The 71,282-nt window shown below is 46.9% G+C and overlaps 3 protein-coding genes and 1 long non-coding RNA gene across 8 annotated transcripts; 2 read left to right on the forward strand and 2 right to left on the reverse strand.

Annotated features, from left to right (window-relative positions):
* Positions 1-9,131: 9,131 nt before the first annotated feature.
* Positions 9,132-11,313, reverse strand: LOC120643606. Of its 4 annotated transcripts, none has more exons than XR_005663067.1 (3): positions 10,939-11,304; positions 10,332-10,794; positions 9,425-10,048 (listed from the first exon to the last, which is right to left on the reverse strand). It is a non-coding gene; the product is annotated as an uncharacterized LOC120643606 (long non-coding RNA). The 4 variants fall into 4 exon arrangements; XR_005663066.1 differs by having other exon boundaries at positions 10,332-10,823; positions 10,939-11,303; XR_005663068.1 differs by having other exon boundaries at positions 9,132-10,076; positions 10,332-11,313.
* Positions 11,314-13,589: 2,276 nt separating this feature from the next.
* On the reverse strand, positions 13,590-24,140 carry LOC120643607 (disease resistance protein RGA5-like). Its single transcript, XM_039920017.1, has 5 exons — positions 23,571-24,140; positions 16,425-16,819; positions 14,390-16,309; positions 14,102-14,253; positions 13,590-13,959 (listed from the first exon to the last, which is right to left on the reverse strand). Exons 1-3 carry the CDS (start codon positions 23,793-23,795, stop codon positions 15,835-15,837), a joined length of 1,095 nt encoding a protein of 364 aa, XP_039775951.1. The 5' UTR covers positions 23,796-24,140; the 3' UTR covers positions 13,590-13,959; positions 14,102-14,253; positions 14,390-15,834.
* Positions 24,141-43,188: 19,048 nt separating this feature from the next.
* On the forward strand, positions 43,189-44,930 carry LOC120643608 (NAC domain-containing protein 90-like). 2 transcript variants are annotated; one of them, XM_039920019.1, is made up of 4 exons: positions 43,189-43,305; positions 43,447-43,642; positions 43,749-44,044; positions 44,201-44,930. In XM_039920019.1, exons 2-4 carry the CDS (start codon positions 43,453-43,455, stop codon positions 44,600-44,602), a joined length of 888 nt encoding a protein of 295 aa, XP_039775953.1. In that variant the 5' UTR covers positions 43,189-43,305; positions 43,447-43,452; the 3' UTR covers positions 44,603-44,930. The 2 variants fall into 2 exon arrangements, with proteins under 2 accessions (XP_039775953.1, XP_039775952.1); XM_039920018.1 differs by lacking the exon at positions 43,189-43,305 and having other exon boundaries at positions 43,312-43,642.
* Positions 44,931-49,763: 4,833 nt separating this feature from the next.
* LOC120643610 (atherin-like) lies at positions 49,764-52,910 on the forward strand. Its single transcript, XM_039920020.1, has 5 exons — positions 49,764-50,096; positions 50,214-50,432; positions 50,521-50,664; positions 50,776-50,841; positions 51,954-52,910. The coding sequence occupies exons 1-5, from the start codon at positions 49,935-49,937 to the stop codon at positions 52,551-52,553; spliced, it is 1,191 nt and encodes a 396-aa protein (XP_039775954.1). The 5' UTR covers positions 49,764-49,934; the 3' UTR covers positions 52,554-52,910.
* Positions 52,911-71,282: the final 18,372 nt, after the last annotated feature.

A 71,282-nucleotide genomic window follows, 5' to 3' on the forward strand; every position in this document is an offset into this window, starting at 1 on the left:
CGAAGGGCAGCCCCTATGGGGGTTCCGCTACCCGGTTAGCGGACGGGGGTCGAGGGGGAGCCGCCCCTCGCGGGTCTCAGGGTAGCGCCCTGAAAGCTCTTCGGTCAGTAGCACCGGAAGAACCGACGCCATGGGCATCGGAGCATCCGATGGTAGTCGGAAGAACCGACGCCATGGTACTTTGGTGCAGAAGGGAGTCGAAGCCAAGTCAGCCTATAGGCACCGGTTGAACCGATGGGTCAAAAAGGGGCATCGGTGCATTGGCCGTCCTTTGTACCAGAGACGATGTCAGGTGCCCAGGAGAAGTGTCTTCAGCACCGGTTCAACCGATGGGGCATCGGTGCATACCACCGGTGTAATGACGTCAGCGTCCAGGAGAAGATTCCTTCAGCACCGGTTGAACCGGTGAGGCATCGGTGCAAAGCATCGGTTCAACCGGTGGTCTCTGCGTCAGCCATAAGGAGTCCAACGGCTACTTCGTGTTATGAATGAACGGATGAACCGACGCTACCCTGCCAAGAGGCATCGGTTCTTCCGGTGGTACGCAGATTTTTAGCTAACCGTTGGAGCAACGGCTACAAGACTTGGTGGCCTATATATACGCCTCACCCTGGCCATTTGAAGATTGCTGGAGTTGCTGGACATCCCACACACACCCAAGAACATCTCCAAGCCATACAAAAGCATCAAGATCATATCCTTAGCCCTTAGCACACTTTGAGAGTGTTGTGTAAAGGATTAGCTCTTAGTGAGTGAGTTTGCAAGGCTTAGAGCCTTTGTGCTGTGGTTCATTAGTGAACCAAAACAAGAGCTTGGTGCGCCGGCACCTTGGAGCGTGGAGCTCGCCGGCAACGTCATCGACCCTCCGACTTGGTGTGGAGCGGCGACGACACCTTTGTGCGGGGGACGTAGAGACCCCCATCCTTTGTGGAGAAGCTCCTTAGTGGAACCCGGGGCCAAGGTGACCGTGATTGTGTTCACGGAAGAGACTTGGTGGCCGAGTAGCAATACTCTTAGTGAGTGCTACAACAACGTGGATGTAGGTGTGCCTTTGTGGCTAACCGAACCACGGGATAAACACCCGCGTCAAGAGTTTGCTATCTCCTATCCCGCTCTTTAAGCTTCCGCATTTCATTCTAGTAATTTGTATGTCTTTACTTTCATAGAATAGTTTCTTGATAGGAAAAGCTATAGGTTGCTAAACTCTTTTGGGATAGGGGTTTTACACTAGAACAACCTAGTTGCACATCTAGATAGCTTGTTTTAGTTTAAGCTTTGTGCAAACTAGTTGGAGCCATAGGTCTAAGTTTTTATTAGTGCCTAATTCACCCCCTCCCCCTCTTAGGCTAGAGCACCCGATCACTTTCAATTGGTATCAGAGCCGGGACTCACTTGTCTCACAAACAAAGCCAATTCTATTGGCAAATTTGTGTTTACCGGCTCATTAGATCGGTAGGCTTCACCGCCTAGTGAGTTAGCTCTTTTAAGGGAAGGGATGGATTCTCTAGGACCTCCTCCACGTTTCGATGGCACGGGCTTCCAACGATGGAAGATTCTAATGCAATCTCACCTCCAAGCAAAGGGCCTAAATGTTTGGAGAGTTACGAGTGAAGGAACTAAAAGCACTAATCAACAAGAGAGGCAATACGATGCTATAGCCAAGTGTGCTATTTTAACCTCTCTTGGTGAAAATGTGTTCAATCGTGTATTTGCTTGTGAAAATGCAAATGATTTATGGAAAACTATTAGTGAGAACCATGAAGGCACAAAAGATGTTGCAAATGAAAAATATCATGTTCTCATTGATAAACTTAATAGTTTCAAGCAACTTGATCATGAAAATGCCGAAACTATGTACTCACGGTTGAATATTCTTGTGAATGAGATTAATTCTTTAGATGTGAAGAAAATTGAAGATTTGGAACTCATTCGCAAGATCCTTCACTCACTTAGAAGGCCGGACTATGATTTGGTGACAACAATTCTTTATGAGAAAGATCTCACCACAATGACACCAAATAAAGTCCTAAACAAGGTGATAGCCCATGAGCTACGTCATGATATCAAGCCAAGAGCGCCACCTTCTTCACCAACACAAAGTGCACTTGCATGCAAGCAAGTCCAAAAGTTGAAGAAGATGGCCATCAAAGATAGCTCAAGTGATGAGGAAGAAGAGGAAGCAAAAAGCTCCTCAAGTGATGATCAAGAGCCAATGCACCCCAACCTCTACGAGCATGTAAAGAAGATGAACAAATGCTTAAAGGAAATCAACTCAATGGGGTATTTGGTCTTCCTCAAAGATGGGCCTCACCATCAACTTATGAAGGTTGAGAAGAAGTTCAAGAAGAACAAGCAAATGAAGGAGAAGAAGCTCAAGCATGAATCATTTGCCATATTTGGTGAATGGGTTAGTGGTGGTGAAGAATCAAGTGCTAGCTCAAGCGATGAATCAAGCAAGAGATTCACCACCCGCACCAACTTCGGATCATCATCAAACACTTGCCTTATGGCCAAAGGTATGGATAGCGATGTAAGTGATGATGACTCCGATTCTCCTTCAATTGATGAACTTCTTGACCTTGTTCATGAGCATCAAAAAGTCATTAAGAAACAATCAAAAGAAATTAAAAACCTTAGTGCTCTCAAAGATCTAAATGCTTCTCTTGCTACAAACTTTGAAAATTTGAGGTGCAAATTCAATTTGCTTAGCAAGGAGCATGAAGAGCTCAAACTAAAATTTGAGAGCATTAATGATACTAATGACTCTTTGGAAATGAAGCAAACTATCCCTTGTGCAATTCCTATCTCTAGGGTAGATGCTTCAACTTCTTGCATTGATTTAATTGATAATTCTTGCTCTAACCCTTGCAATGAGAAATGCAATGAGAATGTTGTTGTAGAATCATGTGATGATCTCATTGCCAAGGAGAATGATGAGCTCAAGCAAGAAGTGGAAAGGCTCATGAAGGACTTGTATAGATTGAAGGGCAAAAGCATGAAGAGCAATGTCCAACCTTCTCAAGATAACCGTGAGAACATGGTGAAGAAGCTTGAGAAGGGGTCCACCGTGACTTGCTCTAAGTGCCACAAAGAAGGCCACAAGTCCAACAAGTGTCCTCAACCAAGAAAGAAGCTTTCGGATGAGAAGAACAAGAAGAAGCTAACAATCAAGAGTTCTCTCATCTACACCAAGCCCAACCGGAGGAACAAAAGCAATAGCACCTCCTATGTGATCAAGAAGAAAACAAATGGCAAGGTGGTTGCCCACAAGGTTGGGAAGCAAGAAAGGAGTTGGAACCGCCCCATTTGGGTGCCCAAGGATGTCATCATCAATATGAAGGGGCCTCAAATGGTGTGGGTTCCAAAGGAGATTTGAAGCCCATGGAATAGCTTCGGGGGATTTGGAGGCTTAGCTCACAAGTTGAAGTGAAGGTTCAAACCAAAGAAGCTAAGCTCACAACTTGGACATTTGATTGCCCAAGTCCCCCATAAGGTAATGGTAGCTAAAAGTTTCAATTCAAGCATCATGTAGCTCCATTGCTCTTGCTAGGTTGTTTGCATTGCATCACCTAGTGTTATATATGGTGGGTTGCTTGTGTCATGACTCTAACCCATGAGCAACCTACATGGTTTGATAAGTGTGTAGAAAGCTACACAAGGTTACCCTTCATGGTACATGCATCTCTTAAGGTATGTATTTCATATGTGTACCATGAACACAAGCTATAGGGTAAACTTCCTAATTGTGTCAAAATTAATGTGCATACATTTGCTTGGTGATTCAAACACTAAATGCACACTTTTAGGGGGAGTTCATCCTATAGGTTGTGATTTTTGAGACTAACATGTTTTCTAGCTTATCTTTTGTAGTCTCACGTGGAGTTAACACTCTAAGAGAATGTTTCTCACGATCAATGTGAATAAACAACTCTACAAGAGTGATTAGATAAATTGTGCTTCATGCATATTGAGTCATGCTCTATTGAACTTAAATGCTCATATCTAAGTTCATAGGCTATGTACTCATACATTTGCTTAACCTTGGTGTACCAAGTGCTTCTTGTTTAAAGACTTTCAATTGATTGCAAGTCACTTTCTTTTAGTACATGCAAGGTAAACAAAGAAGCCCCCGGAGGTATGTAAGGTTCTAAACTAATTAAATTGGTATCTTTGTCATATCCTATTTACTTTAGAGCTACCTCCGTGCATGATATGATCTAAGCTTTCTAATTATTACTTCTAGTTGTGCACTTGATTTTCACATTATCATTTTGTGCACATACTTATGGAAAGCTTAGCTCATGACATGCTAGTTTCGTGATTTTGTGATCCACCATAGTATAGTTTTCAATTGGTATCTTCATTGATATCATACAATTGGATCATGAATCATGAACTAACTCCCTAGGCTACTAATCTTCTCTTGAGCTATATTGTTTTGCAAGACCTTGTTTTTAGGAACAAGACCTTTTAGGTGATTTGATTCCAAAGGGGGAGAAATGTGGATCAAAGCAAGGTATTTTTCTCAAGGAAAAGAAGTATATCCCAAAGGGGGAGAAATACCTAAGTGAATCAAGTCATGAGGGAGAAGTATCAACATAAAGGGAGGTTCAAAGGGGGAATCATGGTTTTAGGGGGAGGCCAAGTCATTATTGGATGATGGTAAACATCCAAGCAAGCGTAAGCGGTTCTCAATTGATTTCAATTGGTATCTAGTGGTTAAATTTGTCAATTTTTTACAAATCTATGCTTGCTTTGATTGTGTTGTCATCAATCACCAAAAAGGGAGAGATTGTAACGAACATGGCACCATTTATGCCATTTCGAGTGATTTTGGTGATCGAATGACAACACAACACTTGGACTAATATGATTGTTAAGATGATCATTCTCAGGCTTTTAGGTTCAAGTGATGACAAAGAGAAAGAGAAAATAGGCGTAGCAAGGCCCGAAGGGCAGCCCCTACGGGGGTTCCGCTACCCGGTTAGCGGACGGGGGTCGAGGGGGAGCCGCCCCTCGCGGGTCTCAGGGTAGCGCCCTGAAAGCTCTTCGGTCAGTAGCACCGGAAGAACCGACGCCATGGGCATCGGAGCATCCGATGGTAGTCGGAAGAACCGACGCCATGGTACTTTGGTGCAGAAGGGAGTCGAAGCCAAGTCAGCCTATAGGCACCGGTTGAACCGACGGGTCAAAAAGGGGCATCGGTGCATTGGACGTCCTTTGTACCAGAGACGATGTCAGGTGCCCAGGAGAAGTGTCTTCAGCACCGGTTCAACCGATGGGGCATCGGTGCATACCACCGGTGTAATGACGTCAGCGTCCAGGAGAAGATTCCTTCAGCACCGGTTGAACCGGTGAGGCATCGGTGCAAAGCATCGGTTCAACCGGTGGTCTCTGCGTCAGCCATAAGGAGTCCAACGGCTACTTCGTGTTATGAGTGACCGGATGAACCGACGCTACCCTGCCAAGAGGCATCGGTTCTTCCGGTGGTACGCAGATTTTTAGCTAACCGTTGGAGCAACGGCTACAAGACTTGGTGGCCTATATATACGCCTCACCCTGGCTATTTGAAGATTGCTGGAGTTGCTGGACATCCCACACACACCCAAGAACATCTCCAAGCCATACAAAAGCATCAAGATCATATCCTTAGCCCTTAGCACACTTTGAGAGTGTTGTGTAAAGGATTAGCTCTTAGTGAGTGAGTTTGCAAGGCTTAGAGCCTTTGTGCTGTGGTTCATTAGTGAACCAAAACAAGAGCTTGGTGCGCTGGCACCTTGGAGCGTGGAGCTCGCCGGCAACGTCATCGACCCTCCGACTTGGTGTGGAGCGGCGACGACACCTTTGTGCGGGGGACGTGGAGACCCCCATCCTTTGTGGAGAAGCTCCTTAGTGGAACCCGGGGCCAAGGTGACCGTGATTGTGTTCACGGAAGAGACTTGGTGGCCGAGTAGCAATACTCTTAGTGAGTGCTACAACAACGTGGATGTAGGTGTGCCTTTGTGGTTAACCGAACCACGGGATAAACACCCGCGTCAAGAGTTTGCTATCTCCTATCCCGCTCTTTAAGCTTCCGCATTTCATTCTAGTAATTTGTATGTCTTTACTTTCATAGAATAGTTTCTTGATAGGAAAGGCTATAGGTTGCTAAACTCTTTTGGGATAGGGGTTTTACACTAGAACAACCTAGTTGCACATCTAGATAGCTTGTTTTAGTTTAAGCTTTGTGCAAACTAGTTGGAGCCATAGGTCTAAGTTTTTATTAGTGCCTAATTCACCCCCTCCCCCTCTTAGGCTAGAGCACCCGATCACTTTCAGCATTCAATCGGGCACTCGGCAAACAAGCCATTTCAAGCAATTTTTTGAATCAAGTCAAATTTTGTTTTGCACTCGGCAAAGAAATAATTTTTTTCCTCTACTAACCTCAAAACTTTTTCTAATCTCCACATACAACAGGTGCTACTCCATGTTAAAATTTGGTATATTTTTTAATTTGTTTGTTATATCTAATTAATTAATTTCATTTCAAGCAATTTTTTGAATCAAGTCAAATTTGAACTGAAAGTGAATCAAATAATAGAATAAAATGAGTAGAAAAATGTATTCATGTTATTTAGCCCAGTTTGAGGCCTAACCCATGAAATGAAAAGAAATTTAGAACTTCTTGTTCAGGAAACACGAGTACGACCGTGTGTTCGAATGATTTTTAAACTCTAGATAAAGCAAATGAAGTCTGAAAATCATGAGATTTGTCGTGATGGGATGGTATCACACATGGATGTAGTGATAAAAAATGAGAAGATTTCGCACATTTTGTCCCGTACGATGTTTACAAACCGAAGCATCTCACCAGAAGAATCGTAGTGTTGAGAAGGATTCAATAAGATTTGGAGTCAATGGGATGGTCGAATTGTGGGCTGTCTTCAAAACTTTTTGTATAGGCAATAGACATTACAGATTGATTCACGTTAAATTTTGGTTATTTTTCGGATTTGTTCGGTAATTTTTATTTTTTTTCTAGCAATTATGTAGAATTTGTAAAAACACGTTATTGAATAGAATGAACTGAAAGGAATTAAAATAAATTTCGTGTAGTACTACATGAAATAATGATTTTTTTAAGAAACATCAAATATGAATTTTGGATTGAATTTGGGAAACAAGTATGTTTAAACAATTTTAGTAGAATTGCATGAAATAATGGAAAAATAATGAAAAGAAGAAGAAAAAAAAGTTTGCCGAGTGCTCAGGCAAACTATGACTATGCCGAGTGCCCGATCTGAGACATTCGGCAAACCGTCATCCCATCCCCCCCACCCCCCACACACACTTAAACTCAGCATTCGTGCACACACAACACACACGCAGCGGACGAGGCTAAAACGCAACAAGGTGCATTTTCTATTACGGATGCGCAGATCCTATACCAACCATGTGAGGCCACGTCATCCTCATCCCACAAACAACCAGATGCTTACATGTGGGGAATCTTTCCTTGATTTGAATCTAAAAAATGTGATATCTTCCGAACCATAGATGTGATTTTAGATTCATTTGAAGCATGTTGTTGGAAAAAATATACCGAACAAAATGAGATCCATGACCGATATATGTCAACAATTTTTTTAAAATAATATGTAATTGCAACTATATCCACTCTGAATTGCAAGTAGAAGAATAGGCCAATTGCAACTGGTCAGAACTAATTGCAGGTCACGAACCAGTTGCAACTCAGACCGACTCCAATTGCAACTGGACGCGAACCGGTTGTGACTCGGACAGACCCAGTTGCAACTGGACGTGAACTAGTTGCAACTCGGACTGATCCAGTTGCAACTGGACGCGAATCGATTGCAACTGGACACAATCCAGTTGTAACTAGAACTGCACAGTAGTTGCAACTGAGAGAATGGGTGCATTCTCTATACAAAATACACACAGGTGCATTATAGCAAAACACTATATATATAGGAAAATTCCATTCTACACTCGCTTGTAGCTAATTTTCTTGTCAGGGCCTTTTACCTTTCAGGTTGCCTAAATTTTCTTGTCTCATAGCCCAATTTCCAGTTGGAATTTTCTAATTTTTCAGTTGCAGGATGGATGACCATGACTCAGCTAAATTTTCCGGTCACGTAGACCTAATTTCGGTTTGAACCCCTTAATTTTTCAGTTGCAGGATGAATGACCATGATGCAGCTAAATTTCCGGTCACGTAGACTTATTTCCGGTTTGAACCTCTTAATATTCTGGTTGCGGGATGGATGCTAGATGGGCTTGGGTCTTCACGTGAATGGGCTAGTCAGTGCGCTAAATAACTTATTCAACACACTGAGTACTAAATAGAGAATATATACATTATATATATATATATATATGTGTATCTGTATATGACAAGATTTTTCTACTCCTACGTGTAGTTACTCCTATGGTTGACCAGCATGGACCAGGCTGCTAAACGGGTTATGAATGCAAGCTAAGGTACTACCGAACCCAACTTGGAGTAATAATAGCTAATCACGTGATTTACGGCCGGCTGGCGGACCGCTTTTTTCTCTCGGTTTCAAATTTGAACACATACGTCGGAGGTAAGTGTCTGCCTTTGAGTATATCCGTACACTGATTCATGGAGTATGTGCGCATACATGTACACTAGAAGTATGTCTATATACACGTGAATATCAGCAATTATTAAATTAATTGATGTTTTATATATGTGCGCTCAGCAACAATTGTTTTGTGCGGTGAACGTAAGTGTTTTGTATCCATGCGGACACAAGGCAGGAGCTTAGGAGCAAGCGTATGAAAGATGTGTATATACACATTCCAAATAGTACTGAAAACACTTCCAATGGATAGGTTAATTTAATCATGAAGAAAATACATATTACAAAGGAAATGTCATACTACATCGATCATTTCTAAAGATATTAAAAATATGCTGGTATATTGACTGAAACAAGAATCTGCTGTCCAAAATATGATCGTATGTATATCATTCCAGATCAAATACATTATAAATGGGTAAGTCTGATACTTCCCATGATTGGTTATCCATTTCATTGACTGTGATGATCAGTTCTGAAAAAAAAGTATCTCGTGATATAGCAATATGGTAGATGTATCCGGTGATACTTATAAGACTAAATTTCACTGTAGGTCCATAAACTTTTCCCGAAGTCCCATCTAAGTCCATCAACTTTTAAATCGGTCATTTAGGTCCACAATCTATTTAAGCGTTAGTGTGGAGGTCCAAATGCCTACACGGAGGCTTCTCTTGCCTACGTGGATTGTCCAGCGTGGAGGTTGGGTCATGCGAGCTGTTGGACGCCTGGTTTATTTTGCAATGCAACCCTCCATAGACTTCGTCCGTTCATATCTTTGTTTGCATGAATGCAAGTTCTATCTATCTGATCATTTGAAATGCAGTGACAATACTATGAGAAGCATCAGTTATACAATGCGTTGCATTGCATAATGTAGTAGTAGTTTCATCTTACAGGATATAAACTATCTGATATGCCATCACGTTGTAGTTTCAGGTGGTAGCGTTCCCTAAATATGACACAAAAAGGCAACATTGCCATTTACAAAAGACAAGTATCATCTGCAGAAGATGCTTGTAGGTGTATATAACTACACAAAAGACAACTATCATCCACAAAATATTGGCCAGCCTCCATTTCGGACCTTACTATCCAGCCTTCTTCTTTGCTGCTGCTCCAGAATACTTTTTTTTAGTTGCCGGTTCAGTACCCTTCTTCTTTGTTGATTGTTCTGTAGCCTTCCTCTTGGCCGATGGTCTTGACACCCTTCCAGATTTGGTGGCAGTGGTTGGAGGAATAGGCCTTCCAGAGGATTGCAAAATAAAACCAGGCATCTAACAGCTCGCATGACCTAGCCTCCACGTTGGACGATCCATGTAGGCAAGAGAAGCCTCCGTTTAGGCATTTGGACCTCCACAGCAACGCTTAAATAGATCGTGGGCCTAAATGACCCATTTAAAAGTTGATGGACCTAGATGGGACTTCGGGAAAAGTTTATGGACCTGCAGTGAAATTTACTCTACTTATAACCTGAAAAAGTATGAAGTCATACTCTCATGGATGGGAAAACAAGTATCAAGCCATACTGGAATCTGAAAAGTGATTCCAGTTGCACTATTAGTATGTTAGAAAGTATGGAGTGATACTATTCTAGAAAAACACATCCAGTGGAACTCTAACCAGGAAAAAAAAGTATTAAATGATACTCTTATATCATCTGATTTTTGTATGAAGAGATACTATTATCTGAAAAACAAAATGAATGTTTATAGCAACAACACATACCTTCTCCAGCCAATGATGTCACTATATTGGGGTATACCGTCTAAACATTCAGGATCAGCGAACAGGAACATGCTCAGTAGATATGCCATCCGAATTCAGAGTATCAATCCAGAGGAGCTGATGTACCTGACAACTGACATGCAAAAAACAGGGAGTGTCAATTACAGGAGTATATGCACGTTCGGAGAGTATTCTCAACTTGATAAAACTAAATTCGTCTGTAGCAAAAGATAAGCTATCATCTGATTTTGGTATGAAGAGATACTATCATCTGAAGAGACACGACTGCGCATGGCCTACAGGTGAAGCGGACGTGCCCATCGCCATCTGAGGACGCCGGCACCCAGCAGCGTGCTCCAGTTTCGAATTCACACCCCCAAAACAACTCCATGGTGCGCATGCTCGCATAAATGCGAGGGGCACAAGCAGGAACATATCTGATGCCGTTCCATCTGGCCATGCGCTAGGATCATCCAAAAAAAAAATCTCAATCTGCAGCCGTATTGCATCTTGGTGAGTAGATCAAAACTAATACCCGTAATTCCATATAGGTGAGTAGAAAAAAATTAATACCCGTAATTCCAGAACCTTCAAATCGATCACTTACCTCGTCGAGTTCGCCAAGAAACAGCTCGTATGCGTGGCCGCCGCCGCCGGCTGCTCATCCCTCGGATGCGGATGGAGGAAAGGGGATCGAGATAGGGACGGACGTTTGCTCCAACGCCGCTAGTTGTCCACGCGTCGCCGACGGATGTGCAGGAGGGTGGATGCGGATGGAGGACCGAACTTTGGGACGTCGCTTGCGCCGCCACCGCTCAGCGGCGGCTGCCCGTTCGTTCCCCAGGGTAGCGGACGAATGTGAAGGGATAGGGACGGAGAATTAGGGAGGGTTCGCTACCCATTACCGGGTCCGCCTGTCGCCCGATAAGGTGCACGCCTGATTTTTGGTAAGCCGTGCGGATGCGGGTGCCGTAGGAGTAGATACACGCACGCAGGTGTAGAAAAGATTGCTAAAGCTCGAAGTGGGTGAAAAATAATTGTGGAATGGGACCACGGGTTAAGCTTTGTGGTTATTGAATAATTTTAATGTGTGATATTGAATTATTGGTTACTCAACCTAAAATTATTGTTTACTCTATTTTAAAATCTTATTTAATATGTTTGAGAACAATACGTGCGGGCACGCACGTACATTTTACTAGTCGTTAATAAAGAGCACTTATTCCTTCTAAATCAAGATGTTTGAGGGTCTTGTGCTAAATCTAATTTATTGTTTTAAGCAATTTCCTCAAATTCTATTGCATAAGTCCACTATTAATCTTTTTCACCCCGCCCCGCGTCCTTCGCCCAAGCCGGCGGCTCTCGCCGCTGTGCCGTCTGCCCATCAATCAACCACCGCCGGTGCATCCCCACCCTCCTCTAACCTCTCCGGCGCCACGCCCCCACCCGGGACTTGGCCCGGCCGCCGCCGGCGCTCCGCCGCGCAGCCTCGCTGCCCGCCCACTGCTGGTCGATTCCTCCCCACCACCTTCTCTTCTAGGTTTGATGGCCATGGAGACGCCCCACCCTCGCCGCCCACCACCTCAGCCGCCGCCGGCCGCTCCCCACACCAACCACCCCTCGCCGGTCACCCGTGCCCCTCCCCACACCAACCACCCCTCGCTGGCTGCCACCCCTCCTCCCCTTGCTCGCCCGGAAAGATAAACAGTACCGCACCCGACTTCTGCGACAAGATGACTGCCACTCGCGCGCGCATATAGATTTCCCGGGAAATGGAGCCAATTACATGACACATTCTCATGGATGCATCCTGCTGCACGCATCTAATTATTTTTTTTATTGAATTTTATTCAACATCTTATGGCTCGCCCTCGGATGAACGTGTTCCACCACAAGAATTCTATCTAACTCATCCATACTCGATCGGTCATGAATGCTAACTTATTTTTTTCTATGAAGAAAATGATGTAAATAATGAGCATCCTAAACAAATACTACTGTACCAGATAGTACGAAGTTTTTCAAGAAATATATTGATTACATTAATGTCTCCACAAATGAAATGGCTACAGATTATAGCATTTTCAATGAAACTAAACTGCTGCTAACTACGAATATATCTCTCAAACTCTGAATAGGACATCGCCTCTCCACATTTTAACCTTACTCGAGTGGGAAGAACCATTGCATCTTGCTGACGGGTCATGCAGCAACCCTCATTCTGTCCTGGACAACCTGACCAATTTCGCCTGTCCTCAGATCATAAAAACCGTAGCTCGGCATGGCATTACAGCAATATCCGAAGAAATTATCATACCCAGAACGTAGACACGGTTCCCTTGAACGTAGACATTGGATTTTGATTTTTTTTAGTTAGTATATGTTAAATTGACATTTTCCAATATCTACACATATATAAAAGTATATATTTATTTACCAAATAATATTTAATTTTTTCTATATTTATCTAAATGCATGGGAGTTTTTTTCCCAAGATTTAGTTGTACATTAATTGGTTGGATTTTGATTTTTTAGTTAGTACAAGTTAAATTGACCTTTTTCAATATCTACGCATATATAAAAGTATATATTTATTTATGAGTTACTTAACAAAATATTGAAGAAGTTAATATTGAGAGATACGAAGTAGGATATTGAAGAACTTAATATCGAGATGATTAGGATATGGATTAGGATATTGAAGAACTCAATAACGAGATGATTAGGATATGGATGTACAAAGCAGGAAGGACGACGGTCTATTTCCTTGGAGAACTTAATAATATTCAAGCTATGGAGAACCACAAAAGAAATGAGAAGACACAGAGGATATCTTGCTCATGCAAAACCTACAAGAATATAAGAGTATTGAGAGACACAACTGCCATCAGATCGCATATGTTGGCCGGTGGTTTTGTTGAGAACTACATAATCTGGACGTATCATGGCAAGAATGCTCCCCTCCGATGGAGAATCCACTTGATGAAATCATACAAGACGTCCAATTTGACAGATTATTTGATGCTTATGATGATTTTGATAATGGTGGAGGCGATGATGATTGTGTTTGGTGGATTCCATGATGACAGTGTTGATGAGGGGCCCATCGATGGTGATAGTAGTGATAACGAACTTAATGACGGCGATTTTCTAAGCCAGTTGGTGCCTCACACCGAGATGGTGCTATTAATTGGTAATACCAAGGGGTTAAAGAACTTCAAGACGGTGAAAAAATCAGCTGAGAAAAATGTATACAAGTGATCAAAAGGATGTCCGAAACACTGGACCGTGTTTCATATTTGTGCTGTTGACTCTAAAGGCTAAGCACAATTGGTCAGACGGTAACTTTAATGATCCGTTGCGTATCTTGGTTTGGTTGCTTCCAAAGCCAAATAAAGTATCGGCCAACACATATCGAGCAAAGAAGCTTATCAGTTCATTCACAATAGGTGTGGAAAAAATTCATACATGTCCAAATCATTGTATTTTGTATCATGGAGATACTTTTAATGATTTGGACAAATGTCATGTCTGTTCTGCAAGTTGATAAAATTTGGTCTACAAGTCTACTGAAATCTAGATCCATGTCTGGCTGGGGTAGTAGAGCTTCCTTTTGCACATTTGGGTGCTCGAGTGGAATCGAGTGCAAAAAAATGAGACATGTCAGAAACATATTGATAATTGTTAATTTGGTCACTGAAACGCAGGTCGCTAATGAAGGCTATAGTAAATTAATTTAATAACCAATGTGAATTAGCATGAGTCCAAACCTGCCAGCATGCTGAATGATATGTTGTGACGAGAACACATTACATGAATTAGAATGTTATAACCGAATCCATTCAAGAGACAAGCCAGCACCCTCAACCGATAAGGTTTCCTCCTTATCATCATCTTCTTCATTTCCTATGGAGACAAGATTCTGAAAGGGGCAAATGCAAGATAATCTAGTCATCATACTGCCTTGCCCTTAAAGGCTTAAACAATAACAAGTCTACGTAAATTGGTCCTGAAGTTTTTCTTATCAAAACTAAAGGGACAGTATAGCTGAGACTTACACAATAACTGAAACCAACTAAGGGATGGTTGGGATGGACATCCGCCTGGTGCTCGACAATCTCTTCCACAGTCCTCGCAACATCATAGCCGCCTTGTCCATGAAAGCAAACTGTGATTTCCTGAAGGGATGGTAGGTGGCCAATGGCCAGGTCCTCAACGTTAATTTCACCATTGCAGAAATCCTCCAGTTTGATACAAAACTTGTAATCTTCAAGCCTGGGCAAGGCTCCATGTGGGAAGATTGATGGTAGTACTGATGCAAAATCAGTGAACTCGCACTTTACCACACATGGGAATGCATCAGCATTGACCATGAACCTTTCCACCACTTGAATTTTGCCGGTCCCTTTCACCATGAGGATACGAAGAGCCGGCAGCGTCCCGAGGACATGGATGTCCTCCTGTCGCAGTTGTCCCACATTTATGTGCAACCAAGAGAGTTGGAGAAGTGATAAAGGATTAATCCATTTCGGCAACCAAGTGGTTCTTGAAACATAAAGATATCGCAGGTTTCCTAGGGACAACTCCACTGAGCCTGCTTCAAGCTCGATGCTCTCTCTGGACTTGATTTGAAGAAATTGGATTCTATGCAGCTTGCCTAGTGACTCCACCAAAACTTCACCCAGGTTCTCATCCGTTCTAACATCCTTAGCCCCTGCAGGTAGATCCAGAGTTCCCTTAGCTGGGTGAGATGACCTAGCTCTTTTGCAGTGTATCCAGAATCCACATACGCAGACCCTAGAACTTCCAGGGATGTTAGGTTATTGAACCCATCTGGCAGCCAGGTACTCTCATCAACATATAGGCACATCAGTTTTCTTAGCCCAACAATACTTGATGGCAGTTCTGGTATATCAGTTCCAAATACATTTAATGTCTGCAAAAACTTTAACTGAGATATCTCTACTGGAAGCACACCAGGATATCTAGTTTTTGACAGACTTAGATACCTCAGGTGAAATAATTTGCTGACAAACCTTAGAGTTGGATGGTCCGTAAGATTGCACTTTTCCAGATCCAATACACGCAGAAGATGATAACTTGAAAGGGATGGCACTGAATTTATTGTACCTGGACTGAAGATTGTAAGAGACCTCAATTTTGACATGTTCATTTTAGGCCAAGTAGTACTGTGGAAGGATAACCTGCGAACTTTACTTCGCAAAGAAGCTGAGTTTTGCATACTATCATCTCTTGAAGTGGTGACAAAATGTTCTTCTCTTGACAGGAAACAAATAAGATCAAGGACCATATCATGCACACGACAAGCAACAGGACTGCCATCCACATCCAACATGTCTGTTGGCTCGATCAGGCTTCTATTTATAAGCTCATTGAAGTAACTCTCTCCAACCTCAAACAAGCTTTGGCTCCCTTCTTGATACTGGACAAAATCTTCAGCTATCCACCTCCATATCAACCGGTCCTTCCTAATGTCAAAATCCTATGGAAATATACTTAGATATAAAACACAGTTCTTCAAATGGCAAGGTAGATCAATATAGCTAAGAGACAATATCTTCCTCATATTGTCCATATCCTGATTGCTTTCAAATCCAGAACCAATAGAGTCACACAACTCGGACCAAACTTTTATATTTCTTGGCTTATTGGCCAATAAACTAGATGTGGTAATGATAGCTAATGGAACACCTCCACATTTCCTTAATAATTTTTCTGAAATTTCAGAAAATAGGTCAGGACACTTGCTTCCAAAGCCAAATATCCTTCCACAGAACAATTGTTTAGAGCTCTCATAAGAAAGTGGTTCCATTTGATAAGAACAGCCAACTTTCTCAGCAACAGCATGGATACGGGTAGTAATGATGATTCTACTTCCCAAGTTATTGTCATCCAGAGCACATCTTATTATGTTCCATGAAGGTTCATCCCATATGTCATCGATGACAATGAAGTACCTATGTGTATTTAACAAAAGACATATAAGTATAGTATTAAACAAAAAGAATATCAAAGATTGTAAAGCAGTACAATTTCTGTACAAAGAATAAGCTAAGTGATGCACGCCCATACCTTTTGCTCTCGAGGAATCCACGAACCGAATTGATGAGCTGCGTTTCGTCCAATACCATCAGATTGGAATCAGTGTGCCCCAGATTAATCAGAATGTCTCTGAAGACTTTCTTCAGGTCAGGGATTCGCCCCACTGAAACAAATGCTGCACAACAGAAGTTGGCTTTAAACTCGTCAAACACTCTCTTGGCCAGAGTGGTCTTGACTATCCCTCCAAAACCAACGACACACACTATCTTCATCTTCCTGTTGGACATGTCATCGTCGCTTGCAGATAACATATTGATGAGAGTAGACATTGGCACATTCATGCCAACGAGCTGTGACCTTTTGGTGAACAGTGCCGCCAGACGAGGATCAATACTTGTTGCAGCAGCAGCAGGCCTGGCCAGGACTGTTAGAAGTTTTAGGATCTTAAGCTCAAAATGGAACCACATAGATGACATACCTTGGTCATTAGGGCCTCCCATCTTCTTCTTTTTTAGATCTTGTCTCTTGTTTTTGCCTCTGTGTTCGTGTGTGTTTTGTGTGTGTGTCGGTCAGAAAACCCCGGTGATGGCAGCATGCATGGATCGGGTTTTTGAACGGGTTTCCCCCCTTCTATTTATATGCCGCTCACCGGGGGGGACCGACATCCCATGGTCGGTTCCCGTCCCCGATCAAGACAGGACGGGAACGTTCGTTCCTGTTCCATAATTTTCTTCCATTAGTTTATCTTATCATTTACTGTAGATCATTTAATAAATCATTGTTTAAGCTTTACAGATCACACAGTTTTCTAATATTCTCCCCCTTGATCGTAAGGCTTAAACTTATAAGTTTATTTCTTAACAAAATAGTACATCAAGACAAAAGGATTACAATGGTTAATAACAAACACCATTGAACCCAGTGACTATAACATACTACTTTATTTCGAAACAAACTTCTTTAGCTTAGGAGCTCCATGAATTTATTACATCAGACTTATACAAACTTACAACTCACTCTTTGACAGACAGTACACCAAGACATTAAGTTACAATAGTCAATTAAGTACTACTGAACTAAGTGACTATGGTTCCTGAACAATCTTCGAGGAAGTCCACATTAGGATTATGGGGAGATGATGTCATATTAGTCCCAACTAATCCAGGATCAAGGGCTTGTTTACCAGACCCATACCGGTAACGTGATCTTTGAATACACTGGGTGGTAGGCCCTTTGTGAGTGGATCCGCCAACATATACTTAGTGTTTATATACTTAATACTTATTGTCTGATCCTGGATCCTTTCTTTCACAACATGGTACTTAATGTCAATGTGCTTGGCACCACCCATTGACTTGTTGTTACTCTAATAGATTACTGCTGGTTGATTATCGCAGTATAATGTGAGTGGCTTTGAAATGCTGTCAACCACTCTAAGTCCCGCGATAAAATTCTTTAGCCATACTGCCTGCCCGGTAGCCTCATAACAAGCCATATATTCAGCCTGCATTGTCGACGATGCAGTAACACTTTGTTTGGAGCTTTTCCACGATATAGCTCCTCCTGCAAGTGTGAAGATATAACCTAACGTGGATTTCTTAGTGTCAACACATCCCGCAAAATCAGCGTCTGAGTAACCTATGACTTCAAGGTTATCAGACTTCTTATATGTGAGCATGAGATCTTTAGTGCCTTGCAAATAGCGAAAGGTCTTCTTGGCTAATTTCCAGTGTCCTGGTCCTGGATTTGACTGAAATCTACCAAAATATTCCGGTCACGAATGCCAAATCAGGGCGAGTGCACACTTGTGCATACATTATGCTTCCGACAGCTGAGACATAAGAAATTGACTTCATCTGCACAGCTTCATACTCATTCTTTGGACATTGGAATTTTCTAAATTTATCGCCCTTAACGATAGGAGCAGGCGAGGCTGAACACTTATGCATATTATACTTTTTCAGCACTTTTTCTATATATGTCTTCTGAGATAGCCCCAAGATCCATTTGGCTCTATTTCAGTGAATTTCTATGCCCAGAACATAAGTGGCTTCACCGAGATCTTTCATCTCAAATTTGGAGGTAAGGAACCTCTTTGTTTCCAGCAGTAAATTCTTATCACTGCTGGCCAGGAGTATATCATCCACATATAATATCAAGAAGATGAATTTACTCCACCTGAACTTAGCATAAATGCAGTTATCCCTTTTATTCTCTTCAAAACCAAATTCTCTGATAATTTGATCAAACTTAAGGTACCATTGTCTTGACGCTTGTTTCAGCCCATAAATGGATTTCTTCAATTTACATCCCAAATGTTCCTTTCCTTCCGCAACAAAACCCTCAGATTGTGCCATGTATACATTTTCATATAATTCACCATTCAGGAATGCGGTTTTAACATCCATTTGATGCAACTCCAAATCATAATGAGCCACAAGTGCCATGATGATTCTGAATGAGTCTTTAGAAGAAACAGGAGAGAATGTTTCATCATAATCAATGCCTTCCCTCTGTGTAAAACCTTTTGCCACGAGTCTTGCTTTGAACCTTTCGATATTACCCTTGGAGTCACGTTTAGTCTTGTAGACCCATTTACAGCCTACTATTTTGACTCCTTTAGGGATTTCTACTAAGTCCCATACTTCATTAGCATTCATGGATTCCATTTCATCTTTCATAGCATCAAGCCATTCAGATGAATGCTCATTATTCATGGCCTCTTTAAATGATGTGGGATCATCGTCCAACATCAACTCATTCGTATCTTCACTCATATAAGTGACATAATCACTAGGAATAACTGATCTTCTTTCTCGTTGTGACCTTCTTAGTGGTTGCTCATTATTTTGCTCATTCATCACAACTGGAGGCTGTTGAATATCCTCATTAGACTCATCATTAGGTGCAATACTTGAAGTGGTTGTAGGAGTTTCAACAGGTGTTGTATCAACAGTCCTTTGGACTTGAGGTGCAACAACAGCATGCACAGGGAAAATAGGATCTTAAGTTATGGGCATTGAAACATATTCCCATTTTTCTTCTAAATCAATTTCCCTGGGAGTCATGCTCCCCCTGATCACTTCATCTTCCAAGAACACAGCATGTCTTGTTTCAACAAACTTAGTAAACTGATTCGGACAATAAAATCGATATGCCTTTGACTTATCAGGATAACCAATAAAATGACAACCGATTGTCTTGGGGTCTAATTTTTCCATATTTGGATTGAAAACTCGAGCTTCAGCAGGGCAGCCCCACACATGTAAATAATTTAGAGTTGGTTTCTTCCCAGTCCATAATTCAAAAGGTGTCTTAGGAACTGATTTGTTGGGAACTCTATTAAGAATGTGTGCAGTTGTCTTTAGAGCTTCCATCCATAAATTCACAGACAAAGTGGAGTGGCTTAACATACTTCGTACCATATCCATTAGAGTGCGATTACGCCTTTCAGCTACTCCATTTTGCTGAGGTTTGCCCAGTGCAGAGTACTGGCTTTTATACCATTTTCCTCCAAAAACCTTGCAAAATGTCCAGGAGTTTGGCCATAGGGTGTATGTCTTCTGTAGTATTCACCACCACGATCAGACCTTACAATTTTGATCTTCCGATCATGTTGATTCTCAACTTCTGCTTTAAAAATTTTGAACTTGTCTAATGCCTCGGATCTTTCTTTGATTGGATAAATATATCTGTAACGGGAGTAGTCATCGGTGAATGTAATGAATGAATCAAAACCATCCACTGATTTTACATTAAAAGGACCACAAATATCTGTGTGGATTATTTCCAAAACTCCCGTGCTTTGGTTTGCACCTTTCTTGATTTTCTTTGTATGCTTCCCTTTGATGAAATCAATGCAATGTTCAACATCTGCATCTGAGAAATCCAAAGGATGGAGGATATCTTCTTTAATGAGATGCTCAATTCTCCCCCTCGAAATATGGCCTAAACGGTAATGCCATAATTTCGAAGAAGTCTCATTATCATTATATTTTCGTTTGGTACTGACGTTTGCATTTGAGGTGGAATCAACATGATAAGTGGCATCACATAAAGATATTTTATAAAGTTGTTCCCGTCTGATGGCGAGACCGACCTCTTTATTGTCATACATAATTATACATCTATGGTCTCCAAAAGTACAACGATAACCACTATCATCTAAGCATGAAATAGAAAATAAATTTCTTTTCATAGAGGGTACGTAAAGAACATCATTTAGCTGAAGTCTAAAACCAGTATGAAGAGTAAGAGTGAAGTCTCCAATGGCCTTGACTTCTGCTTCAACTCCATTAGCGACTCTAATTCTTCTTTCCCCTCTTCTTAGGGTCCTCCTCGTAGCTAATCCCTATAAAGAGTTTGCAACGCGAATTGTTGCACCTGAGTCAATCCACCAAGAATCGGTGGCATAATCAATATAAAGGGATTCATCAACAAAAGTTATAACATCAGTACCTTTCTTATTGAGCCATCTCATAAAGCCAATGCAGTCCCTCTGACGGTGTCCACTTTTTCCACAAAAGTGACATCCTTCGGGATCTTTTCCTTTTTCCTCTGCACTGGAGCCACCTGCTGGCTTGTTCTGCTGGCCTTGCTTAGAACATTGCCCCTTTTTTCCGAATTGACCAGGCTTAGGCTTCAAGTATTCCTTATTAAATTTCTTATACCTTTTCTTTTCAGAATGCTTGATTTGATTAGCATGATCAATCCTTTCTGCCTTAAGCCTTTCTTCTTCTTGCACGCACATGGCAATCAACTCATCAATGCCCCACTTTATTTTCATAGAGTTGTAGTTGATCACAAATGGAGAGAACTCCTGGGGCAGTGATGACATAATGAAATGGACAAGAAAACCATCAGAGATTTCCATCTCCATTGACTTAAGCTTGGAAGCCATGTGACATTTCTTCATAATATGCTCCCTTAGACTGCCAGTAGCATCATATTTTTCACCCACCAAACTTTTGATGAGGGTGGTGGCATAAGCTTTAGTGGAGCCTTTGAATTGCTCCTCAATCTTAGTAAGATAATCCCTGGCAGACTGAGTATCAGGAATTGCTCCTCTTATTGTATCAATAATGGAGCTTCTAATGATCATAAGGCATTTACGATTTGAAACACTCCATTTTACATTTTCTTCATCATATTACTTTTTCAGGACTTCATAATTTTCATCCTCTAGTTTAGGCTCAACCGGAGGATCCTTATGGAGCGCATAATCAATATCCAGCAGAGCTAGAGTGATCTCCAGCTTCTCCTTCTATGAAGCATAGTTGCTTCCATTAAGCTGCTCAATATTGCCAATGATACTGGCAATTTAAGATGCTTTATAAGAGAGAATCAACATCATTAAATAAGCATATTTTTTATTGATCAAATTCAAATCAGCTTTGGCCAGAAATGAATAAGAACAATAAAATTTTGTGAATAAGTATTTATTAATCAGCTTTGGCCAGAATAATAAATACAAACCACACTTTATTGAATTTCATAAACTTCTTTTATCAATTCAATCAAATCAGCTTTGGCCAGAATTGATTTGAATTAATAAAATTTTGTGATCAAATAAGCGTCAATCAGCTTTGGCCAGAATGACAATTATTTGTCACACTTAATCAGAGTAATTATTTACAGCGGAAATAATTTATAACACATAAAATGATAACTTTGAATAATAAACATAATGTAATCATCATAAAAATTAAATAAACATAAGAAAATTTCATTATATAACAAATCTAATTCTTATTTGTATCATTATTTGCTAAAACACAATAAAACATCTTTAAAGAATTAAACATTAAATAACATTTATAATCATAATGCTTAAAGATAAAACAATATTTATAGCCTAAATTTCAACATTATTTTGGCCCATAAGCTTTTTCAGCGTGTTACTATGCAGCCCATTATTCATTTCATAATTTTTCCATAATAAAAAAAAACGCCCCAAACATCAAATTTCGGCCCAGGCCATTTTCGGCCCGGCACGTTTAAGCGCCGCCTTGCCCTTCCTGGGCTCCAGGCCCAAAAACCTGGGCCTGGGCCGGGAAACCGCCGCCTCCGCCGGCCTCCCGCTGGCCCGCTCCGGCCGCGAGACGCGCGCCGCCTTAAAAGGCCCTTCGGCCGCGACCCCCCCCCAAACCCTAAATCATTTCTCCCCCCTCCTTCTCTCTCCTCACCCGACGGTTGCGGGCGAGCGAGCGAGAGCCACGGCGGCGAACGGCGCGGAGCGCCTCGCCGGCGCAGCGAAGGAAGATGGCACCGCCGAGCTCCGCTCGCCGGAGCTGCGTGCCGCAGATGCGGGCGCGCAGCTCCGTCGAGCGTTGCCACCTTGCCGGCCGCGCGTAGATCCGCAGCGACGGCAAACTTCAGATCCAGCCGGCAGCCGGCCATGGCGGCCTCACGGCGTGCGCGGGGTCGACGCCGCCGGTGCGGGGGGAGGGGCGTGAGGCCGCTCGGGACCAAGTCCCGAGCGCGAGCTCGCCATCAGTGACAGCCATGGCGGCGGCCATGGCGACGGTGGTGGCCTAGAAGGCCCTTTAGGTAAAGCCCCCGACCCTCTTCTTTAGATCTTAGGGTTAGAGTTTCGGCAGTGGGATTTGGGGTGTTCTTTAGTGGATTTAGGGTTTCGGGCTGCATGATTTGGGTGTAGTTTAACATGACAGGGGCATGAACACATAGAAGATGCACAAGAACACTTAAACTAACCATAATCTGTGTACTCAGAGAGCTATATAGGGTTCCAATTCGATGCTAACCAAGCTCTTGATGCCATTGTTAGAAGTTCTAGGATCTTAAGCTCAAAATGGAACCACATAGATAACATACCTTGGTTATTAGGGCCTCCCATCTTCTTCTTTCTTAGATCTTGTCTCTTGTTTTTGCTTCTGTGTTCGTGTGTGTTTTGTGTGTGTGTTGGTCAGAAAACCCCGGTGATGGCAACACGCATGGATCGGGTTTTTGAACAGGGATTCCCCCTTCTATTTATATGCCGCTCACCGGGGGGGGACCGACATCCCATGGTCGGTTCCCGTCCCCGATCAAGACGGGACGGGAACGTTCGTTCCTGTTCCATAATTTTCTTCCATTAGTTTATCTTATCATTTACTGTAGATCATTTAATGAATCATTGTTTAAGCTTTACAGATCACACAGTTTTCTAACAAGGACATCATCGACCCTGTACCTCGCCCGCCGCTCGGCCCCCTCCTGGAGTTGCCTTTTGATTTCCTCGATTGCGGCGGCGATGTCGTGGCGAGCCTTGACCTTGCTTAAGCTGAACGTCAGCTGGCCCATCTTCTCCGTGAGGCGTCTGACCAAGTTCCCATCTGCTGGATGATCAGGGTGAGGGCGGCCGTCGACCAGAACGAGAAAGGTGTCGAGGATGTCCTCCATCGTAGGATGCCTCCCTGATGTCTCGCGCCCAGACCTTGTCTTGTTCGTCGAGCTGGTCCCATGGCACTGCCGCCACCTTGCGGAGGGCGGCGTGCATGCTCTCGAGCTCCTGGGAGAGGGACTGGGCTTGCAGCCTGACGCTCTTCTGCAGCTTGTACTCCTTCAGGAGATCCAGCAGTTTGGAGGGGAGAACGCCCAACGCACCCGTGACCAGGTCCATGCTAGCTAGCTCACGGCTGCCCAAGATGGCAAGATGAATCACTCAAGCTATTTGGTTGCTTGCTGGGACGGGCGGCAGAGAGAAGAGATCAGAGAATGGAATTGGGCTTATGGGATGCGTAGACGCAAGCAGAGCACGCTATATATATAAATGAAGAGCATAGACTCTTGGGCAGGCTCAGGCACAGGCTCAGCCACGGTGATGAGTGATGGGTGTAACTACCAAAACTGCATTGTCGCCTGGAAGGTGAACTAGCTGAGGAGTATGTCGATCTCGACTGTGGCGTCACCATTGCTTCATGATGGGGTGGTGGTGCTGCCGGGCAGGAACTCCGGCGGATATTCAGCAGCATCATACCATTCAGACATCAAGTTACTAAGAAGACGATGGATGTGATGATTTAGTGATGTGTTAAGACTGTGAAAGAATGAAACATTGACGAAGAGAAGGATTGAAGTTTAGTTTTCTTGATTTCTTTCTTTGTTTTAGAGTTTTTCTTTTGTTTTCGATTCCTCGTTTGATTTTTAGAGTTTAAGAACTCTTGTAACTATTGGCTGCAAACATTCACTTGCGAATGTTCAATGCTCGGATTCTTCTTTATCTAAAAACAATAGGAAAAAACAATCCTAGATTTTAATGTTTGCCTGACCGCATTGCCTAACCTTCCTTGCTGCTGGATGGAGAGAGAAAAAAAAAACTACTTAACAACCACGCTATGGATCAGCGCCACACTGCTCATCGCTCGAACTAGGCTTATCTGTAGTCATCACATATTCACAAGAACTCATATGTGCCATTTTACATGTATTTCAATATTTAAAAGGTTTTAAATCTCTCGCTATAGCTGCCCTATCTCAGGATATATCTATGATGAAGCTATTTGCTCCTACGCATAATTTAGCCACTACAGCCTCATTTAGCCCGCTAGTAGCTTTTTTAGGAGAGAGGCCACTAAATGGCTTAGCCTGCTATTTAACATCAACCCATGTTAAAGATGGTAACATATTTTATTTTTATAAAAAACTATATTTATCTTTTTTTAAGACATCTCATAAGTATTATCATGTAGTCATTTGGGGTCTCCAATTAGCGATAGTAAGATATTACAAAAAACATCTGTCTTAGACTCCATTTTATGATCATCAACAAACCTTATAGGCCCAAATTCATAGGAACACTGGGATGACTAAGGACCTATTTGTTTCGGCTTTTGCTAGTTAGAAATTAACCAAAAACTAAAACAAATAACCTAGCTGTTGAATCACCTTTTGAAAAGCTGAAAATCAGTTTATGAGGGAATAATGAACCAAAAGCTAAGAAACTGGTTGAGAGATATTTTCTGGCTCTGGATATGGTCTGAAGCTAAAGATTTATTACAAAGTTCAATAGAAAAAAAAAACAAGCAGCCAATAGTTAGGCAAAAGTAGCTTCTCAATCATAGGCCCAATCAAACAGATCTTATGTGGTACTACATTGGGTTTCCATGACCCAAAAGCTTCATAAGAAAGGTTTTTTTGCATTCTCATTGCCTACTAATGTATGTATGATGACTTGGTTCACATGAAATTTAAGTTGGCCCCATGTGTCAAGAACACTAAAGCAGAGAGCAAGGAGTGGCTTAGGACACCCTCAAGACTAGCTAGAGTCAACTTGCTAGCTCATATGAAGTTTAAAAAATAAAATAAAAATGAAGTAACCTATATGCTCACATCTAAAAATGTTTAAGTATGTAGACAAATGAATATTAGAAAAATGTGTGAGCTTAGCTCTTCTTGATGAACTACTAGCCTATCACTCTCTTCTCTTTTCATTGAATAAAATTTTATCTGAGCTAGCTCTTAGAACACTGTTGGAGCTTCCCTTAGATAAGCTACGGTAGACGATTCACGCTGAGTCAGGATAACAGCGTCCCATGCTAAGGATAAAGGTCCTTTATAAAGAGGAAACTAAGTAATCAATAATTGAAAGTTAAAGAGCTGGTCAGCAAAAGAGCGAGAGACAAGGACTCGAGTGGGGACATTATAAAGCACGAATAATTGTACCAGATCACTCGTGGAAAGTGTGGCCAAGCAAAGATTTAGGGCCTACTTGGATACAAGGGCTAATTACTTATTAGCTAAAATTAGTCTAAATTAGTTCTAGTGCATCCAAACAGGAGAGCTAATAGGTTTTTTTTTTGAGAAGACAAGAGGGCTAATAGGTGTGCTAATTTTTTAATTACGCAAGTCTTGTACTAGTTGTTAGCTAGCCAAGCTAGCTAATTTGGATTAATTTTTAGCCCAACTAATAACTAGCCACTTGTATCCAAACATGGTCATATTTGCAAATCTAACTTTGAAAGGAAACGGACGCGTAAGCTTTTTCCTGTTACTAGATCGCACTCAAGCAGCTGGGTGATGATCCATCTGATGGACAGAGCACCCAACCTGCCGGCCATTATTGCCTTGTTCGGCTGGCTGGCTGGATGGCTGATTTCGCGTGAGAGGAGAATACTGTTGGCTGGCTGGTTGGATGGTGGCTGGGTTGATTTTGTGTGAGAGAAAAATACTGTTGTGGCTGGCTGAATCCGCCAGCCGAACAAGGCGTATGTACGTTCGGCACAACAAACGTTCCAGAACCCAGGCTTTGTGCTCACCTTAATTCTCGGCCTAAAAAACTTTTCCTTGGCCCCAACATTAAGTTAGCTAGTAGGCTCTCGACCAATTCAAGACCCACGAGAACAGAGCAGCTTACTGGAGTACTCACTATCGTCGCTGGTGCTCGTTCGACCGTTGTATTCTTCTCATTTTTACGTGTATTTAGAAGGTTTTAAACCTCTCGCTATAGCTAGGATTTTCGATTTCGTTTTGCAAAATTTTTCGCCCAGGTCCGAAATGACCAAAATTCGCGAAATTCGGACGAAATTTCGTTAGGCACATTCAAATCTGACCAAATTTTGGCCAAAATCACCGAAATTTTTTGAAAATTTCGGCCAAAATTTCTGGCGAAATTTCGTTTGTGCAAAATTAAAAATCGATTTACTAGCACCACCACGCGAAATTTCGTTTGTGCAGAATTAAAAACCGATTTACTAGCACCACCACGCAGATGGCGAAATTTCGTTTGTGCAGAATTAAAAACCGATTTACTAGCACCACCACGCAGATAACATATCGTCGATCTACTAGCAGCCTAGCAAGCTAGCTAACAGCCAAGAACCAAGATGATTATTGACAAGATAAAGCCATGGAATTAAGCCAAAAGGAGCCATGAGACAAAAGCTAGCCGTCGTGAAAAGCCAAAAGGAGCGATGTCCCACTGCGATGCATGCAATCCATGCGTGCATCGCACGAGCGCGCTGGCCGAGCCATCAGCCCTGCCGGCGGCCGCGGCGCGTGGCGGCGGGCGGCGCGGCCACCACGTCCAGGACCGCCCGGTACTGGATCTCCTCGAGCAGGCCCTGCGGCATCACGCCAGCCTCGTCGGTGTCGTCGCCCGCGCAAGGGGAAGACGCCAAGCGCCTCGGACCGATCCTGCTCCGCCGTCACCGCGTCGGCGCCGCCCAGCTCCATGCGCGGCACCAGGCCCGGGTAGAAGCCGTGCAGCGCGTCTTGTAGCAGCCCCGCGTCCGGCGGCCCGCTCCGCAGAGGTAGACCAGTGAGCCGAGCTGCGCGATGGAGTCGGGGAGGCGGCCCTCGAATGCGTTGGAGGCCGCGCTCGTCGCTCGAGAGGCGCGGTCGTCGCCGCCGCCGCCGAAGTGAACCGGGAGGGGAAAAAACACGCTGCTGTATCGAGATATAGGAGAACTAGGGTTACCAATACAATAGGCTTGGGCTGTTGTACCGACAGTAACCAGATCCAATTCAAACGGGCCGAAATATATAAAAATGAATGGGCCAATTTCGTCATGGACCGAAAATACCAAAATTCGCGAAATTTCGCCGAAATTTTGAACACTGGCTATAGCTGCCTCTATCTCAGGACATTGCTGTTGTAGCTCATATGTACAATTTAGTCACTAAAGTCTGATTTAGCTTGCTATTAGCCTTTTGAGAAGAGTTACCGCTAAATGGCTTATCCTGCTATTTAACATCTACCCATGTTATAGATGGTAATATATTTTACTTTTTGTAAAAAAAACTATATTTATCTTATTTCTAGGACATCTCGCGAGTATTATCATGTAGAATCCTTTGGGGTCTCCAATTAACAACAGTAAGATATTACAAAAACATTTGTCTTAAGCAGCATAACCTTGCGTGGAAAAAAGTATATAGGACTCTTCATTTTATAATCATCGACAAACCTTATAGGCCCATATTCGTAGGAACACTGGGATGACTAAAGGCCTATTTGTTTCGGCTTTTGCTAGTTAGAAATTAACCAAAAACTAAAACGAATAGCCTAGCTGTTGAATCACCTTTTGAAAAGCTGAAGCAATTTATGAGGAAATGAACCAAAAGCTAAAGATTTATTACAAAATTCGATAGAAAAAAAAACAACCAAAAGTTAGACAAAAGTAGCCTATCACTCTCTTCTCCTTTCATTGAATAAAGTTTACTTAAAAAATCATTGAATAAAGTTTTATCTGAGCTAGCTCTTAGAACACTGTTGGAGCTGCCCTTAGATAACCTACGGTAGATGATACGCGCTGAGTCAGGATAACAGCGTCCCATGCTAAGGATAAAAGGTAGCTTCCTAACATTAATTCCTTTATAAAAAGAGGAAAAGAGAGAAAGAGAGAGACAAGGACTCGAGTGGGGACATTATAAAGCACGAATAATTGTACCAGATCACTCGTGGATAGTGTGGCCAAGCAAAAATTTAGGGCCAACTATTTAAGTGCTAATTACTTATTAGCAAAAAATTAGTCTAAATTAGCTCGAGTGCATCCAAACAAGAGAGCTAATAGATTTCATTTCCTTTATTGAGAAAACAAGAGGACTAATAGGTGTGCTAATTTTTTAATTACACAAGCACTACTCCCTCGGTCATGTTTTGATAGCTATATTTCATCTTGATATAATGACCAAGGAAAATAATAGTACTTATCATATAATAAATGCAACACAAATTTTTTTGTTGGTCCTCCAGTGTTTTAACTGTGAACTCCTTATTACTAGTGTTATTTATTGCCACATCTCATGTCAATAGCAAATATAGCTATCATTTATGAACATTTGAATTTTTAAAATATAACTATCAAAAAAAGAGAATGGAGCTCCGATGGACCCGCGCTGGGAGCCATCGCCCATCGGCCGGTGGCGGCGCGAGGTCCCGGTGGGCCAGCCAGCCTCGGCGCTCCCTCTAGGGGTGGGCATTCGGTCTATTCGGGTATTTCGGTTCGGTCTATTCGGGTTTTGCGAATTTCGGGTTTCAAAAAATGAGAACCGAAATTTTAAAGACAAAATTAGGAACCGAACCCGAATAGACCGAATATTTTGGTTCGGTCTATTCGGTCCACCGAATTAACCGAATAATAAACAGACTCTCATCTTCAATCAAAATATATGCAATGAATAGTTAAATAGAAGTACGAGTAATAGCGATAAGTAACTATGAAAAAATAGCATAATGAAATAGACATACAAATATTAAGATGAGATAACAACTATTAGCTAATAAGTTCAAAAATCACATAAGATATCATGGCATACCAAGAGTTTGAATGAATTTCGGGTTATTCGGTCTATTCGGGTTTTGGAGGCTAGGAACCGAACCCGAACCCGTACCCCGAATTAAACCATAAGTGTGGACCGAACCCGAACCCGAGAACCCGAATAGACCGACATTTCGGTCTATTCGGTTCGGTTCGGTTCGGTTTGGTTTTTTCGGGTTTTAAATGCCCACCCCTAGCTCCCTCGCAGGGCAGGGCGCGCTAGGCAGGCGCCAGCCGGAGCGGCGGGTGGTGGGGGCAGTGCGGCGGCACGAGGGGTGCGCGAGACGTTGGGCGACAGCGGATGGCAGGCCCGGTGAAGAAAGATAAGTATGTAGTGTTAGGGTTTAAGCGAGATCCAACAAATGTATGTCGCCGGCTACAGCTGACGTGGTGGAGTGAGAAACACTAAAATTTCCTCCCATAGCGGTACTATAGTCGCTAGCTTATGGCACATTTATCGGAGTGCTGGGAGAGCCAGCTTTTAGGAATCTAGAGGAAGGCAAACTCGTTTCTGATTTGTTTATTATTTCAAGCTCTCATGCCGGCAGACGATATCGTCAAGCCCATTAGGCTATTTCCAACAGCACGAACGCAAATAAGAGACGCATTTGATGATTTGGGTTGCGTACAGGGGAAGAGTCGGTCACCCAAAAATTTGCTTCTCCAACCGCGGACGCAAAATCCAACAGACCCACTGGTGAACCAGCTCCCCACCGCAGACCCGCTCCCCTCCGGCGACCTCTCCACGCCCCGCCGCAGACCCACTCCCCGCCGGCGACTCCTCTCCATGCCCCGCTTCCCGGCGCGGACCTGCTCCCCGCAGTCAGCTTTTCTCCGCGCCCTGCCGTGGACTTGCTCCCCGCCACCAGCTCCTCTCCGCGCCGGCGCTCCCCGCCGCGAGCTCGTCTCACCTCGCTGGCGGTCGATTCCTCCCTTCCCAAGCTGCCCCACAACCTCGGCCACCTTCTCCAAGCGGCAGCCCGATGGTTCCGCAGCCGTAGCCGTCCCTCCACGGCGACCTCGTGCCCGCCTCCATGGCCGTCGACCACACCGCAGCGAGGACCATTCCGCCGCCTTTTTCTTTGCTAAAGGACTCCACAGAGGAGTTTGCCGGAGGGCTCTGGAGCTCTTGCTCGCACTGCCGCCACGAGCTCGCCGCCCTCTTACACCACGCGTTCCGCCACTGCGTCCGACAGTGCCGCCGCCGCCATGATTGAAACAAAGAAGCTCCGCGCCGCCGCCAAATCCTGCCCTTAGGTGGTCCCGGGCTGATTCCTCGGACCACCAGCATCTTCTCCACCTCGCGCAGCTCCGCCGCCTCTCTCTCTGGCCTTCCGTGCCTCGGAACTGGCCACCGCCGTGCCGGTGGCGGCGGCGTGGTGCTACGTGTACCGATGGCCACTCCTCGCCGCACGGAGAAGACAAGGATCCGGTGGCAGACGGCGAGATCCTGGGGCAGGTGCCGGCAACAAGGACGGAGGAGGCGGGTGCCGGCGATGACGACTGAGGTCGGGCTGCAGCAACAGGTGCCGACGATGGGGAGTCGAGGACGGAGCACATGTGCCGCGTGCTGGAGAGAGAGGGACGAAGGCCGAATGCGTCGTGGAGAGAGAGGGACGCATTTTTGCGTCCCGCCTCGACCGGTAGGCAAAATGGGTGGCCGGTTTGCATCATCCGTTGGAGGCTGTTTTTAGTACCCAAAATACTGTGCGCGACGCTTATTTGGGTTTGGGTCGCGGTATGCGTCCGCCGTTGGAGATAGCCTTAGAGAAGGCCTTATAGGATTCACGCAGTGCGACACCGGCCAGATGCCCTGGCACGCTGGCTCACGGCCGCGGGGCGGCTCGTCGGCGGTGAGGCTTTTGAAGTGCCACCGTTCACGTGAACTGTGTTGCTGAGCCACGTTGTCGGCGGGGGCAGCTAGTTTACGGTTCCCTACGGTCGATCTTCTGACCATTTTTTTTTTGTTTTTAGTAACTTTTTTTGTCGTTTTTTCATAAAAAATTGAAAAAAATTCAAGAGATAGAAAATTTTCAAAAAAATTGAGAGAGAAATTTTTTTCAAAGAAAATTTTGGAGAGACAGAAAAATTTTCAAGAAAAAATTGGCGAGATGGGAAAAATTAACGAGAAAAAATTGAATCAAAAAGACTCAGAAAAAAATTCAAAGAGAGACAGAAAAAAATTCAAAGAAAAAATTTTGAATAAAAAAAAGAAAAAAACACTACAGGGAGCTCGCCGACGCGCCGCCTCCCGGCCGGCGCCGCCCTCACTCGCCGGTGGTCCGCCACGGTGCGCCTCCTCGGCGCCGGCCCAGCCACGCCGCGCCGTCTTCGCCTAGCCCGCCGCTCCTCCCCGCCGCCGGCCGGCCGCCATGGAGCAAGAGGAAGGGAGGAGGGAGGAGGAAAGAGGAATGGGAGAGAGGAAGAGGAAGGAGAAAAGGAACACTCTAGAGGGGTGTGGATTGACCGTGAGTTTCCAAACTCACAGCCGGCTGTAGACTCAATATCGGGGTTGTCGGCGGGAATAACTAAAGAATCGGGCGGCTCGTGCGGAAATTGTTATTATTATAAACAGGATTATATAGCATTGAAAAACCTAACCAATTATATATATTTGTAAAGAAGTCAGCGTGCAAGGCCCGTGCATGCATATGCTGGGCCAGTGGCGGACCCAGAATTTGAATTTAGGGTATGCCTAGTTAAAACTTCAAGATACAAAATGGTATAATTTAGTATACAATTAGGTAACATAACTATAAGAGTTTTCAAATAATTATGGATAGTAAAGGAAATCAACTAGTAAAGAAAAGATTGCTCAAATTTTGGGTAGTCCTAGGCCTATATGGTCTACCCACTGGGTCCGCCACTGTGCTGGGCCGAGGGTCCAATTCCATCCGATCCGGCGGTTTTTTCTTTTTTATATTTAAAAAAAATTAAAATTTCAAAAATATATGTCGGTTTTGGAAAATTTCAAAAATATACCCCGGTCGCCCTATGGGGGGCGACAGGGCTCAAATGTAATTTTTTTTTCTTCAAATTTGCAACGAAGTCCCTGGAGAAAAAAAAAAAGAGGGGGGCCTGTCGCCCCCCCAACGGGCGACAGCCGACAGCCCCTGTCGCCCCCCAGGGGCGATAGGCCCCTGTCGCCCGTTGGGGGGGGCGACAGGGTCCCCTGATGCCAAATTGAAATCGTAGAAACATGAGCTTGTGATGCCAAATTGAGATCGTAAAAACATGAGCTTGTGATATAGCTACACCTAATTCCAGACCTGTTAATGCTAGAACTATAAAAAAATAAGGGACCAAGATCTCCTATGAAATAGAAAATATTATTCAGAAATAGCATAGTCCAAGCAAACCCACTTAAACCCTGGCCACCATTCGCCGCCATTCCCTTTGTCATTTGAGCCTAAAAATTCAGAAAAAAAAGCGGCGAAGCTCTGCCGAATTGCGTACTCCTGATTTACAGGTAACTTAAAAGCACACATGTAATTAATATAATGATAAGAAATAAAAACTAAGAAATGCATTACGTAATGTGAACCACCAAATTTTACATCATAATACAACGATAATGAAACACACATCACACATGCAGTGGCATGTCAGAACCCGTTGCAAACTACGGTAAACAGATTCCGGACTAACCTAACATGCCTTAGGTAATTTAAAAAAACAGAATAAACACAATGATGCAGCATGTCCACTAGGGTAGTCCTAGTAGCCGTACCCCCACGTAGCAAACTGCGTTGAGCCTTCTCCGCAGTATCCACCCATTGCAGGTGGTGCAGGCGGTGGTGCCGGAGGCGCATGGCCCTTCTTCTTGTGACAAGGGCAGTTGCAGTAAGGAATAGTGCATGGTTCATCCTGTGAACCGGCTGCATTGCTGGTATCATCAACTTCGTCGTCTTTGTTACCCTCGCACACTTCCTCATAATGGTTCACCTTACATTCCAGATCAAAGATCTTTATCTGGAGGTACTCGATGAACTCCTGAACAGAATCAATTGGTGCAGGATCTACCCACCTAGTAAAACCACAGTTTTCTGGAGCATCGGAAGACTGCAAAACAAATTCCATGTAAGGTGTCTCATTGAAGATAAAGAAATGAAACAACCAAGTATTACCCATGCGTGTGGACATTTAAAGAAACGCCGACCGCCATCCATCCCGTCGGTGCACATCTGCACTAAGCAGTCCTCACCATGTCTGCATTTTGGCCACGGTTCTCTACGGTTATCGTATTGTCGAAGAGGAGTTTCATTGGTAAATTCACTCTTGTGCTGTGGCGGAAACTCAAACACTGGTTCCGGAAAGGAATCAGGTCCAAGAGGCCCCTCCCATATTATGGGGTCTCCCTTTCTTCCCCCTTTTCCTTTCCCAAAACCATAGTAATTCTTCCCGCTAGACCCACCTCCAGACATTGGGTATACAATGAGGTTTGATGTTTGAGTTGTGCTGTGAGTTCACAAACTTGGGAGTATTTATAGGCGCACAAAGGTCTGATACCCGGAGTGTGGAGTGTAAATGCACCTAAAAAACCTACATGACAACACAGTGAAGAGGCTAGCTGACCTAACACTGAAAAGGCTAGATTCGATTCTCGAAATGACTACTCGATGCATCTCTGTGCATGCAGACTCACAGCACTGCATTACTGCCGCTCGGTCGATCGCGCCTAGATGCCGCCTTCCCCACTACACGCCACAGACCTTCGCTATAGAATGACAAGTCCGTCGTCCTCGCCAGAGAGACTGCTTTGAAGGTGAGCTGGAGTGGTTGCCGTGTTGTCACATCTTTTTGAAATGGTGGAAGGGCACTACTAAACATGTCACGTATGTCTGGGCAAAGAATGCGACATTTGGGAAACCCGTGATCGCCGTGCTGAGCAGTGGCAACCTGTGATCTCGTACTCGCAGCTAGATACACTATGGTTCCTATTTTGAGCTATTCGGGCTTTTTAGCAGCAGACCCTGATATATTTCTTAGTTCTTAATTCTTATCGTTATATTAATGTGTGTCTTTTAGTATTCTAGTGACATGAAAAGCTCCGAAAATATTAAGGAAAAGTTCAAAAATTTCATAGACTCCCGGCTACAACTGCAAATTAATGGTAAAGGCTACAACACACAGAGTTAAGCTCTCAACTTAAAACATAAATAACTAATTGCAGTGGCATGTGCACGCGACAAGATAATTTCTTGTTGCATCTAAACCTACCATGCCTTATGGAATGTAAAATGCCGGGATTATATGGTACTACTCTACTGAGTGCACCTAGGATATTTGCCCTTCCTAATTGCTTCGAGCCCGGCTTACTTCGCACGGCGTGCCCTCTCTCGCTTTCTCTCCCTGTCAGCTCCACGTTCGGCTGCCGCCTTACGATCCACCTCCTCCATCCTCTTGTGGATCTCTTCTTGCTCTTTGTTGCGCTTCTCCTCTTGCTGTTCCTCGTGCTTCATTCGGCGCCAACGTTCTGCAGCCCATCTTGCTTTTTGTTCCACAATGTCCTTTGCCTGCTGCGACTGCACGGTGTCGAACCACTGCATAAAATCACAAAGAGGCGGAGGAGACTTTGTCCAACACAAGTTAGAATCATAACTCAATGTTAGGTCATATAGAAAAATAGCGTATGTTGTCCTGCTACCTTGGCCCGGTCTTTGCCGTATCGCTTAGGTGGATCATATTCGTAGTTCTCACACATAAAGAACCTCATGCCGTAGTCATCTCCTAAAACCTCAGATTGCATGAACTTGCATAACGAACCGCAGAAGCACATTGGCACATCAATTCCTTTGAGTACGGTGGCTTTACACTTGCTCCACGGAATGTAGGTTGATCCTGACGAAGACATTGGCGCTATAGTGTGGTGCGCCAAATAACAAACCATAATTTAAGCAATGCACATATCGTATACCAAATCGATGCGTGAAAATATAGGTACTGTTATAATTCTATTGTCTTATACTGCAATATCAATAAGGTACTATCATAATTCTATTGTAATGTATAATTATTTTATTTGAAAAAGTCTGTAATAGTACCCAAATTGTAATACTAAACCGGTGTTCTAAAGCACCAAATCTTATTCAGCTAATCTGCTAATTAAATTAAATGGTTATACAATATCAACGAATTTATACGAAAGTTACCGGTAGACCACAAGTGCGGAATTCGGCAGAGCTTCGCCGCTTCCCTTCTTCTCACCCCTCTCTTTTTTCTGGATTTTTTTGGATTTTTTGAGGTCAAATGAGAGGAGGGAATGAGGGGGAGGCCTTATATAGGTGCGCTGACCCGGTCGCCCGTGGGGGGGGGGGCGACAGGCCCCCCTGTCGCCCGCAGGAGGGGCGACCGGCCCCCCTGGCGGGCCCACTGGCCTGTCGCCCGTTGGGGGGGGGGGCGACATGCCCCCCTCTTTTTTTTCTCCAGGGACTTCGTTGCAAATTTGAAGAAAAAAATTATATTTGAGCCCTGTCGCCCCCATAGGGCGACCGGGGTATATTTTTGAAATTTTCCAAAACCGACATATATTTTTGAAATTTTAATTTTTTTTAAATATAAAAAAGAAAAAACCGCTCCGATCCGACTCCAACTTCGGTCTTAGGGATGCGCGTGAAGAGAATGTGATGGGTCGTGTCGGCCACAGTCGGGCTGGCAGCCCACCAGTTTTGATGTTTTTTTTATTTGGCTCTCTTTGATTTGTGCTAGGATAAATTTTAGCACAACTTTGATAACTAATTACAGTGTCAAATAAAGTCAGTTTATAAAACCAACTTCAAAACTCATGCGCTACGAACCCTAAAGAATCTAATTAGGTCTTTGACCGTATAATTAGAGGATGATTATTGCAGCATTACTGTAGCCAATCATCGATTAATTACCGTCATTAGATTCGTCGTGAAAAGTTACACTCATCCTTGAAAATATTTTGCAAATAGACTTCATTTAGTATTCCATGCATGTGAGATTCTCTTTTCAGGGAGCACGTTCCAGAATGGAGTAGTACAATCCAAACACGGCCTTTAGGATTAGGAAGGGTATACTATGTTTGGATAGGATTTAGATTATGAAAAAATCAATAATAGCTAGAGATCATAAGAATCTGCTCTTGGCTAATTCTCCAAGGCCCAATAGCTGGGTGAAGGGAGAGAGCAGGACTAGGAATATGGGTGGTTACATTCTGTATATTCACAATATATAAAAGTAGGCACAGAATATTCTTTATTAAAAAAAGGAAGAACGCTCCATTTCGGACGCTGGGCCTGCTTTGAATTCATGTTCCTCCCTCAAGATTCTGCAGCGTTTCTTGCTGTGGTTCTTTCTATTAAAAAAATGGAGGTTGAGTATTCGGAACAAGAGATGCTACTTGAATCACCCTGCGGCCTTCCGCGATTCCATTCGATGACAGAGTTAGCACTTGCAGGCCAATCTCTTGCCGGTTTCCAGGTCTTTGTGGTTCTGTAAGCGACAGTTTCCGAGCCCCTACTCGCAGGGTTTCTTGGCCCTGGTCGGCTACCTGCTTCCTGGAGAAAAGCTAGCTAGGCAACGCAGGTCAACAGCAAAGGGGACATGCATATCCGCCTAACTCGCTAGTGCCTGACTCCACAAGGAAAGCTATAAGATTCTTGGCCAACTGCCGCAGCAGTCCTGATCGAACGTCTTGACATCGTCCAGTGGACTCCCACGAAACTTTGAAGCCTGCCAACGTTGAGTTCGTTCGTTCACAATCCAGAAAGATTTATTTGCATCGTGTGAATCCTGACCTACTTGACCCTTGGAATTGAAATCAACGTCTGCTACTGATGAATCTTGTATGAACGCGAGACCACATGTGTTCAGACGCGTGCATCACTTTCTGTATCATCGTACGATCGATGCGTGTATAGGACCGGAGAATTGAAGAACGCACAATCATCATCCGAGCCCGCCGGCAGCCTAACGCGATGGTTACAGTTACAGGCTTACAGCAGGAACGCCGGTTTAGTTTGGGCCTGTTTAGATGCGAAAACTTTTGGGTTTAAAGTATTGTAGTACTTTCGTATGTATTTGGTAATTATTATCCCATCATGAGTTAATTAGACTTAAAAAATTCGTCTCGTAAATTATAGACAAATTGTGTAATTAGTTATTTTGTTTAGCTACATTTAATATTTCATGCATGCGTTGAAACATTTGATGTGATGGGAAATCTTGTAAAGTTTTGAAATTTTAAAGGCAAGCCTTGGTTTCCATGGCGATCGAGACCGCGAGGGCAGTCAAAGTGTGGCGAAGGGTTCAGTTCAGACTGCCTAATCTGCCAGCCATTGGAGATCAGTTCAGAGTTTCAGACGACTTGGGAGTGTGGCGCAGGGCAGGTCAGGGCTAGCGAGAGATGGCCACTCATCAAAGTTCAAACGTGTGTGCATTTCAGGTAAAATTCTGCACGGCTGGGAGCCTGGAACTAGGTAAGCAGAGAGCTGAGATCTTTTGACTGGTTGACTCGTGGATCGATCGATCGACGAAGACGACGGCGCATGTCCGTACAGTCCGTGTCTACTATGGCGCATCTTTGGCAGTGTTGGGTCCGGTCGTGTAGAGCCGAGTCCGGTCAGATAACCGTTCTGACTGATGACAGATGAACCCTACCCTCAGCCGGCCTCCTGCTGGCGGCAGCTGAAACAAAAGACGGTCGAATCCGATGCCTCCATCAGAATGGAATTCAACACTCGCCCCCTGAATATAATCCTGACGACGCCTCTGAATTTCCTGCAGGATTTCTAGGCTGTTTTCATCAGAACGTTGGATTCTCGAAACATAATAAAGAGCAGAGAGAGCTTAAAAAAATACGGGATTCGGGAATCAGCCGACTTTTAGACCAGCCGAACAGCCCCGAACTAGTCGAATTCAAGACAGTGAAACGAGTGCTGTAAACGGAAGAAGAGACGGCGTGCGCGCGTGCGATCGTCGTCGCGACTCCTGTCGCTGTCTGCCCCGGCGATAGGTTCGATCGATCGCGTACGTACGCGGCTATCTCCGGCCTCCGGGCCCGGCCGGGCCGGCGACAACGACGACAGGGGTCGTCGTCGGCCAGCAGACGCGTCGTCGTCCCGGCGGGGCACTTGCATGCTCAGGCGTTCGCGTCGGTCAGGGCGGCAGCACTGCAGCAGCTGGCCGAGCGCGACAGGTGCTGAGAGTGAGGAGGCCGGCCGCTTGGGCCCTCCAAGCGACAGTTAAGTTAATGGTTCGTTTCAGACCGGGGCTAACGAGCTGACAGCGACGGCGAGGTAGAAGACGATCGACGACGACGGCGGAGCTATCACCGCAGCGCCGCGTTGGGCGGACCTGACCTGGTCGTGCGAGACCGTCGTCAGTCCAGTCCCACTCCTAGTGGCTGCTGGGGCCTCTCCTTTCTTCCAGCCCCGACACGACAGGCCATGAAGATTGACGAAGCTCTTTCTCTGCACGGACCGCATCTGTCGTCGCCCGAAGAAACGGTCTCCACACTTCGGGGTTGTTTGGTTTCAGAACTAAATTTTAATTCATGTCATATTAAAAAGAATTTTAGTATTTAAAAATATTAAATAAAGAGTAATTATAAAATTAATTGCAGAATCATAGGATTAATCTGCGAGACGAATCTAATAAAATATATTAATTTATAATTAGTAGATGATTATTATGACATTATTGTAATAAATTATAGATTATTAGGCTTATTAGATTCGTCTCTCAAATTAGCACTCAGATGTTAAAAAAATTTATAAATAAATTTTATTTAATATTTTAAAATAGTAAAATTCCTTTTCATCGCCGGAAACAAACAATGCCTTCCACTTGCTGGCTACTACTAGCAGTCTAGCGATCCGCAGTAGCTTCGTACTACCAGCGGCAGTGGTCGACCCGCCATCCTCGCCGCCGGTGGCGGCATCTGAAAACTTCGCCACGTTTGCCGCTGCGTCTGCGCGCAGCTGCCAAGCAATAACAGCGAGATGTCCAATCATTCGTGTCATTGTAGGCCGCCGTGCGTGCCACTGCCAGCAGCGGCAAGCATCGATCTGACGGTCCGTGTCTCGTTGCTGCGTACTACTCCATGCAGAGAGAGAATTTGGGTCGTCGCGAGTCGTGGCCAGCGCCGTGTTTGGATCGGTTCGAGAGAATTCTAGAAACAGTACGCGCATGTTTTCTGAAAGAATAATTTTATATGTATGAAATATTAAATGAAGTCTATTTGTGAAACTTCTTTAGAAATGGGTGTAACTTTTCGCAACAAATTTAATGACGGTAATTAATCGATGATTGGCTACATTAATGCTACAGTAACTATCCTCTAGTCACGCAGTCAAAGACCTCATTAGATTCTTCAGGGTTCCTAGCACAGGAGTTCTGGAGTTGGTTTTGTAAACCGATTTTATTTAACACCGTAATTAATGATCAAAATTAATAAAATTTCTAGTCCACAATTTTCTAGTCCAATACAAAACGGGCCCAGATCTATATCTTCAAGATGTCAGGAGGATGTGTTCCGTTTCCCAGGCAGCTGAAATTTCCATACATGCCTGTACGTGGAGCTAGAGAAAGCATGTGAGGCCGTGTTTAGTTTCCCTTAAAATTTCAAAAAATTTCCAGTGCTACAGTAATTTCAAACATTTCACTACTAATTAGAAGTTTTAAGTGTGGATAACTGATAAAACCCATTCCATAACTTCCGGATGTAATTTCGAGACGAATCTTTTAAGCCTAATTAGGCCATAATTGGACAACATCGTGCTACAGTAAATAATCTCTAATGATGAATTAATTAGGCTCATTAGATTCGTCTCGCAATTTAGAACTCATCCGTGTAAAAAGTTTTATAAATAAATTTTATTTAGTACTTTTAAATGTTAAAATTCTTTTTCCAAAATTTTTAAAAAAGGGAACTAAACACAGCCTGAAACGCATCTGATGCTAGCTAGCAGATAGCTGTGCGACTGCGGTGGATTTTGGTGAAGAGGCCGATGATATGTGCCAGTACTGTGTTGGCCTTTCCGGCGACAACTTGTAACTTGTTCGGTCGCACCTCCTTTGTGTGTCGTGTGTCTGTCCGCGACCCCGCGGCCCGGCCTATCTGCTAGCAGCGGGACGGGAAATGAAGTTACTGCGGACTTGCGGAGTTCATCAGATGCTAAAAGAAGTTACTCTCGGACGACTTACGGCTATGGTCAACTGCACATGGTGGTAGGAGCGGCAACAACTTCACGTTATTTTACGGCAGGAATGTCGGCAGCACCTAGCTACCTGCTACTGAGTGATTAATTAATATTTATACCGCCATCGAACACTCCCTTTTGTTTAAAATTGCATACCGTTTTGGCAAATCTACATATTTAAATTTTGCTATGGACTTAAATAAACACTATATCTAAATACATGATAAAAATTAAGTACTAAATTTGCCAAAACGGCCTATAATTTAGAACGGAAGCACTACGCTACGGTACCCTCTCCGTCCAGAGAAGCCAAGCCATTTTAGGAATGCCGTAACAAATTATTTGTAGTAAGAATTGGAATGATCAGAAAGCCTAATTTTTTTGTTAATGCTTCAGCTCCATTAAGAAAAACTGTTTTGATTCACGGCTAGATCCAGAGCCCAATAAGTCGACCGGTCGTACACGTACATTCGCTGGCTTGCATTGATTTTCCGGAACACGTCTCTAAGGAAAATAGCTAGCCTGGCGTGCGCATGAGGATCGGACAAGAGTGCGAGACCGTGATTTGACCTGGATAGCTAGACGACGTGATGAATCAAACTCTCCAATATCTTGTACTACTAGCTAGTACTACATCTTCAATTAATGCACACCTGTTACGCGACAATCATGTAGTGTACAGATATAGTTTCTTGATTGGTTTAATTACCGACTCGATCGATCAGCGCGTCCACTACAACCGCACATACTTGTCCATGAAACTCGAGCCCGGCCGTCGTGTGTCACACATGCGCTTCGCAACAACTACTACAGCAGCAGCTAGCGCCCGAGTCCTGGCCTGCCTTGACTCCTAACTAGCTAGTCAACCCGGCCGACCCACACGTCCACCGTATCTATAATATAACTTTTTTTAAGAAAAATCTATAATATAACTTACATCACTTGATGTTGATGATGTCCTTTTATTCCCCAAAGTGGGGTCTTATTTATTATTTATTTTCCTTTACTCGTGGAGAGATGTACATGTCATAGATGACACGTATTTAATTTTTCTTCCATCAACCAACGATGTTATTTATTTTCCTTCCAGAAACAATACATGTCTTTCTTTTTATTCCGTAAAACAAATTATGTCAGCTATTATTATCCTTCCAAAACAAATAATGACACGAATTATGGGTGAATGCATGTGCAAAAGAAAGGAAAGTGTGTGTCAAAGGAAACTAAAACACCGGTACAAGAGGTAGATATAGGAAATTGCTGGTGTAAGAAGTATTATGATTTCGATGGAAATATTTTTCTTCTATCAATTTCGCAGATCTACACTACCTTTCTTCAAACCTCTAGACTGACAAGTCGGATCTCCGTGAGGTTACCCCTCGATTAAAATTGATAATGTGGCATAAAATTTAATATTATAAAACTCTTCATGAACCCATTGAGACTGGCCTAAGTCCATCCTTGGCGGATGAAAAAATTACAGCCACATCAAAGTTGTAGCAAACCCAAAACATGCGCGCAGAGAGAGAGAGATGTGTTTGGGGCGCGGCCATATCAGTTCTCTAGAAATCCTAAAACATCGGCGAATGGCGGTCTTCAAATGGATGCAGTAATTAATAATCATGTCTTATTGTGAGCACCCCCTCTGAATTTAGACGAGATTCATCTGCACTAATCCTCCCTCACTGATTTGATGTGTGGGGTCGGACCCACACGTTAGTGACCCAACTGCAGGGAGAAGTATACTACAGAGGATTTATGTTCTTGAATTTATAAGAACCGGAATATAACACAATTGTCTCTAACTTTCTTGTATAGGAGGACCCATGTAGTAGCCAAAATTATATTCTTAATTAAGATCACATCGGGTTCTATTTTTACTTTTAACAAAACGAGTGCTTGTTAGCTAGTTTCCTTCTGCAGACTGCAGTAGTCATGACATCTTAAACAAGAAATTCATAAAGTCTATGTATATCTTGTAATCTATGGGTTACAATCATAGAATATATATAATCAAGCGTGCTAGATAGCTTTCAAACTATTCCCCACATTCAATAATAATGCTAGCGAACAGGACAAATGATCGTCGTCCTCTTTATTTATGGGAGAGCTACAGCAGAAATGGATCTTTAAATTGATGGTGGCATATTGATGAACAAGCGGGCAATTGCATGGGCTGTCTTGATGTGGTCTTGCTTGAACTCTGAATAAACATGACGTACCGCATGGCGTACGCCGCGTGTGTGAGTGCACACGAGACGGCTAATAATAATCCTTCCACGCACGTACAGTGACAGAGCGAGTAACGAACAGGACTAGCTAGGGATAGGCGCCCCAATGCGCAATAAAACAGAGTCGTCGTCGTCTCGTCTCGTCCCGTTCCTGGTCAAGGTCAACGCGCGGGAACGCGGCCATGGCATCTGTAGCTTCTTCCAAGCTTCTCTCCAATCTTCTCCTCCATCGACAAGGAGTGTGTGGAGAAAGGTAGCTACCGATCTCCATCACCAGCAGCCGGCTCTCCTCTATAAATACTGCTGGGGTTTTTCTAGCTGATTTGCATGCGATTATTATACCAGGCCAAGGAGATATATTGATCTGATCGAGATCATGAGCATGCTGTTGCAGAGAGCGATGGAAAGTAGTAATCGTAGTGGCAGCGATGATCACGATCCGGTGCTCCCGCCGGGGTACCGGTTCTACCCGACGGAGGAGGAGCTGCTGGGCTTCTACCTCCGCCACCGCCTCGCCGGCACCGGGCCCCAGGTCGAGCACCTCATCCCCGTCGTCGACATCTACAGCCACCACCCCTCCCAGCTCCGGGGTTAGTCGTCGCCGCCGCCGTCGCCGTTCATGCATCGCATCGTACATCGCGATCTCTCACGCTCTCGATCGATCTCATCAGCATGTTGCTTGGTGCGCGCGTGCAGCGATGGCCGGGGCCGCGAACGTGGGCGACAAGGAGCAGTGGTTCTTCTTCTGCCCGCGAGCGGAGCGGGAGCTCAACGGCGGCCGACCGGCGCGCACCACGCCGTCGGGGTACTGGAAGGCGACCGGGTCGCCGTCCTACGTCTACTCCGCGCCGCCGACCAGCCGCGCCATCGGGGAGAAGCGGACCATGGTCTTCTACCAGGGCCGCGCGCCCACGGGCACCAAGACCCGCTGGAAGATGAACGAGTACAAGGCCGTCGCCGCCGACGATGCGCCGCCGGGGGCAGCCGTCAGGGTACGTACACGTGCCGCCGATTATTAGTGGATGCGATTAATTTCTTGGTTAATATAATTTGGTTGTGCATTTAATTTATGACGATGGCAATTAGTACTTATTATCTACAAATTATTAATGATACCTACGATCACTATACGTACGGAGACCTTGCAGCTGCGGAACGAGTTCAGCGTGTGCCGCGTGTACACCAGCAACGGCACGCTGAGGTCCTTCGACCGCCGGCCACTCAACCCGCCGGCCGCCGGCGTCGACGATCAAACTGCGGCGGCCCACCGCTGCCAAGAACAAGAAGCTCCACCACCACCACCGGCGGCGGCGGGCAGCCAGATGGCCGCAGTCGACGTGGTCGTCGCAGCTGCCAACGGCGGGCAGTCGTCGGATGAGCACTCCCACGGCGGCAGCTCGTCGTCGGGGTCGCTGGGGGCCGTCGTGGATGGAGCAGGAGCCGCCGCCGCCGCCGCGGCCATCGACTGGGACTCGCTGATTCCTCCCGTCGATTACCTCCGCTTCGGCGGCGCGGATGCCTTGAGCCATGTCGTTTGGCCCCCAAATTGACACGTACTAACTATTACTCGTGCGTGGGCCAAATTAATAATCAGGTGATTAATTAAGAGATTAATGGTTGGATTAGTGGCACGGTCGACAAGGTAGGTCCGTGCTAAACAGAAAGGGAACTTGAGGTGTACAATCCTTCTTTCCAAAAAAAGAAGAAAAGAAACGAAAATGAGGTAGAAGTTCATATTAGGTCAGTGCTGGTGCTATAGTCAAGCTAGCAGATTAGTCTATCTGCTGGTAATTAGCATTACATATTGTAAGAAAATAATCTGTACTTTACTTAATCGGAAATGGTTCTAGGAAGAGATCCTACCAGATTTGTTTCCAAGATCATTGTTCAACATGCTGTAGCCTGGTGGTGTGCGCGTGGTTTTTCCTTTCCCCCCAATTCCTTCCTTGAAACCGGACGCATCAATCGCTGGGCATGATCGCTGCGTTAGCACTTGGGGCTCGTCTCGGCCCAGGCAACTTGCACCCGTGGGCTTGTTTCGTAAGGTGGACCGGGCCGAGGCCTGCCATGCCCTTGACACTGCGCGCGCAGGCGGCCGCCGACCACCGACCGCGCAAAACGCTTTGCAGGCGGCGGCGACGATCGCGTGGCGGCGCGATCCGCGATCCGCGGCCGCCGCATGCCCACGGACGACCCGCCGAGGACCCCCGCGACGCGCAGCAGCGCACGTACTACGCGGAGTAGCTCGAGCCGTGGGCGCCCGCCACTGCCCTGCCGCCCAGCTGCGGGGGGGCAACCCGGCGGCGAGTCCCGAGGCGGCGCGGCGCGGCGCGCGCGCGTGGAAAGGCGCGCCGGGGCCGATGGGTCTGGGCGGGAGCAGACAGGATCAGAGGATGATAGCCAGCGCCGATCCATTGGCCAGGTACACGGTACTGCGGCGTCGATCGAGCCAGACTGCCAGACACGCCAACTTGCGGCCGGGGCCGTGGTCCGGCGTCCAAGACTGCGGGCAGGCAGCGGCTGCAAGGCGGTGAAGACCTGAAGATAAGGTTGTTTTTTCTTTGTTCATAACTGTGGGTCAGTGGGTACTAGTACTGTACTAGCGCGGCGTATCTTTTGCGGTCCGTGCGCGGCGAGGCTATTCAGCGCGCGCGGCTGGCAGCCGAGGAGTCGCAGAAACACCCACGCCCCTGTTTACTTTCTTCCCCGAGCCAAGAGAGGGAAGTGGCCGCCGGCGAGCCAGATGAGGGGGATGGGTGGGGGAGGGGGTGGCCGGCGAAGGGTGGGAGGTGGGCGGGACGGCCTCGCCGGCGGCCGGGGTGGTGGCAGAGCTTATGATTCAGAGTTATTGGGGTGGGGTTCCATGGCCACCGGACCTAGAGGAGGGCCCGGTGGCGGAGGCGGTTCGGCCGGCGGAGGGCGCGGAGGCGCGGGAGCTCCGCCGGCCGGGCAGGGCCGGACAACCGGTGGGTGGTGGCCGGCGGCGGGGGCGAGGAGAAAGCCGCGCGGCGCGGCAGCGAGCTCGGTTAGCGTGGCGACGGTGGAGGGCGCTACGCCGGAGCCGGGGGCTGCGGGTGCCTGTGATGGGTCATCTCCAAGTCGCAAAGCGCGACAAATAGACGTCCTCGTCCGTGCACGCTTATCCCTGACGGACGGGTCGGGCGTCACGTGGACGGCGCGCGCGGCTCCTGCTGGCGGGGTCAGAGACGCAATGATGAATCTGCGGGTGACCGTAAACTCACCAACTCACGGTCGACGACCGACCCATGTGATGGACCCCACTCGCTCTCTCTCCGCTGATCCGCTGAGCTCTCTCTCCTCCCCCGCTCTCTTCTCTCTCTTCCTTTTTTCTCCTGGATCTCGGAGCTCCCCATGGCGACCGCGCCTCTCCCATCCCCTTCCCCTGCCCCCTTCCTTCCCCTTTTCCTCTCCTCCATGGCCGGCCGTCCTCCTCCCCATCCCTTTCCTCTGCCTCCCCCTTCCTCTCTCTCCCTCCCCTTCTCTGCTCCATGGCCGGCCGTCCTCCTCCCCCTCCCTTTTTTCTCTGCTCCATGGCCGGCGGCGGGGGAGGGGAGGCGCGGCGGGCCCCCTCTGCTCCATGGCCGGCGGCGGGGAGGGGGAGGCATAGCGGGCCTCTCTCTGCTCCATGGCCGGCGGCGGGGAGGGGAGGCGCCGCCGCCCGCCGCCGCACCTGATCCATTTTTTTTCAAAAAAAATTTCAACTATTTTTTTTTGAATTCCTTTGATTTTTTCGAATGAATATTTTTTAATGATACAAAAAAAATTTCTTGAATTTTTTCTGCTCTCCAATTTTTTTTCTTGAAATTTTTTTCTGCTCTCCTTTTTTTGCTTGAAATTTTTTTTGGTCTCCAAAATTTTTCGTCAAAAAATTTTCTCTCTCCAAAATTTCTCTTACAAAAAATTTTCAAAAATCGGAAAACGACAAAAAATTACTATAAATAGAAAAAAAACGGTCGGGACATCGATCGTAGGGAGCTCCTCACTACGATCAACCGTAAATTAGCGAGACCAGGTCGGAGAGCACGCAATGCTCGCCGGGCGTCGCGTCGCGTCGCCCATCCCCCTCCGGGCTGGGGTTTCCTTCGAACCGAAGGGATGCTCGCTCGAATGCGTGCCCATCGATCACAGGTGACGTCAATTCGTCCACGGCAGGCCTGTACACGCGTGCTCCCGGCCCCCCGTCGCGTCGATCTGCTCCGTGGCCGTGACCACCCAGGGCGACCCGCTAGCTAGCTCGGCGACGCCGCCACTGACCTCGGAAGCCGGCCGCGACACGTGATGGCCCCGCCCGCGATTGAACAAGCTCCGCCGGCGCCGCGTCGTGCTCCCCATGCACGACGGCACCGGCATGGCGCGCGCGCAACCTTTCGCAGTTGGCCTTGAAGGCTGCCTTGGCACCTTCCTAGCTCCCTCCTCCTAGTCTCCTACTAGAACGAGTAGCGCCAGTCACTCCGTTCAGCAGCTAGCTCCAGCTCCAGTTTAATATTATTTTTTTCTCACACCACTCCAGTCACCAGCTCCAGCCAGTCAATAATATTTTTCTCTCACACCACTTCAGTCATCAGCTCCAGCTCCAGCCTAGCGAACGGAGTGAGTGTTTTTGCTCTCCTGACCGAAACAAGATTAGCAACAGATGGCAGCTCGGTTGGCCGCCTCGGGATCCGCGAGGCCGCATGGTTTAGCGGTTGCTGAGCGCGCTCCCTGCTGCTGGGTCCCCCTGGCACGGACAAGGCCGGTAATCAGCGGTCAACACACGGTTCTCCTACTGTCATAAGGCCTTTTTTGGTTTTCCCTATCATAACATAGCACACAATTCCCGAGAAAAGAATCTTACATGCATGTAGTACTAAACGAAGTTTATTTGTAAAACCGTTTCACGGATGAGTGTAACTTTTCACGATGAATCTAATGATAGTAATTAATCGATGATTGGCTACAGTGGTGCTACAGTACCATCCTCTAATCGTGCGGTCAAAGACCTCATTAGCTCATATCGCGAAGTAGAACAGGGTTGTGGAGTTAGTTTTGTAAATTAATTTTATTTAGTACCCCTAATTATTAGTCAAATTTTGTGTGCTACTTGTGCGAAACCAAACCAAACAGGGCCTCTCTCTCTGCCTGCCCGTGTCCTGTGCGCCTGGCTGCAGCGCCGGCGAGGGATGTTGATCGGACGGACCTGCAGGTCCTGCTTCAGGGCACAACCGCACCGCCGAGCCGGTGCGCTGCTGGTGGGCTTCTAGGCCCTTGCCCGCCCGCGGCCGGCGAGGCTGTGTTGGCGCGGGCGCTCCCAACCCCGGCCGGCCACTCGGCCCGCTCCATGGCGCCGCACGTCGCCCCCGCCGCGGCTGGCATGCGGGGTCGGGGCAGGCTCCGGCTCTTCCCCCGTCCGCCCAACCCCATCGTGCGTGTGACAGGGTTCAATTTTTCGTCAGAAACCGGTTTTCCGGTACTGCCCGATAACGAAAAATTTCCGGAATTTTCCGGATTTTCCGATCGGAAAACGATTAAATTCAAATTTCGGTTTTCGACATTTTCCGACCGGATTTCGGTGTTTTCCTACCGGAAAATGTTGTTGGTGATCGGAAATTATAAAATCAGTGAGGAAAAATTAAAAAATTTACAACACTTCGTCTAATTTTGCATATATAACAGTTCACAAAGCATAATAAATATTTCACACACCAAATATTAATAGGATTCACCTAAAACATATATGTCCAATTGTCCATACAAGACACACAATCTAAATCCAATATAATGCAATACCAAGTCCATTGTCCTAGTCATACAAACCATAGGTTCATTGCAATAATATAATACCAAGTTCATTGTCCAAGTTATACAAGCTGATCATATATAGGACATGTTTTGCTAAATAAACCCAACATGTGTAATAGTCATGTGAGGAATATATTATTTTTACGAAATCTATGTGTGTTTAGTCATGTGAGGGATATTTATTAAGAGTTTACATTTCTATTTCATATACGGATCTATATGTGTTTAGTCATGTGAGGGATATATTATTTTTACGGAATTTGAATGGATATTTCGTGTTTAAATTATATATACATGTGTAATAGTTCCTTTGCAATACCATATATACCAAAATATTTTTTTACATTGCTAAAACAATGTTTTCCGACCGGAAAGCACCGAAATCCGACCGGAAAGCAACGAAATCCGGTCGGAAAATCCGGTTTTCGTTTTTTATGAATTTTTTTGAATTTTTGTATTTTGAAACTGAAAAATTCGAAATTTCGCCGGAAAATAGTTTCCGGGTAGTACCGGAAACAATTTTTTTTTTCCGAAATCCGGATTTCCTGGCGTGTGACTAGTCCCCCGTCTCGCCTTCCTCCCCCAGCCCACGTGTGCAGTCGCGAAGGCCACGTCACCGGTACAAAGGCACTCGACCCCACCCACTGACCTGTAGACCCCACGCGCCTCGGGCCACGAGCCCCCCTCTCTGCAGTCTGCATGCTAGTCGCGGCTCGCGGTGCCCCCGCGTGTCCCCCGCGCGCCTGCTGCGTGGAGGAGGAGCCCGGCGGGCAGCTGCCGTCTCGCCACGTGGCGCGCGCGGACGGGCGAGATGGGCTCCCGCCCGCCCCATCGGACGACGCTCTGGGCGTGGGGGGGGGGGGGGGGATATTTAATCGGGGCGGGGAGATATTTAATCGGGGAGATATTTAATCCCCAGGACCACCTGTAATCGGGGCCCCAGTTATAGCCCCGGCCGCCGTACCCGCTTGGCACCGCACCGCCGAGCCGAAGCGGTTGAGGAGCAGGAGGCAACCATCCCTTTCCGATCGATGCGAGGGCGCCGCGAGTAGACTCCCAGCACCCCGCCAGCGCGCGCGCGCCATGTCGGACGACAGCGACGGGCAGCGGCCATGCCGCCGGGGCGTCACCGGCGACGTCGAGCTCGACGCCGCCATGGCGCTGGCCGACATGGCCGGCGCCGAGAGCCAGCAGCCGCGGCCGGGGGCGCCGGCGCCGCACCGACCTGCCGCCGCGGCTCACCAGGTACGTACGGTGAAGGGCCTCGATTCCGATCCGTCCCCTCTCTTTCCAGTTTCCGTCGCGATGCGTGTTCGACTTCGATCGCTTCAATTCCGGGTTCGCTGCTGCTTTCCGTTCCAGGCGGCGGCGGCGGCGGCGGAGGACGAGGAGGAGAAGCTGGCGAGCACGCGGTTGAGCCTCGAGCTGGGCAAGGTGGGCATCCAGTCCGCGGCGTCCCCCTGCTCCAGCAGCTCCAGCGCCGGCCACCCGCACCACCACCACCCGCACACCGCGCCCGCGCCCGCGCCGGCCGCCGCGGCGACGGGGTACGGCCCCCGCCCCCGCCACATGCTCACCGAGGTAACCCACCCCCACGACATCCCGTGAATCACGACCCCCCTCCACTTTTCAATTTCACCATCAGCTAGCGCTGCCCCGCCGCGCGCAGGCCGAGAAGGAGGCGAAGCGGCTGCGGCGCGTGCTGTCCAACCGCGAGTCCGCCCGGCAGACCATCCTCCGGCGCCAGTCCATCCGCGACGAGCTCACCAGGAAGGTCGCCGACCTCTCCTCCCAGAACGAGAACATGAAGAAGGTGCGTGCGTGCGTACGCCAAAAACAAATTTCCTGAAGTTCCTGTCATTTCGACGACCGATCTTCAGAGTTTCAGAATTCTCCAGTTACTGTGTTGTTGGTGGTGTCGCAGGAGAAGGACATGGTGACGCAGGAGTACCTCTCGCTCAAGGAGGCCAACAAGCAGCTCAAGGAACAGGCACGGCACCACCACCGCCGCCCGTCGCTCTCGCTCTCGCTCTCACCGCTCCCGTTTTAGGGTGTGTTTAGATGAAAAGCAAAAAAAAATTTGCGATAGAATCTCGTTAATTTGAAGTACTAAATAAAGTCTATTTACAAATTTTTTCACAAATGAGTTGCACACTAATTAAGTAGTCTCATTAGATTCGTCTTGCGATTTACCGTCCATCTAAGCAAAAAGTTTTGTAAATAGACTTTATTTAATGTGACGTTTTTTTTTGGGTTACGGATTCATGGGGTGGAAACTAAACATGGCCTTTAACCACCCTGATGCTGTGTACTTCCTGATCGATTAGACAGCAGATTACGTCCGCTGCGTGATTTGATTATACAAATGATGTTGCTGGCCATTGTTAGGCAGACAGGAATTGGTCCATCTAGGAGGTTCCAAGCCGCCTCCCTTCCACTTGTGCCCCTCGACGGAGGGCCACGTGATGGGGCCGCCGCTGACGTACACACCTACTAGCTGCTACGGAGGAGTATACTAGTCGTGGTGCTCGGTTTCGTGGTGTCAAAAAAAAAAGGCCGTTTGATGTACGCATGTCACGCTGACAGAGACGTCTTTGTTGGATAATGATAGAACAATAGAACAAACAAACCATCTCCTTTCTTTTCCTTCCCTTTCCATCAAGGGCTTACTATATATATGTACACGTATATATATATATAAATCCGGGATATGTATATGTATATATATAAGTATGGGGGCTTTTTGTAGGCACACCAGCGCGGCAAGCTCGGTGCAATGCCGACGACGCTGGCCGCATGGGGTGCGTCCGCGTAGGGTAGTCTGCTCAGGTGTTCCTCCTCTAGTCGGTTCAGCAGCTAGGAGCGAGCGGCAGCGGCCTAGGATGGGAGGGAAAGAAAGTTGCCGCACGCAGCTGCGGGCTGCGGCCTCGTGTCGCCTTGCTCGGTTCGGTTGCCCGCGCGTGGCCACGTCGGCAGGGCTCGTCTCTTTGTCGCCGGAGTTCTCCCCCTCGGTGTCGCGCTCGAATTAGTTGGTTCGGAGCGGACCAGGGGGGTGCCACCGATTTGACTGACGCATGGGTGTGGTGGATTCTCTACACGCAGGTGGCGAGGACGACCAAGAAGGCGCCCGCGGCAGCGGCGGCGGTGCCCATCCAGCAAGCGGCGGCGGGGGAGGCCATGGCGGCTCCGGCGGCGGCGTCCCCGCCGGCCACGCCGCCGAGGCCGGGGTTCCTGTACGCGGCGGCGCCGCCGGCGGTGCCCTACGTCTGGGGCTCGTGGCCCCCCGGGCCCGGGTACGAGCACCACCACCACGGCGGCAGCCCGCCGCCGATCTGCCTGCCACCCTGCGCGTGGTACTACCCCGTCGTGGCGGACCCGCGCGGGTCGCCGACGTCCGCGTACCCGCCGCCGCCGCAGCAGCAGCAGGCGCAGGCGGCGGCGTTCCAGCCGGCGGAGCCCGCGGGCAGCGGTGGCGGCGCGACGGCCGAGGAGGACACCGACGACGACCCGTGCTCGCTCACGCTCGGCCTCGACGTCGCCGACAGGAGGAGCGCGCCGATCAGCATCGACGCCCGCGGCGGCGCGGGGCCGAGCGGCAGGGACAAGGCGGCGACGGCGGCGGAGGCCAGGAAGCGGAGGAAGGAGCTGACCAAGCTCAAGCACATGCACGCCGCCGGCCGCCCCGGGGGCGAGCCGTGTTAGGCGGCGGGAGGGTGACAGCATCAACTAATGACAGGGAGTGCACTACTACGGCATTGGTGGCGGCGGTGACTCCATTGGTTTCCTCGGCGGCGAACTAATAAACCCCGTGATGATCTGATCTCTTCTTTGGATCGATTGCTTCCATGTTTCTTTTGGTTTAGTATTTTTTTTTAGGGCTTTCTTTTGGTTTAGTAGTGTAGGAAGGAAGGGTTGCATGCATACGCATTTGGTCGTGTCCTGAAGCCTCAAGGCATTGGAGGAAAAATGTTTTCTTTCTGTTTTTCGTAGTATTCTTTGCTGCCTGCAATATGTAACTGAAGAAGAAGAAGAAGAAGAAACAAGTCCTAGTTAGCAGTATTTCTCGATCGATGACGTAGCATCGGAGGTCATGTATAATGTAACAATTCTTTCTGTAGGATTTTTGCACCACCAGCAAGCAAAATTAAGACAATGTAATGTCACATTAAAGGGTAATACATGAGCCTCAGGTTTCATTCTCGTTTCTCATTCCCAACTTGTGTCGTTTTTAGTTTCTTTTAATTAAAATTCTCTATTTTTTGATAAATTTACATGAAAAATATGGCAGCATCTATATAGCACCGTGTTGCTTTAGTTTCATGCAACATCAATCGGTTTCGTTTCCTTACCAAAAACAAAATCTGTTTCGTTAAAGTACATACTCCGTACATCTATTTAACTAGGTAATTATGCCCGTGCGTTACTTCGGACAAAGTTGGTATATATATTAGATATATATTGGTGCTCGTGTGTTAATTTATAAGAATTTACGTGATTGAGTCATAAACGGAGGGGTTAGTCCGACTCGCATACGGGATAAACTAAGGCCCACCTCTCAATAACACAGGCGGACCAAACCAACGTACCAAATCAAAAATTTGGGTGGAAACTTTACTCGCTTTAGTAATAGGTATAGGTATAGATATAGATATATTAGACATTATTAAATATAATTTGTTTAGTAGAAGATATTCGGCATGCCTGAATTTCTTTGATAGTTGGCTGAAGTTTGTGTAGTGCTCATCTGACCATATATTTATTTACTATTTATATGCCATTGCTTACGCAATCTAGTGCCAGTACTACCGGTATTTCGTGCTAATGAATCAAATCCGAGTTATGAAAAGGAAAAAAAAATCTAGTGCTCATCCTGCCTAGTCAGAGTCCAGCTCGGAAAGACGCAACATTGTAGCAACCAAGCCCCACCCATCACCCAGCGCGGACTCAGATACAGTGACTTACGTTGCTCCCCCGAATCCACCGTCCAAAGGATCCAACGGCAAGTCATGGGCACTTTTTTCCGTGGCCAGGATAAGTGGTTTTCATCGGCACTGCGATGTGAGTGTTCTTCTAATGCTCCACGCTGAGACAGGGGGATCGACGATTGTTGTGTGCTGCTTGAGAGGGATGGTCCCATGGTGGAGGAGTTCGAGATGCCGCTCAGACTTGTAGCGGGCCGCGATTTTTGGCGTGGCACAACGTTGGCGACGACGGCGCAGTTCGCGGGTGGTTTCTTTTGGCTCCTCTCCCAGTTTGTGGCTGTAGTGTTTTGTTGTGTGCGTTGTTTGCGTGCGTTGTTTGTGTGGTGGTGGTGTTCGTTTTGGTGCGTTATGTACAATATTTCTTCTTCTTATATGATGCGACAGTGCTCTTGTTTTTTATTTAAAAAAAACTCATCCGAGGCTGTTTGGTTTGTGGCTTGGTAGAGCTGCCTGACTCAAGCAGCATCCTCAGGCGCACGATCTTGGACGCCTGAGAGGCCTCCAACCAAACAGCCCGCATTTGCGCACAAGTCGTGCCGGCGCCGTGGGGCAGCGGAGGCGTGCCAATGCTGAGGCGCGGCAGACGCGCGTTGTTGCCGGTGTGCATCGGAGGTGGCCCATCCCCGCCGCACAGCGGAGGGAGTCTTTTGGTTTGAGTGTTTAACCTGGAGATTGAGCTCACGATACTAGTGTTTAGGGAAAGATGCTAGGTTCTGGGTGAAAAATACTTGTTCTGGTTGGAGAATGGAAAATTTTTTTTTCGAGAATTTGTAATGATGTGCGATTATGAGGGACATGTGAAACGATCGTTTTAGTTTGATACTTGTGGACCTGCATCTTTGTTGTTGTAATTTCAGTTGATAAATTAAGTCTGAATGTTTTTTTTTAAAGGGAACTGCCTTTATATATAATGTTTAACAGCAGGTTACAGAAATGGGGAGAAAATTTCCCCAATCAAAGTCGTACAACTTATATAAAAGGGAACATTGATGTTGTCTACGAGGCGCCTGACAAGAGAATAGGCAGGGTGCATTTGGGTCCTTCTGCCTTGCCTGCTTGGCAATAGAGTCTGCAATTCGATTCGAGGATCGATGAATTTTAAGAACCGAAAGTTCTTGTTGTTGATGGCTTTGTGTGATTTCGGCCATAAGTTGTCGTAGCTTCCATTGGTTGATTGTACCTGTCCTTGTGTACATGTCAAAGCAGTGAACAATTGTTTCACTGTCCGTCATGAAGGTGATGTTTTGCATTAGCAGGCGAGCTGTTAGCGGAATAGCAAGTATTCCTGCTTGAGCTTCCGCCTTGAGAGGATCGCCTGGATGAGGGATGGCTGCTTGTATCTGCAAGTGTGTTCTATCTGCCGCATTGGGCTCACAATGAATGACCACTCCTATTTCGGCCCTCTGTGACATATCCAAAGGAGCGACCTGCAATGAAGCATCCCAAAGCACCCTAGGTCCTGATCTGATATGGTGCATGGAGCCGCTGGCATGCTGCTGATTGTTGTGCTGCTGTTGTGAAAGTTCCTGCAATGAAGACATGGAGGGGTGTAGTACCTGTTGATTGCCATTATGTAGGTTTCTGTCATCAGTCATGCAGAGGTTTTGGTGAAGTCCATATGGAGCTGTTGTTGCCTGTGCGGCGATGGTTGGATGGGTATCGTTGTTTGGACCTGCATTGGATTATTCTTACCTGTGGCCTGTGTGTGTTAATTGGAGGAAAATGAAAGCTGCCTTGCGCATCGTGTAGAATTTGCAGCAGCCTGGTGGGTCGCCTTGAGCGCACCGGTGTGGTTTGTCTGAACCTGCAAGGAGTTTGAAATTTGCAAACCTTGTGTGTGCTGTGATGGCTCCTTGTTTAGTTGTTGCAGCATTGCATTGGCCTGGTGAATCACCTCCATAGGATTGCTACTTTTTTTTTCCCTGAACCTCAGGTTATTACGGGCTTTCCAAATGAACCAGAGGATGGTAAAAATGAAATTTAGTGTGTTAATATTAGGGTCTGAATCATGATATGTTCGATATAGTAAAAAGCTTCCTGATCATTTGGCAGCAAATCAGTGCGAAGGGCTCCTGGAGTTTTGAACCAAACTGCCCGAGGCAGCGTACAAAGGAAGAAGAGGTGGTGTGATAATCATGGAGCGGAATAATCAAATCAGCAAGCTAATATGTCACAAGCATTTCATCGAGCACCTTGTGTGCAGAAACTAAAACAGTAGATAGCTTCAAATCTTGCTAGCACAAGCTGTCCAATAAATTAATCAACAAAATACTTGCAGCAATATCTCACTAGAACATCAATCCCCATCATCTTTTCAACAATATATCAAAGAACACAAATATACATCTCATACCAACTCAATCATATAAGCAACCTCTTCACATATGGCAAGATAGTGACTTGAATCAATATATATAGCAAAAAAACACACCGAATCAAGAGTAGACACCAGATTTACGTGGAAACCCCTTGCGGGGGAAAACCACGGGCGACGGCGAGGTAAATCATTATGAGATGAAACAATACACGGGGTGGGAGCCAACAAAATGGAGAGGCTTCAAACCCCCCTCACTCAATTTCACTTTCTATTGGATGGATTTGCTGGATCTAACCCTCTCCTCTCTTCTCCCCCAACTCCCTAACCCTATCTCTAAGAGCAGAATGGATACCCCTCTGTTCAGCTCGCACTTAGGAAAGAGACTTATAATTGCAGATTTGTAAAGAGGCCCTCGGGGCTCAATAATATTGCAAGCAGCCTCAATATTAGTATACAACATATATAGGCTTTATTTTCCTTAATAAATGAGCTAATGGGCTTCCAAATATGGTGACATAGGAGCTGCACATCACAATTCTCCACCTCTGCCACAAATGAACCATAGAGCAAACACATCAAGCTTCTTGATGCCAAAAGTTTAATTTTCAAGTGCTTCATCTTCTAGTGGATAAATCAACATGTATCAACTCACCGCCTCCAACGCTCCACTTGGGAGCTAACTCGGGCAAGAACGAATATCAACCAAGTTCAAGCAATGCTCAAACTTGGCCTTCGGAACCATCTTGATTAATATATCAACTGGGTTGTCTTTTCTGCCAATTTTCTCAACATACAAATCTTTCTTTTTCACATGAAGCCAAATAAAGAAATTGCGCACATCAATATGCTTGGTTCTCTCATGAAACTTTTCATCTTTTGCAAGGTGAATCGCTCTTTGACTATCACAAAAGACAACACGATCAACTTGCTCAATGCCCAAATCACCAAGAAAATCATGCAACCAAATATCCTCCTTCGCTGCCTTAGCCAAAGACATAAACTCAACTTCTGTGGTAGATAAAGCAACTGTATGCTGCAAGGTTGCTCTCCAGCTAACACAAGACCCACAAAGCTGAAACACATAACCAGTGAGGGAACGCCTCTCATCAAGATTCCCAGCAAATTTAGAATCAGAATAACCAACAACTTGTTTCGGATTTGCTGCCCTTTGATCAAAAATCAAACCAAATTTGCTTGTGTGTCTAAGATACCTTAGGATCCATTGTACTGCCTTCCAATGTTCTTTGCCTGGCTTTGACATAAAACGGCTCACAACACTAACTGCATATGCAATATCTGGATGCGTGCAAACCATAGCATACATCAAACTGCCAATAGCACAAGCATAAGGAACTCTAGACATGTACCTTTTCTCCTCAGTATCAACTGGCCCTGATGAAGCAGACAGTCTGAAATCTACTGCCAAAGGAGTAAAAACAGGTTTCGCTTGTGACATGTGAAACCGATGCAGAACCTTCTCAATATACTGACTTTGTGAGAGCCAAAATCTACCCAAAGACCTATCACGACGAATATTCATACCCAATAACCTCCTGGCTGCACCCAAATCCTTCATCTCAAACTCACTTTTGAGCATGGCCTTTGTCTCATCGATAGCAGAACAACTCTTGCCTGCAATAAGGATGTCATCAATATAAAGCAACAAATACACCCTTGAGCTGAAGCGTCCCCTCATAAGAGAAGACTTAAATGTGTTACAAAGCACCAGTCCCAGGAGGCTGATGACACATTTATTACATCAGATGGTTCATTACCGTACAACCCTACGCGGTAGTGAGCAGAGAAATGCCACTATCGCGAGGATTACAATCCACACACACGCGACGATATTAAAAACAAAGAGAAAATCATCAAGGTCTTGCGCCATGCGGAAACTCCGGCGGGTGACCCAAGTCCACAGGCAAGGCTGGGTGCAGGACGATAACTCTACTCGGCGTCGTCTGGCACAAAGTCTGGATCTTCTTCTGTAAAAAGGAAAATGGGGTGAGTACAAACGTACTCAGCAAGTCCAACCACACCCACGGAGGGGGTTATAACAGAATAATATGCATAGGTGAATCAAGGATAAGGTTACGGCTTAAGTTGCAGAAAAATGACATTTTATGCAGGGTTTTGTTTTATAGAAAACCTTTTAGAAATCAGTTTTTGTTTAACACGGAGTTCAGGTTTTAAAACTGCTACCGGACTCCCCGTCCGTCGTAGCACACGGCACAACTGCCGGAACCAATTCCAAAACAACTCACACCAGCCCATCCCAAAGAAACACTAGTTATGTGACCACACCGTAACTCGCCCAATACCGTGGGCACGGACTATTCGAATAGATTCTTAACTCTGCAGAGGTGTGCAACTTTACCCACAAGTAGGATACCACAACTCGAACACCGTCGTGTCGGTGTAGATCCCAACATAGCCATTACCCACCATAGCTAAGCCTGACTAGCCATCACGGGATGCACCAAGGGGTCATTGACCGTTCACTTAGGTATAACCGGGCATAAGTCACTCGGGGCTTACCCCTTTTCCTTAGTCACCCGTTGCTCTCAGCTCTCCTGATGGCCATCACACCAACTAGTGGGATTTATGCTACGCCGTTGCCCATTCAACGGTCGAGTGGTTTGCACATTAGTGGAGTTAGGTGAGATGACACACCAACTCGGTCCTTAGACACGACAAGATGGATATCTCCCTTCTTTGCCCTGCCACACAGGCATAAGCACACCAATCGGCAACTCACACAGAAGTGCCGTCCATCTCGTCCATACTCATCTTTCGAAAATCCACATTTTATCCCTTCCCACACACACACATGTTCTTTATCAAATAAATCGTATTATGAGTAAAGTCCTAAGCATTCTAATATCGATTAACGTCCAAGCAAAAGCAGACATTAATCTAGGTGGTCAAGGAATGGTCATCACAAATCAAGGGGTGGCTATCCAACCGTGTTTTTCATGCAAGCAAAACATATGCAATTTTATAAAACGGGCCATGGGGTTGTGTTTATAAAATCTAGGACCGAAACATGCATCAAAGGATGGGATTGAACTTGCCGTCTTCAAAGCATTCGGGGAAGTCCTGTCCTTCGGGCTCGGGGTCGCGGAACTGGCCTTCGTTCTCCTGCTCACAGTACGGCTCGTTGACGGGCTCTCCTTCGGTTACTCCGTGGTCTACAGCGCACACAAACAAACACTCAATCAATACACAGAAAAAGTAAAGATCTGTCGTCGAGCTCGGTTCGGAAACGCATGAAATATAGAGCTTAGAGTATTATTTTTGAATGGTTTCTGAATGGTACAGCCAAAACTGAGTTAAGAGAGGCGTGGTAAAATTTTAGGTTAATCCGGGGTCGTTAGGCGCATGAAATGATAGGTCAAAGGAATGTTTAGGGCCCAAACAGGGGTCCAAGGACCTAATTGTAATTAAGACTAAGTAGGCAGGGGCTTGGTTTATATTTTAGAAACTTCATGGGTCAATCTAAAAGGGTCAGGGGCTTATTTATAAATATTTTCATGAGGTGGGGGTCTGATTTTAAAATAGGATAAAGGACAGGGTTTCTTTTGCAAAAAATAGCAAGGAGTGGGGGTTTCTTTTCTGAATATAGGAAAGGGGAGGGGGTTTTGGGCTAAATGGCCCCTTTCTTCCTCCTCTCTCCATGGGAGAACAGGGGAGGGGCCGAGCGGCGCCGGCGGCGACCGATTCGGGCGCTCTGCGCCTCGGCAGCGGCCCGGGGTAGAGGGGAAAGGAGGTGGGGCCTCCGCGGGGTTGATTCCCGGCCTCACCTTGTGCCGGGGTGGGGCGTGGCGGCCCGGCCACGGTGGCCAGCAGCGGCGGGGGTGAGTGAGCGGCGGCGGCGGTGCAGGGTTGCGGAGAGGGGGCGTGGGGTGGCGGCGCGGTTCGAGGTGGCGGGTGTGGTGCTCGGGGGGGGGGGGGGGGGGGGGGGCTCTGCGGCCTCTTTTATAGGCGGCCAAGGCGGTGGCGGGGTGCTGGCCGGTGGCAAGCTTGCAGGCGGGTTTAATGGCGTGGGGCCGGCGAGGCGACGCGACGGCACGACGCTGAGCAGCACTGGTGAGGCGTCAACGGCGGCAGTGGGCGAGGCGCGTGCACAGGGCAGGACGGGACGCGACGGGCGGCGGTCGACCAGCGCAGGCGAGCTTCGTACGGCGGCGGTGCGCGCGCGGCAGGCAGCTCTATGCCAGAGTCGCCGCCGCTGTGCAACGTCAACGGCGGTCGGCTCGTGCGGCGTGCACGGACCGGGGTGGGGCACGGCGCGCGGGCGAGCGGGGCCGGACGGGGGGGGGGGGGGGGGGCGCTGCACGCGCAGGTGCGGTTAGGCGGCCGTGGCGTGGCGGGCGCAGTCGGCGCGCCGTGTGCGCGATTGCTTGGAGGGGGGCGCGGAGCGTGGGGCAGGGAGCAAGGTGGTGGCGAGCGGCGCGGCGCTCGGGCTGGTGCGCCGAGCAGCTGCTGCGGCCGAGCGTGCGTGCGCGCGCGAGGGGGAGCGGGGCAGGGCAGGCCGGGCGGCGCACGGGAGCAGAGAGGAAGGAGGGGGCCGAGCGCGCAGGGTAGGGAGGAAGGAGAGAGAGAGAGAAAAGAAAGAAAAGAAAATGGGAAAGAAAAGAAAAGAAAAGGGAGGGAGAGAGAAATAAAGAGAGAAAGAGGGAGAGAGAGGGCGAGCGCGTCGGCGCTGATCGCGGCCGCGGTCGGCCACGCGTGGTGTCGGCCGCGTGCGACGCGCAGGCCGAGGGCCAAACAGGGAGATGGAACAGCGGGAGATTTGGATATCGGCTCGGTTCCTCGGGGTATCAGGAAATCAGGCGGGAGATGATTCAAGAAGGGGATTGAGCTCAACGACGAAACAAAGTTTTAGCGCATGATTTATTTTAGTCAATTTTCGGGATGTTACATGAGCCATCTGCAAACACCTGTTGAAACACATAAGCATCATATGAACTTCTTTTAAAACTATGGCTAGTAACATAAGAATCGAAACGATGGTACCATTGCCTTGGAGATTGTTTCAAGCCATATAATGACTTCTTTAACAAACAAACACGATTTTCCTTTCCTTTGACCACAAAACTTTTTGGTTGTGCCATAAAGATCTCCTCAAGCTCACCATGAAGAAACACAGTCTTCACATCCATTTGCTCTAATTCCAAATCAAATAGAGCAACCAAAGTTAGCAAAGCCCGAATCAAAATATGCTTCACAACTGGAGAAAATACCTCATGGTAATATGCGACCAAACTAGCTTTGTATCTTGGAACAACAACATCTGGAGAAGCATCTTTGAGTTTAAACGCCCATTTACAACCAACAATCTTGCGCCCTTTGGTCGGCAACACCAAATTCAAAATATCATTCTTATGCAATGATTTCATCTCCTCAGTCATAGCCTGGACCCAACTAGCTGCCTGAGGACTACTAACTGCCTCTCTGTAAGTGCTAGGCTCATCATGAACTCCTCAGCAACTGTCAAAGCGAAGGTAGTTGTACCTATACCTCGCGCAACTAGTGTGTCCCACTCTCCATAGCGCTGTGGTGGTCTTCTTTGTCTCTGTGAATGATCTACTATAGAAGAGTCTAGAGCATCTGAAGCTCCACTTGAAACTGTATCCTCCAACTGACCATCAGCTGCATCTGACTCATCATTTGTCTCATCCGTGTCACCCTGAACACCATCTGCAGACTTTGACAACAATGGCTGCTGCTGCTGCTGCTGACTGTCAACTGTAGTAGATTCGGTTATTGGAGTCTCCACCTCAAATGTTACCCTCTGTGCTACTCGCTTTGCCTCTGAACCACCATCTGGAGAAGCTCCACCTGAAGTGGATGCCTCTTCCAACTGTCGACAAGCTGGAGTAACAATCGCCATCTCATCAAAGGTCACATCTCTACTGACGATCACCTTCAGGAGTTTTGCATCTTTACACCACAAACGATACCCCTTAACTCCATCACCATAACCAAGAAAGACACACTTCAAAGCTCGAGGATCCAACTTGTTCTGGCGAATGTGTGCATACGCCGGACAACCAAATACCTTCAGTGATCATACTAAGGTGGCTTGCCAGACCATACCTCCTCGGGTGTCTTGCAATCTATAGCTATCGATGGTGAGCGATTAACCATGTAGCATGATGTGGTAACTGCCTCTGCCCAAAGACTCTATGGTAACCCGGCATGAGAGAGCATGCAACGAGTCCTCTCCAACAGCATTCTGTTCATATGTTCTGCTACTCCATTCTGTTGTGGAGTGCCAACTGTGGTGTAGTGTCGAATTATGCCAGCGTCCCGGCAATATTTCTCAAACTCTCCCGAGCGGAACTTAGTGCCATTGTCTGATCTCAAATATTTGACCTTTCTTTCTATTTGTGTTTCCACCGTAGCCTTCCACTGACGGAAACGAGCAAATGTCTCATCTTTGAACTTCAAGATGTAGACCCAAACCTTCCTGCTGAAATCATCAACAAAGGTTAACAAATATTTGCCACCTCCAATAGATGTTACCGGTGCATCACCCCACAAGTCAGTATGCACATAATCAAGAATAGCCCTAGTCGTGTGAACCGACCTGCTGAACCTCAAACGAGTTTGCTTCCCAAAAACACAATGCTCACAGAACTACAAACTACCTGCCTTTCGACTGCCCAATAGACCACGACAACTCAACTCAGCCATACCACGTTCTAACATGTGCCCCAACCTCATATGCCACAATGTACTCATAGCATCATCATCAACCTGGGAACTAGAAGCCACTGCTGCAACTGACCCAATAAGCAAACTGCCCTGCAGAAAATACAAGTCATCTGTATCTGGAGTAGTAAGAGCCTTCATCACACACAAGAAACCCCATAAAACCTTGATCTGATAGTTATGTGTCACAAACTTGTAGCCCTTCTGATCAAGTGCCTTGAAAGAAATCAAATTCTTCTTCAGCCTAACCACATGGCGAACATCTGTGAGTGTACGAACAATACCATCAAACATCTTTAATTTGATTGTGCCAATACCAACAACTCTGCACTTTGTGTCATTGCCCATTGAAACTGAACCACCATTCAATGATTCATAAGTAGCAAACCACTCTATGTGCGGACACATATGGTAAGAGCAAGCAGAATCAAGAATCCAACCAGTGCTGAAGCTCATATCACAATCAACTGATGTACTAGAAGCACATTGTCCAATTGAAGAACTGTCTGCACTGACAACAAGTAACTCACTAGACTCAACTGAATCACCATCTGCAACTGCCACACTAGCTGCCAAAGAATTTTCACCCTTGCTGCCATCACCTTGCTTGTCCCTCTTTTTCTTCAACTTAGGACAATCCCACTTAAAATGGCCAAAATCCTTACAATACCTGCACTGAATTCCTTTACCTGAACGTGATTTTAAACAGCCCTTAGATTTCCTCCTGCCACCGCCAGATGCATCACCACCACTATGACCACGCTCTATGGATCTCCCACGACTCACCACAAGACCCTCACTCTGGCCATGACTCTCCATGCGAGACTTCTTGAGCAAATCCTTAGACAAAAGGATAGAAGTAATATCATCCATAGCAATAGAATCTGTGCCATAAAGGATCTGATCTCTGATGCTATCATAAGAATCTGGGAGTGAACACAAGAACAAAATAACCAAATGATCTTTATCCATAGAGTTAGCAACATTCTGATAATCAAGCACCGCTTTATTGAACTCATCAATATATTGCTTGATAGGAGTGCCTTCTTCCATACGCATCCAAAACAAGCGCATCATAAGGTAGAAACGACTTGAGAGTGATTTATCCAAATAGAGAGATTCCAATTTCTTCCAAAGAGCCATTGCAGATTTTTTCCTCACAAAGTTGCCTCAAAACATTATCAGCAAGAGCCAAACGGAGCACTGTCAATGCTCTCTTATCTATTGTCTTCAACTCTTCCTTATATGTGCTAGCCAAATCTGAATCAATATTTTCTAAAGCCATGTCTAAACTCTTTTCAACTAGGAGAGACTGTATTTTCACTTGCCATAGTTTAAAGTCACCACTTCCATCAAACTTGCCCACTTCTGATGTTGACATTTTTTAAAGCAAATCAGCCAATCCACATGTGCCAATGATAATTAATAGCTTTGGTACCACTTGTGATAACAATGGAGCAGCGGAAAGCAAGCTAATATGTCATAAGCATTTCATCGAACACCTTGTGTGCAGAAACTAAAACAGCAGATAGCTTCAAATCTTGCTAGCACAAGCTGTCCAATAAATCAACCAACAAAATACTTGCAGCAATACCTCACTAGAACATCAATCCCCATCATCTTATCAACAATATATCAAAGAACACAAATATGCATCTCATGTCAACTCAACCATATAAGCAACCTCTTCACATATGGCAAGATAGTGACTTGAATCAACACATATGACAAAGAAACACACCGAATCAAGAGTAGACACCAGATTTACATGGAAACCCCTTGCGGGAAAAAACCACGAGCGACGGCGAGACAAATCACTATGAGGTGAAGCAATACACGAGGTGAGAGTCAACAAGATGGGGAGGCTTCAAATCCCCCACTCAATTTCACTTTCTATTGGATGGATTTGGTGGATCTAACCCTCTCCTCTCTTCTCCCCCAACTCCCTAACCCTATCTCTCAAGAACAGAATGGATACCCCTCTGTTCAGCTCGCAGTCAGGGAATGGGCTTATAATTGCAGCTTTGTAAAGAGGCCCTCAGGGCTCAATAATATTGCAAACAGCCTCAATATTAGTATACAATATATGTAGGCTTTATTTTTCTTAACAAATGAGCTAATGGGCTTCCAAATATGATGAAATAGGAGCTGCACATCACAGGTGGGTATCATTTTCAGGCTGAGCACAGGCAGCACATAACCCATCAGCCGAATTGATAATGCCATGCACCCGATCTCCAGTGGGAAGGGCCATCCGCATCAGCCTCCAAGTAAAAGTATTAATTCTTGGTTGTATGGTTTTGTCCTTCCAAATAGATGAGAGCATTTGAAGTTTAGGCAACGGAATCTGTGGAGGCGGTTTGTGTGTGGCATATTCTTGGGCAAGGCCAATGTAGGCACTCTTGGATGTGCAGATACCGGATGGAGTGTGTTTCCAACAAAGGATGTCCTTTTCATTTTCTGGGATCACTGACAGAGATAGAATTTCGTGAAGTAATTATTGATCAAAGACCATTGCAATCTTGTGGGTGTCCCATTTCTTTGTTCCTGGGATCCAAAGATCAGCAATTACATTTGGAATATTGTATTGGGTCTGTTGCAGATTTAGTCGATCATGAAGCGAGTTCCAAAGCTTGCACCAAGATTGGTTCCAGATATTAGTGTTCCCGGTTCTAATTTGCAAGTGAATGTTGTCCATCATGAGAGGCTTAATTTTTTGAATGGAGCTCCAGAAAGGGGATTTGGTGAAAGTGAATGTCGTCACCACCTCCGTTGCCGCGGCACCGGCAGGCCGAGTCGCCCGTCGCCGACTGGCTGAGGGACTCGGCCGGGCAGCACGGGACGTCACCCACATCGTCGTCGCCTCCGCCGCCGCAGCACCGGCTGGCGGAGTCCTGAGCCGGCTGGCCAACTCGGTCACTCGCCCACTCGGCATGTCATGCCCGCAGCCGACTGGCCGAGGGACTCGACCGGGCGGCGTCCCGCGCCGCCCACGTCGCCGCCTCCGCCGCAACGGCACCGGCCGGCCGAGTCCTGCGCCGGCTGGCCGACTCGGTCACTCGGCCACTCGGCTTGTCGCGCCCGTCATCGACTGGCCGAGTGGCCGAGGCACTCGGCCGGGCGGCGCGTCCCGCGTCGCCGCCACAGCACCGGCTGGCTGAGTCCTGCGCTGGCTGGCCGACTCAGTCACTCGGCCACTCGGCCGGTCGGCGTCGCACCGCCCACATCGCCTCCGCCGCCACGGCACCGGCCGGCCGAGTCCTGCGCCGGCTGGCCAACTCGGTCACTCGGCTTGTCGCGCCCGTCGCCGACTGGCCGAGTGGCCGAGGGACTCGGCCGAGCGGCACGGGACTCCACTGCCGCCCACGTCATCGCCGCCTCCGCCGCAGCGGCACCGGCCGGTCGAGTCCCGCGCTGGCTGGCCGAGGGACTCGATCGGACGGCGCGGGACTCTGCCGCCGCCTACGTCGCTTCCGCCTCCGCCGCTGCAGCACCAACCGGCCGAGTCCCGCGCCGGCTGGCCGAGTCCTGCACCTCAATGAGGCCATCCTCTAGGAAGCCATCGACTCCCGTACGTACCATGCCTTCACCAGATCACGGAGAAGGCAGTGGATCCATGGATCGCGAGGGACCACGGCTGAACGAACTGCCCGGCCACCTGCGAGTCCGGGCATCTCCTTCAGGCGGTGCTCTTACTTCTTTCTCTCTGACTCTTATCCAGGTGCACGGCCAGAGCAGCGGAAGCGGCGGCAGCGGTGCCTATCCACAGCAGCGGCCGAGTCCGAGGAGTCCGGCAGTACGGAAGGGGATATTTAATCTTTTGCCATTCTTACGAAGAGTCAGCATTCAAATGCCATCTTTACAAATGACCTTATATATTTGCCACTAGAGAGAAGAATTCTTTCATTTTTGCCAAAATCGCTGATGTGGCAGGCCAGGTCAGAGTGCCAGCGTGGACAAACCATGTGAAATGACTTGTTTGCCCCCGCTAACACACTCCTTGCAACCTCCCCTGGCTATGACAGCCTGGCCCCACACGTCATCCCTAACCTCAAGGCCTCCGCGTCCTGCTGGAAGAAATCGAGCCCGGCGGCACGCCGACGCCGTCCTCTGCTGCATCGGCGAGCAGTTCAAGAAGCATCGTCGTCTGTTAGTCTTGGTGCTACAGCATCCACCGGAGGTCATCCATGCGCCACAAGCAAGAAGCAATTAAAGCTTTGTTTGGTAGTCTCCCTGCTCATATCACGTGACCATCGCACAAGCAAGAAGCACAACCAACCGGCTAGCAGCCTAGCACAAGATTGATAGATTCACAAGATATGTAAGCTCGATTTGATTTGCAACACGCGGAGGCATCGAGCTTGAGCATGCTATACTGCCCGCGCGCCGCTGGTGAACCAAGCACTATAATTGCGTGATTTATGGGAGTAATGGTGGGAATTGATAGAGATGAGTAGCGGAATGTGAAGGTGAAGCGCGATGCACGAGAGAAGGCACACAGAGGCGCCGATTTGAGCTTGGGTAGGGCACTAGGGCTGCCCGTCTGCGCCAAGCAGATAGGGGACGGATAGAGGTTAGGGATGACATCACTACAACATATGCGCTTCTGCGACGGTTGATTTGTCTTTCGTCATCTTTCATAATCTGTAACATTTGTGTGACGAAAATCGATTTGTCGCCTATACCATGTCATAAAAGGTCTTCTGTGATGAAAACCTATTTTTTCGTCATAAATCATGTGATAATTATTCTATCGTCGCTAATTTATGACGCTCATTTTTCGTCATAATCAATACTAATAAACGTCACAAAATTGTGTGCTTCGATTGACTATATATGTGCCACGAATGATAGAAAACGTCATAAAATTTTTACCTCATGCGAGGTGGCGATGACTAAAATATGACGGGCGTAGCGGCCTTTGGTACCGGTTGGTATTCCAACCGGTACCAAAGGAGGTTTTAGGTACCGGGTGATTTACTCGGTGACAAAAGTAGACACTTTTGGTACCACTTTCCTAGCACCGGTTGGAGAACCGGGACTGAAGCTCGTTTTCAACCGGTACTAAAAGCTCTTTCTCTAGTAGTGAACAAATTTAGCGCAAATTTCTATTGCCATGTCTCACAGATCAAGCACCCTACTAATCAATTGTCGCAACTAGTACTAATTAATTACTAATAGATCGAGAACTAACAAATCAACAATTAACAAAATAAGAACTAACAGATCAAGTCCTAGTAGATCAAGAACAGACCAGGAATGCATAGATCGAGCACTAACAAATCACCGTTCCTCAGGAAGCCACCAGCCTAGTTCGCCTCCGGATCAAGCTCCGCTGCCAGCTCCTCGGGAAGAGGCACCGCTTGTCATGGCTACCAAGTTGAGGAGTCGTCGCGGATCCACGTGAGGAGGAAGCGTCGCTGTTGATTCGCGTGGGGAGGAGGAAGCTCCGGCCCGTCGCTGCCCGCTGCAACATGCAAGAAGCTGTGCCTTGCGGGCTGCTGCCATCGTTGGAGTGGAGGCGCCGCCGCTGCCGCTTTGTAGGCCTCGGCACCTTGTTGTCCCCGTCGCTGCGCGGGTGCCGGGCGGGAGGGCTTGTGGCGGCCACCTGTGCAGGCGGTGGTGGGAGGGCCGGCGGCGGCCACCAGCGCGCGTGGGGAGCGGGAGACGGGAGGGGCAGCAGCGGCCCCCGCGCAGCTGCACGGGCGGCGGGCGGGAGGGAAGGCGGCGCGCCTTGCGGCGTGCAGAGGGAGGGAGCGAGAGTGCGAGAGACAGAGGAACCGAGGGAGAGGGGTAAGGGGCGGCGGGGTGGGTTGGGTTCGGGCGGGCCAGGGGGCGGGGGTGTGGACTGGGTAAGGGTTGTTGGGTTTTTTTTTTTACATATTTACCACTAGTAGGAGAGCTACTCGCTCATTTAGCATTTTTAAAATAACTCTTACATATTTAGTGCTATTATAGCTGCAGCTCCTACATTTTTACCACTTTGGCTGACGTGGCACGCCACAGAGGCATGACACGTTGGCGCACAGTCAGTAGGGTCACGCGAAATGTCCTTCCTACTCCTGACCAGTTCCTCTCTTTCCCCTCTCCGACAGCTGGGTCCCACATATCCTCTCACTGTCAAGTGGGGTCCATTTGTCAGTTTCATCTTCTACCTTTGGTAGGCACCGTGATGGAGGGCGAGAACCTGAGCTGGGCTGGGTGCTCGATTCAAGAATTCGGAGCAGTATCTCAGCTACGGCCTTCGGTCTCCACCCAAACACCAACTCCATGAACCAATCCAGTCTCCAGTCAAAAAAAAAAGACTCCATGAACCAATCCAGTCTCCAGTAAAAAAAAAGACTCCATGAACCAATCCCCACCATATCCACAAGCTCCATGGACGAGCTTCCCCGTGGGCACCCTGCCCGACAAGGTCCTCGTTGGGCTCACGCGCCTCCACGCGGCGGACGCCCCGGACGACGCCATCCTCTCGGCACCGGACACGAGCTGCCCCATCTCGGTGGCAAGGGACGTGACGGCCGCGACTGGACCCCGCAACAGTAAGCTCGAGCGTCTCGCCGGTGAGCGTCTGGTGGGAGAGGAGGGAGGAGGGGGCGAGGTGGACGCGGGGGGGGGGGGGGGAGGACGTGGAAGAGGAGCAGGTACTAGAGCGCCCGCAGCCCAGAGCGACGACGCGAGGAATTTGGCTTTTGGGGCTCAGGAGGAGCACCACCCACCGAGTCCTCCTACTAGCATCAGCCAACTAACCATGCGCGCAGCGCGATTAGGAAGAGGAAGGGGGAACGGTGCCTGGCGCTTGGCTCCGGCGGCCCCAGCGGCAGCACAGTCGCGGAGCGAGGCAGTGAGCCGGTTGCGGGGCCGGCCGCAACGCACGCCCGCCAGCGGGCGGGCGGCGCCACATCGCATCGTGTCGGGGCGGGGCGTCGTGGAGCAGGCGAGGCGAGGCGAGCGGCGGACGGCAGGCGCGCTGTAGTGCGGTGGTCTCTCCAATCAACCTGACGCCCGCCGGCGCCGGCGCCGGCGCCGAGGTGGAGGCCTTGGTAGGCTTGGGCGGCGGCGGCCGGGCCCGCGGCGGAGTCGAGGAGGAGGCCCTAGTAGGCGCGGGGTGTAGGGAAGGGGGCAGGAATCGGAGGTAGGAGATGAAACTGACAAATGGACCCCACCTGACAGTGAGAGGATCTGTGGGACCCAGCTGTCGGAGAGGGGAAAAAGAGGAACTGGTCAGGGGTAGGAAGGACATTTCGCGTGACCCTGCTGACTGTGCGCCAACGTGTCATGCCTCTGTGGCGTGCCACATCAGCCAAAGTGGTAAAAATGTAGGAGTTGCAGCTACAGTAGTGCTAAATATGTAGGAGTCATTTTAAGGGTGCTAAACGAGCGAGTGCCTCTCCTAATAGTGGTAAATATGTAAAAAAAACCCGGGTTGTTGGGGTAGGGTTAGCCGGCTTCCTTTTTGAACTCTTTTTTTTCGATTTTAGCTCGTTCATATCATTTAGAATATTTTTAGCGGCAGAATTAATGAAATGCATTATTAGTATAATTGTTGATACTTTGCTTTCTGTACGGAGGTGGCAGGATTTTTTTAGAAAAAAAATTAAGGGCAAAAATTAAAGTTAATGAAATACAATAGGAGCATAGTTGTTAAGTCGGGAATCAAGATAAGGTTAGCACCTTGTTAGCAATTTCTTGTACTTTATTATTGACTTTTTTCCTCGTCCGATCTCTAAGTTAAGAAAAATCATATTCATCTATCCTATTTTATTTACGATTAGATTTTTTTACTTAACTTACATCGAACGGTTAGTGGGTCACACTTACCTTTTAACTAAATACATGTGTACGTGTAGAGCCTAGCAGTGCATGTTGATCCTACATAATCAAATGGCAATGGGACCCGCCACGCAGGTGGGTCGCGCTTGCTAATAGGGATGACATAAGCACTTAGTTTAAAAATAATTATGACGAATCAGGATTGTCATAAATTTTGTCACAAATATAGCAATAGAATGGTTATGACGTTTTCTGATTGGTCTCAGTGACGCACACTATATTGTCGTCGCTAAATTATATTGACTCCTACAAAACATCGCAAATAGAAGTATTCAACGACGAATAGCTCTATTGTCACGAGAAATTCGTCACAGAAGATCATCTATGTTGTAGTGCATATGGGGCCAGGCTGTCATAGGCAGGGAAGGTAGCAAGGGGTGGGCTGGTGGGGGCAAACAAGTCATTTCACATGGTCTGTCCGCGCTGGCCCTCCGACCTGGCCTGCCACGTCAGCAATTTTGGCAGAAATGAAAGAATTCTTCTCTCTACAATGGCAAATATGTAAAGTTATTTATAAAAATGGCATTTGAATGCTGACTGTTTGTAAGAATGGCAAAAGATTAAATATTCCTAGGGAAG

The sequence above is a fragment of the Panicum virgatum genome, chromosome 8K, assembly GCF_016808335.1.
Source record: "Panicum virgatum strain AP13 chromosome 8K, P.virgatum_v5, whole genome shotgun sequence".
Taxonomy (NCBI): domain Eukaryota; kingdom Viridiplantae; phylum Streptophyta; class Magnoliopsida; order Poales; family Poaceae; genus Panicum; species Panicum virgatum.

Bases quoted from the DNA above. Each gene is read 5' to 3' on its own strand.
- LOC120643607 (XM_039920017.1), bottom strand. From the start codon at position 23,795: ATGGAGGACATCCTCGACACCTTTCTCGTTCTGGTCGACGGCCGCCCT. The intron at 16,820-23,570 runs GTCCTTGTTAGA...AAACTTCTAACA, and splicing joins CGAGGTACAGGGTCGATGAT to GTCCTGGCCAGGCCTGCTGC. The intron at 16,310-16,424 runs GTATGGGCGTGC...AAATACACATAG, and splicing joins GGATTCCTCGAGAGCAAAAG to GTACTTCATTGTCATCGATG.
- LOC120643608 (XM_039920018.1), top strand. From the start codon at position 43,429: ATGAGCATGCTGTTGCAGAGAGCGATGGAAAGTAGTAATCGTAGTGGC. The intron at 43,643-43,748 runs GTTAGTCGTCGC...GCGCGCGTGCAG, and splicing joins CCACCCCTCCCAGCTCCGGG to CGATGGCCGGGGCCGCGAAC. The intron at 44,045-44,200 runs GTACGTACACGT...GAGACCTTGCAG, and splicing joins CGCCGGGGGCAGCCGTCAGG to CTGCGGAACGAGTTCAGCGT.
- LOC120643610 (XM_039920020.1), top strand. From the start codon at position 49,935: ATGTCGGACGACAGCGACGGGCAGCGGCCATGCCGCCGGGGCGTCACC. The intron at 50,097-50,213 runs GTACGTACGGTG...TTTCCGTTCCAG, and splicing joins CTGCCGCCGCGGCTCACCAG to GCGGCGGCGGCGGCGGCGGA. The intron at 50,665-50,775 runs GTGCGTGCGTGC...GTGGTGTCGCAG, and splicing joins AGAACGAGAACATGAAGAAG to GAGAAGGACATGGTGACGCA.